Source organism: Triticum urartu, chromosome 5A (genome assembly GCF_056163025.1).
Source record: "Triticum urartu cultivar PI428250 chromosome 5A, HENAU_Tu73, whole genome shotgun sequence".
NCBI classification, from domain to species: Eukaryota; Viridiplantae; Streptophyta; class Magnoliopsida; order Poales; family Poaceae; genus Triticum; species Triticum urartu.
Genome location: NC_141877.1, coordinates 382,548,578 through 382,620,666, shown reverse-complemented (window position 1 = coordinate 382,620,666; position 72,089 = coordinate 382,548,578). Strand labels below are relative to the sequence as shown.

The 72,089-nt window shown below is 52.5% G+C and overlaps 1 protein-coding gene and 1 pseudogene across 1 annotated transcript; both read right to left on the bottom strand.

Annotated features, from left to right (window-relative positions):
* Window positions 1-46,950: 46,950 nt before the first annotated feature.
* LOC147971481 (uncharacterized) lies at window positions 46,951-47,502 on the bottom strand. Its single transcript, XM_087523989.1, has one exon. It carries the CDS (start codon window positions 47,500-47,502, stop codon window positions 46,951-46,953), a length of 552 nt encoding a protein of 183 aa, XP_087380115.1.
* Window positions 47,503-47,866: 364 nt separating this feature from the next.
* LOC147971480 (uncharacterized) lies at window positions 47,867-49,900 on the bottom strand (annotated as a pseudogene).
* Between the last annotated feature and the right edge of the window lie 22,189 nt (window positions 49,901-72,089).

Genomic DNA, 72,089 nt, shown 5'->3' with positions numbered 1-72,089 from the left:
TAACAATACGGTTTTAACAGTCTTTGAGACCTTCGCGTCAAATAATAGGCGCAAGCGAACACTCCGCAGCATTGCCGAAATCTGCCACGTAGCTGCAATAAATCCATGGAGTGAAGGAGTGACATGGCTATTACCCTCAATGCCAGTGATGAACCTAAATTCCAAACAGCCAGAGCACCAGCCGCACTAGTCCTCAGTCCAATCATGGACGGCTTTCGACTCACCAAAGTACTCATGGACGGCGGCAGCGGATTAAACCTCATCTATGAGGAAACTCTTCAAAAAATGGAAATAGACTGGAACCGCATTGAGCAAAGTAGCACAACCTTCAGAGGAATCATACCCAGTTGGGAAGCACGATGCGCTCGGAAAATCACACTAGATGTGGTATTCGGTACACCAGAGAACTATAGGTCTGAAGAAATCACATTTCAAGTGGCCCCGTTCAGCAGTGGATACCACGCCCTTTTAGGACATGAGGCATTCACGATCTTCCAAGCTGTACCCCATTATGGGTACATGAAGCTCAAAATGCCTGGGCCCAACGGAATCATCACTCTCGCTAGTGATCCGGACACGGCACTCCGCGCCAAAAACAAAACAGCCGCACTGGCCCTCGAGGCATTATTCGAAGCCCTCTCGGCAGAGGAATTAACCACGCTACGCTCCATGGTGGACAGGGACGACGTGATACTCGACAAGAGATCCAAGTCCACCTCTTTTAAACCAGCGGATGAAATAGTCAAATTCCAAGTCCACCCAACGGACCCTACAAAAACAGCCTCCATCAGGGCACAGTTAAACCCGTCGTGGATGCCGCACTATGAGAGTTCCTGTGCGAGAATTGGGACATATTCGCCTGGCATCCCTCAGACATGCCAGGAATCCCACACAGACTGGCCGAGGATAGCCTCAATATCCTAAAGGGATTCAAGCCGGTCAAGCAGGCTCTTCGGCGTTTCTCCGAACCTAAGAGACAGGCCATGGGAGAGGAACTAGCCAAGTTATTGGAGGTCGGATTCATCAGAGAAATAAAACACCCGGACTGGTTAGCAAACCTGGTGATGGTACCAAAGAAGGATAAATCCTGGCGCCTTTGTGTCAATTTCAAGGACCTCAATAAAGCTTGCCCAAAGGATCCCTTCCCCCTCCCCCGCATTGATCAAATTATTGATGCTACCGCAGGACACGAGTCATTGTGTTTCCTCGACGCATACTCCGGTTACCACCAAATCAAGATGGCGGAGTCCGACCAAGCCGCAACGGCATTCATCACACCATACGGTCACTTCTGTTTCAACACAATGCCTTTTGGGCTCAAAAACGCCGGCACAACATATCAGCGCATGATTCAGACATGTCTGGAGAAACAAATCGGCAAAACAGTAGAGGCATATGTAGATGATGTGGTCGTCAAAACTAAACACATCGACCCTCTGATAGACGACTTGAGGCTCACATTCGACAACCTCCGAACATACGACATCAAGCTCAATCTGGAAAAATGCGTTTTCAGCGTACTAGCCGGAAAGCTCCTGGGTTTCATTGTCTCCAGTAGAGGTATTGAAGCTAATCCGGCCAAAATCCGAGCTTTGTCACAGTTGGCTACCCCAACAGACCTCAAACAAATCCAGAAGTTAACTGGATGTGTGGCGGCTCTAAGCCGCTTTATCTCGCGCTTAGGAGAAAAGGCATTACCCCTTTATCGCCTCCTTCGGCGCACCGAACACTTTGAGTGGACGAACGCTGCCACAGCCGGATTGGAAGAAATAAAAGCCATACTGGCAACCAACCCAATCCTGGCCGCGCCAAACATTGGCGAACCAATGCTATTATACATCGCGGCAACTCATCAAGTTGTAAGCGCAGTGCTCGTCGTCGAACGAGAAGCGAACGAACATAAATTCCCTCTTCAAAAGACGGTATATTATGTCTCCACTGTCCTCACTCCATGCAAATCACGGTACCCACATTATCAAATGATAGCCTATGCGGTATTCATGGCATCCCGGAAACTGCGACACTACTTTCAAGAGTGTTCGATTACAGTAGCCTCGGAGGTGCCACTCAATGATATTATAAACAACCGCGACTCCACGGGCCAGATTGCCAAATGGGCCATTGAGCTCCTCCCATTTGACATAACATACAAACCCCGGCGAGCCATTAAATCGCAAGTATTGGCCGACTTTGTCACCGAATGGACGGAAGCCGAACTCCCTAAAGAGTACGGCGCATACTCCAATTGGATTATGCACTTCGACGGCCCCAAAATGCTGGCTGGACTGGGGGCTGGAGTCGTCCTGACGTCCCCAACCGGAGATACAGTTCAATATGTACTGCAGATACTGTACACAGACTCCAACAATGCAGCCGAATACGAAGCCTTGTTACATGGTCTTCAGATGGCAGTTTCCATGGGCATTCAGCGCCTGGAGGTGCGTGGGGGTTCAAACCTCGCAATATCCCAAATAAATGGAGACTTTGATGCCAAGGATCCGAAGATGGCGGCCTATCGTAACGCCGTTCTAAAGATGTCAGCTTGGTTCGAGGGGCTCGAATTTCACCATGTGGCTCGGGAAAACAATCAGGCGGCGGATATCCTCGCCCGCATCAGCGCAAAACGTGATGCGGTCCCCCCAACATCTTTTTAGAGAGGTTGTTTAAACCATCCATGGTATGGGAGGGGTACACCGGCAATATTAGTCCGGTCCCGACCACAACACTCGATACCGAACACTCTGACATAACCGGAGGCTCTGCCACCGAAATAACAGCTTCATCCCATGTAATAATGGCCATCATAGCCCCATGGGCAGAACCATTCCTGGCCTACCTAACTAGGAAGGAACTTCCGGAGGACCAAAATGAGGCACGCTGTATAGTGCGGCGATCTAAGGCCTACAGGGTCCATGAGGGAGAATTGTATAAAAAAAGCACTACCGGAGTCCTTCAAAGGTGCATCTCCGAAGAGGAAGGGCGGAACCTTTTGGCAGAAATTCATGCCGGACTCGGCGGCCACCACGCCGCAGCCCGGGCTCTTGTAAGCAAGGCCTTCCGTACAGGATTCTATTGGTCGACGGCCTGGGCAGATGCACAGGACTTGGTCCAACGCTGCGCCGGTTGCCAGCTTTTTGCAAATCAAAGCCACATGCCACCCACCACCCTCCAAACAATCCCCATTACATGGCCCTTCGCGGTCCGGGGGCTTGACATGGTTGGACCCCTTAAAGGGGGAACCCACAAGAAAAAATACTTACTGGTCATGGTGGATAAATTCACCAAATGGATAGAAGCCAAACCTGTTAAAACAGCCGAATCTGGACCGGTGATAGACTTCATATACAGGGTTGTACACCGTTATGGCGTCCCCCACAGCATCATCACTGACAACAGCACAAACTTCACGGCCGATGAGGTAAAACTTTGGTGCAGCAAAATGGGCATCAAGCTTGATTATGCTTTAGTCTATCATCCACAAACCAACGACCAAGTTGAGCGAGCAAACGGCCTTATAATGAGCGGCATTAAACCCAGATTAGTGCGGTCCTTAACGGAGTCTAACACGCACTGGGTAGAGGAGCTCGACTCCGTACTCTGGGGGCTGCGGACCACGCCGAATCATAGTACCGGATATACACCCTTCTTTATGGTGTACGGTGCAGAGGCAGTCTTCCCCTGTGACATAATTCATGACTCACCTCGAGTGCGCATGTACGAAGAAAGAGAAGCCGAGCTCGATCGGCAGGATAGTCTGGACACCCTGGAGGAGGAGCGCGACGTGGCAAAAGCCCGTTCCGCATTTTATCAGCAACAGGCTCGCAGATACCAAAGCAGAGAAGTACGGGCCAAAACTTGTAACGTTGGCGAACTAGTTCTACGCCTGCCGGATAAGAAAAAGAACTAGCTCGAGCCCAAATGGGAAGGTCCCTTCATTATCAACCAAGTTCTGACTGGTGGAGCATACCGTCTGCGGGATGCATCGACTAATCGACTCGAGCCGAACCCATGGAACGCGGCCAGGCTCTGAACATTCTATGCCTAGCGCCAGACTCTATGTTCGTCTCCTTCCTCTGTCCATTTTTTGCATTATCTGTCTTGTTTTTCTTTCTTTATTTCTTTTATTCTTTCTCAAGGCCTTCAAGGGCCAACTTGTGCCTCGCTTGCACATTATAGATGCGCTAGCCGCGGTCATCATACCTGGGGGCTTCTTTCACAGAAGCTTAATTATTTATCTGGGCCTCATGCCCCACACATGTGTTATACTTCCGCGTGTACATTTTTTCGCCATTATATGCATCGATATGACTTAAGTTTTGGCCAAGCTGGGTTGCCTGGCTCTTGTATTTCTGCCCTACGTTCCTGTTAATTCGGCTAGGGCATAAGGGGAGCACCTCTGCGATTGTTACTGTCGGGTCACCCGGATGTGTACCTCAGACTGGGTGAAGCCGAAAGCTAGCATTCTTAAGGGAATATTCGGTCGGTGAACAAAAGATGATTTTTATTTATTTTCCATATGTGCCCCCAGATGTTTTTTCCTGCGTTTCCTATCGCAGTCCAGACATGCACTTTAGGGCATGCGTACCCAGGGAAAGGAACCCTTAACGGAACTATTCTCCCTGGAAGATGTTTCTTACTACCCATGTAATATAACATAACTAGTTGGGCACTTGTCTGTTCAAGCACTAATGACCCCTACGTCTGGTCTCCACTCATAACCCGGTTCTTATATAACTGAGCGGGTATTTGGATACACTCCGGACTATCGGGTCCCGAGGTTGAAGCGAAAAGGTCCACCATGACAAATGATCTACAATCCGGCTAGAAGGCATTATACATGTCACTTTAATTACATAGTCATGCAGACTGACTAAATTCCTCTTCTATACCATCCAACAGGCGGTCTAGCCTACAATCCTGTTGGGAATACTTTGCGGCTAATTCTACTTGCCCATAAACTAAGCTAACGGGAATCTCCTTCCCGTCGGGCCCCACAGGTCCGACCTCGCCCATGTGATTTGGGTCAGCCTTGGTATACCGCGTCTTCACCATGGCCCAGGCTTCCCTGGCACCTTGACGGCAGGCCGATATCTTCCATAATCGGAAGCGCCGCCGTGCTCGCTTGAGCTTCTCTGTAAGCTCTGCAATGCCTTCTGGCAAGGAGACGGATGGCCATAGGGCCTGGGCAACACCTTGCATCACCTGCCGAACTTGTTCGTGCAGTTGTGAGAGCTCGGATAGAAGATCACCCGCAGACCCGGGCATTTCCTCCGCGGGACGACCCGTCAGCATACCTACAGACATAACGCTGTTAGTCGGCTTCTTCGCCGAACTCCTTCAAAAGGATTCGTTCAAGCACTTACTGAAAATGCCGCGTCGAAGCCGCTTATTCTCCTTCTTGGAGTCTGCAAGCTGGGCTCGAACGTCTTTTAGTTCCACGCTCAGCTTGGTATTGGCATCTTGGAGATTGTTTTTCTCCCGCCTGACCTCAGTCAGCACGCGTTCGCCAGCCTGTAGCTGTTGCACGACATGCTGGTCCTCCAGATTTTTTCCGGATTCATCTGCAACATCTATTGTTAGATCTGCAGCGACGCCGCACACTATATGGTAACCATCATTCTTTAAAATGTTACCAGTGGGGGACTTTTTCGGTTCCTTCAATGCGGCAACAGCGGCCCGCAGTTGGGTCTTGCATTCCTCCAGCTCCTGTGACAGCCGAGTATTCTTCTCTGTAAGAACCTACACAATAAAGATAATCCTTAAATCTGTTCTGCTAACTGTTTCAAGTCTCAGGGGCTACTGATACATATAATCGTTAGATTTACTTACCCATACATCCTTTACATACCGGTCCGTGTCTCTGGCTAGACCATCTTGAGCAGCACGGAGGTACGCCTGTCCAGAATTGAAGGCATCAAATGCCTCTGGTGAGAAACAAGCGTCGCGGAGTACGGCCCGGCGGCGCCTATGATTCATGGCGCTTTCCACTTCTGAATTTGTGGCGGATAATCTATCCGCAACCTCTGTAGGAGGATTATCCTGCGCCCGCCCCATGTCGGCTTCCACCTCTATGTCCGGTCCTGGCGCCCGACTGGTGGAAGCGTGATTGGCAACATCGCCGACCATATTCCAGCGAGCGTTTTTTTGTTAAAGAAACACGGGCGTCATTACATTTCGAGAAAGACGACAGCCACGGAGCGGGGTTTCCGTTATACCTTTGGGCTGGCATCTCCGTCCTGACCGCCTTCCTTTTTGGCCTACCTGGCCTCGGTGCCTCTTATTGGCGAATTACTGCGGGTTCGGCAGGGCGTCCCGAATGCCTTCCCTGTAAAACCGCCATATGTATATGGTAGGTGAAGTGTCTAAAAGGGGATCCTAGTTTTTGGAGTTGGGATTTTTGGTTTTTCTTACGTGCAATGCAGGAAGCAGTCCGGGATAGTCGGCCGTAATGGCCACCATGGCATCATCGCAGCTTAGCTGATAGAACTGCCAGTCTATCGGCTCCACGAATACGACCGGATCTTCTTCGAGTCCGGAGTCGAGGGCCCGGTCAGGGTCCTCCGGTTGTGGAGAGGGGCTACTGACCTCCTTTATGGCTTTTCGCAGTTCCTGCCGCATAATGGCAAGGTGAATACTTACGACAAAGAATACGGGAAGAATGGGAGTAAGGGGATATAACTTACCCAGCTTGGAGGATTGTACATGGAGAATCCATCCCGTGGCTTGATGCGGATGAAGTCCTCTTCCTCTCCCTTGAACAATTCAGACAGAATTTTTGCTAAAGCGGCAGCATTGTCCGGACCCTTACGCCCGCAGCGGGTGGCATCATGCACCCCGTTAAAACACCACAAGGGATGCCCACGGTATTGAAGTGGTTGCACTCCCTGCATTATGCAAATCGACATAACTTCGATTACTGTGAATCCTGATTGAGCCAGTGCTTTAATCCGGTTCATTAGGTAAAGGACTTCTCCATTGTCTTCCTCCTGGGGGCTCCATGGGTGCCAACTTCGGCGTTTCTTCAGAGGAGCATTGCTGAATTCAGGAAGACCCCGCCAAACAGGGTCCGGAAGGGGGACGTCCTCCATATAAAACCATTCCGAAGGCCAGTCTTCGGACGACTTCTTCGGGGTACCGGACAGGTATCCGGTTCCGGCGATGCGCCATATTTCGGCTCCGCCCACTTGATAAAGTGACCCCCTCTGTGTGCGAGGGACGAGGCAAAATAGCCTTTTCCACGGCTCGAAATGAGCCTCGCAGCCCAGGAACAACTCGCAGAGAGCAACATAGCCGGCGATGTGTAGAATGGAGGCAGGGGTGAAATTGTGTAGTTGGAGGCCGTAGAACTCCAGGAGCCCACGGAGGAACGTATAAATTGGAAATCCGAGTCCCCTCAATAAATAAGGAATAAGGCAGACCCGCTCCCCCATAGAGGGACAGGGAAAGCTCTCCGCTTGCTCCCCGCCATTGTAGGTGGCAAGCCCGGCTCGAACGGGCACCATGTATGCTGGAGGGAGAAATCCCTTAGTCTGCAGTTCAATTAATTGACTGTGTGGGACTGAACACCTCTCCCAATCACTGGGCTTAGGGCTACGGGGGCGGGAGGAGGAGCTGCGGAGGTCGGCCATGCTGGAATGGATCTTTCCGATGTGCTCTGTGATGGATTCTCGCTGGGGGAGGATGGTATGGATCGGATCTGAAAATCCCCTTCCTTTTAATAGACAATTTATTTATCTGGCTAGGGGCGCGAATGTAAAAACGCCCTGGCGCCCCGTATTCATTCGACGCGTGGGAGATAGCCCTTATTGGGCATAGAAGCCAAGAGGTCCAATCATTTATGGGACCGGACACTGCTTCGCAAACTGTCAAGATATGGAGAAGAACCCGCCTTGCAATGCCGAAGACAACACTTCGCGCTGGACTGATCGTCATTGAAGCCTGGTTCGGGGGCTACTGAGGGAGTCCTGGATTAGGGGTATCCGGATAGCCGGGTTATATCCCTCGGCCGGAGTGTTGGACTATGAAGGAACAAGATTGTAGACTTCGTCTCGTGTCCGAATGGGACTCTACTTGGCATGGAAGGCAAGCTAGGCAATACGGATATGTATATGTCCTCCTTTGTAACCGACCTTGTGTAACCCTAGCCCCCTCCGGTGTCTATATAAACCGGAGGGTTTTAGTCCGTAGGACAACATATAATCATACCATAGGCTAGCTTCTAGGGTTTCCCTCTCCGATCTCGTGGTAGATCAACTCTTGTAATACTCATGTCATCAAGAATAAATCAAGCAGGACGTAGGGTTTTACCTCCATCAAGAGGGCTCGAACCAAGGTAAAACATCGTGTCCCCTACCTCCTGTTACCATCTGCCTTAGACGCACAGTTCGGGGGCCCCTACCTGAGATCCGCCGGTTTTGACACCGACAAGGTGTACTCTCGTAAGTCACCCGATCCAATTACAAAGAAACCAAAGCCCACTACAGGCCGTGGAACTGTATTGGAGGGATGGCTCAATGGGCCATGCAAAATTCACAGTACAGCGGATACCATGCCAACACATAGCCTTAGAGCATGTTGGATACTCCGATAGGTGGCCTACAGCGGTGAGGATATCCTCACCAACAATACAACAGAGCACCATCATGTGGAAAGTAACAATACAGTATTGACAGTCTTCAAGACCTTCGCCTCAAATAATAGGCACAAGCGAACACTCCGCAGCCTTGCCGAAGTCTGCCACGTTGCAGCAATAAATCCATGGAACGACACAGCCATAACATTCAATGCCAGTGACGAACCTCAATTCCGAACAGCCCAAGCGCCAGTCGCTTTGGTCCTTAGTCCAATTGTGGACGGCTTCCGGCTTACTAAAGTGCTCGTGGACGGCGGCAGCGGATTAAACCTCATCTACGAGGAAACTCTTAGCAAGATGGAAATAGACAAGAGCCGCATTGAGCAAAGCGGCATGACCTTCAGAGGAATCATCCCTAGTCGGGAGGGATGATGTGTGGGAAAAATCACACTAGACGTGGTATTCAGCACGCCAAAGAATTATAGGTCCATAGAAATCACATTCCAAGTGGCCCCGTTCAGTAGCGGATACCATGCCCTTTTAGGGCGGGAGGCATTCGCGATCTTCCAAGCTATACCCCATTACGTGAAGCTCAAAATGCCCGGGCCCAATGGAATAATCACTCTGGCTAGTGATCTGGACGTAGCACTCCGCACCGAAAATAAAACCGTCGCGCTAGCCCTCGAGGCGTTATCCGAAGACCTTGCGGCCGAAGAACTAACTGCGCTGCACTCCAAAGTGGACAGGGACGACGTGATACTCGACAAAAGACCCAAGTCTACCTCTTTTAAACCAGCAGACGAAATAGTCAAATTCCAGGTCCATCCAACGGACCCTACAAAAACAGCATCCATTGGGGCACAGCTGAACCCCACAACAGACGCCTCACTACGGGAGTTCTTGCGCGAGAATTGCGACATCTTCGCCTCGCAACCTTCAGACATGCCAGGAATCCCACACAGGCTGGCCGAGCATAGCCTTGATATTCTAAAGGGGTTCAAGCCGGTCAAGCAGACTCTGCGGTGTTTCTCTGAGCCTAAGCGACAAGCCATGGGAGAAGATCTAGCCAAGTTACTCGAGGCTGGATTCATTTGAGAAATAAAACATCTAGACTGGCTAGCAAACCTGGTGATGGTACCAAAGAAGGACAAATCCTGGCGCCTATGTGTTGATTTCAAGGACCTTAACAAGGCTTGCCCCAAGGATCCCTTCCCCCTCCCCTGCATCGATCAGATTATCGATGCTACCACAGGACACGACTCATTGTGGTTCCCGATCAAGCCGCAACGGCATTCATCACTCCATACAGCCCCTTCTGTTTTAACACCATGCCTTTCGGGCTCAAAAACGCCGGTGCAACCTATCAACGCATGATTCAGACATGCCTGGAAACACAAATCGGCAAAACAGTGGAGGCATACGTAGATGATGTGGTCATTAAAACAAGACACGTCGAATCCTTAATAGACGACTTGAGGCTCACGTTCGACAATCTTCGAACATATGACATCAAGCTCAATCTGGAAAAATGCGTTTTCGGCGTGCCCGCCGGAAAGCTCTTGGGATTCATCATATCCAATAGAGGAATTGAAGCAAATCCGGCTAAAATCTGAGCTTTGTCACTGTTGGCTATCCCAACAAACCTCAAGCAAATCCAGAAGTTAACTGGATGCGTGGCTGCCTTAAGCCGCTTTATCTCCCGATTAGGAGAAAATGCACTACCTCTTTATCGCCTTCTTCGACGCACCGAACACTTCGAGTGGACGGATGCGGCCACGGCCGGATTGGAAGAAATAAAAGCCGTATTGGCCACCAACCCAATCTTGGCCACGCCAAATGTCGGCGAACCAATGTGTCGGATTTCGGGTTCCGGTAGACCCATAAGGTTCGAACTCTGGGGTGCACACGGGATCTTTCCACTACCGACTCGCGCTTCTATGGCTCGCAAGAAATCTAGGCTGGAAAGAAGAACACACGGAGGACACGAGGTTTATACTGGTTCGGGCCACCGATGTGGTGTAATACCCTACTCCAGTGTGTGGTGTGGTGGATTGCCTCAGGGGCTGATGATGAACAATACAGGGGGAAGAACGACCACGCGAGAGGTGTTCTTGAGCTGGTGTGGTATGTTCTACTTGGTCCGGGATCCCCTTCCCTCTATGGTGGCTAGTCCTACTTATAGAGGCACTGGTCCTCTTCCCAAAATGTGAGCGGGAAGGGCGCCAACAATTGGCCATTTTGAAGGGGAACATCCCGTACAAGTTATCCTAACCAAAGGTGGTCTTCGGATGCCAAAAGCACTGGTGATGACGCCGTCTTGGGCTCCACGATGACCTCCGTCCTGCTGCTCTGCTGGTCTTGGTCTTGTTGCACCGGAATGGTAACCTTTGCCCGATGCCTTGGAATGTTGAAAGAGCAACTATCCCTAGGTGGTTTTGGTAATTCCTAACAACATATAGCTCATTGAGCTAATGCTATTCCAAGATTAATATTTCAGGAAAATCTCAATGAATGGAATGGCATGGATGAGGAATGTGGACCCCTCAAAATATTAAGGATAAAAAGATTGGCTCAAGCTCAAAGCTCAAGACTCTACATTTTATATTTTTAGTGATCCAAGATCACATTGAGTCTATAGGAAAAGTCAATACTATCAAGGAGGGATGAGGTGTTGTTTAAGGAGGTTCTTGCTTCATAGTGCTTAGTGATATGCTCCAAAACCCTCAACTACCTTCCCACATCCACATATGACCTAAACCAAAAGTCAAACTCGGCCCTACCGATTCTTTCTATCCGGCGCCACCGAGTTTCAAATGTCATAGCCACTATCACAAACCCTAGGCAAATCGGTCTCACCGATAGGGATTTCGGTCACACCGAGATGGGGTTGTGATCTCTCTGTTCCCCTTTGTAACATTTCGGTCCTACCGAGATGAGTGATTGGTCCCACCGAGATTGCAATGTAAACTCTCTGTTTCTCTTTCGCAACATTTCGGTCCCACCGAAATGAGCGATCGGTGCCACCGAGTTTACCTGACCAACTCTCTGGTTAGCTTATTACCAAAATCGGTCCCACCGATTTTGTGTAATCGGTCAAACCGAGATTACGTTATGCCCTAACCCTAACCATATCGGTCCTACCGAGTTGCATCCCAGTCCCACCGAAAATCCTAACGGTCACTAGGTTTGCTAAATCGGTCCGACCGAGTTTTTCACTTCGGTCTCACCGAGATTGGTAAATTATGTGTAACGGTTAGTTTTTGTGTGGAGTCTATATATACCCCTCCACCCACTCTTCATTCAAGGAGAGAGCCATCAGAACATACCTACACTTCCAACCTATATTTTCTAAGAGAGAACCACCTACACCTGTGTTGAGACCAAGATATTCCATTCCTACCATATGAATCTTGATCTCTAGCCTTCCCCAAGTTGCTTTCCACTCAAATCATCTTTTCACCAAATCCATATCCTGTGAAAGAGAGTTGAGTGTTGGGGAGACTATCATTTGAAGCACAAGAGCAAGGAGTTCACCATCAACACACCATTTGTTACTTCTTGGAGAGTGGTGTCTCCTAGATTGTCTAGGTGTCACTTGGGAGCCTCCGATAAAGATTGTGGAGTTGAACCAAGGAGTTTGTAAGGGCAAGGAGATCGCCTACTTCGTGAAGATCTACCGCTAGTGAGGCAAGTCCTTCGTGGGCGATAGCCATGATGGGATAGACAAGGTTGCTTCTTCGTGGACCCTTCAGGGGTGGAGCCCTCCGTGGACTCGCGCAACCGTTACCCTCCGTCGGTTGAAGTCTCCATCAACGTGGGTGTACGATAGCACCACCTATCGAAAACACGACAAAAACATCTGTGTCTCTAATTGCATTTGAATTCTCCAAACCCTTCCCTTTACATTCTTGCAAGTTGCATGCTTTACTATCCGCTGCTCATAGACTCTTTGCGTACTTGCTTGAATTGTGTTAAGATTGCTTGACGTGTGCTAAGATAGCTAAAGTCTGCCAAAGACTAAAATTGGGAAAAGGATAGATTTTTATTTGGTCAAGTAGTCTAATCACCCCCCTCTAGACATACTTTCGATCCTACAAGTGGTATCAGAGCTTTGGTCTCCATTTGCTTTGATTTCCTTAGCTTTTGGTGGTCATAGCCTTGGTTTCACAACCTAGGAGAGTATGGCGTCTAGCGAGGGAAATTATCACCATAGAGGTCCTTAATTTGATGGTACATATTTTGCTAGTTGGAAGCATAAGATGAAAATGCATATTCTTGGACATAACCCCGCCGTTTGGGCTATTGTGTGTGTTGGCTTGCAAGGTGAATTCTTCGATGGGAGAGAACCGAATCTTGAAGCTACTGCAGATGAGTTGAAGATGCTACAATACAATGCTCAAGCTTGTGATATCCTCTTCAACGGATTGTGCGCCGAGGAATTCAACAAAATCAGCCGTCTTGAGAATGCAAAGGAAATTTGGGATACTTTGATTGATATGCATGAAGGTACCGACTCCGTCAATGAATCCAAGTTGGATGTGCTTCAAAGTCAACTTGACAAGTTCAAAATGAAGGATGGTGAAGGTGTTGCTGAAATGTACTCTAGGCTTGCTCTTATCACAAATGAGATTGTCGGCTTAGGAAGTGAAGAGATGACCGACAAATTCATCATCAAGAAGATCCTAAGAGCCTTGGATGGAAAATACGAAACCGTATGCACATTGATCCATATGATGCCAAATTACAAAGATCTCAAGCCAACGGATGTCATTGGAAGAATTGTTGCTCATGAGATGTCACTCAAGGATAAGGAGGAGCTCCATAACAAGTCAAGTGGTGCTTACAAAGCCTCATGCGAAGCTCCCACATCATCAAGTGAGAAACAAACCTTCAATGAAGAATTGAGCCTAATGGTGAAGAACTTCAACAAGTTCTACAAGAGTAGAAGCAAGGAAATAAGTTCCAAGTCAAGGTCCTACAATGACAAAAGATCTTCTAGTCGAGAGCAAAACTGCTACAATTGTGGAAGACCCGGACACTACTCCAATGAGTGTACGGCTCCCCACAAGAGAAGAGAAGATTCTCCCAAAAGAAGAAGTAGAAGAGAAGAATCACCATCAAGGGAGAGAAGGAGTAGGGATGATCGATATGAACGAAGACACTCTCGGAGAAGCAAGGATTCGGAAAGGAAGGACAAGTCATCAAGGAGCTACGCAAAACAAAGACATCAAGCTCATGTTGGTGAATGGGTATCCGGTTCTGACTCCGACAATTCCGAGAGAAGCTATCACTCCGACTCTGAATATACTCAAGATGAAGGTGTTGCGGACTAACACTTGTGTCAACCAATTCCTATGACATATTTGATTCACCAAATGAAGGAATTGGAAGATGCTTCATGGCCAAAGGTCCAAAGGTATCACACCCCAAGTATGTTGATTTCAATAGTGATGAAGATGACTTGTTAGGTGATGATGAGTTACTTGTTGACAACTATAGTGATGAATACTATAATGAAACGAATGACAATGATAAGGAGAAGATTGAGTCTCTAACTAAAGAACTAAACACTCTTAAGTTAGCTCATGAAACTATCTTAGGAGATCATCGAGAACTTTTAAGGACTCATGAGAAATTACATTTTTAGAAGCTCAATCTTGAGCAAGAGCACGAGTTCTTAAAGGCAATCAATGATGATCTTCACAAGAAAAGTTCTTCTTACATTGCCAAGCGTTTACTCTTATCCACTTACATGCCTCAAGTCAAGTCTAGTAACAAGAACAAGAAAGATTCTTCTTCTAGTAGTAACAATAATCGTGCTAAATCCAATGTTGTTGCTTCTAGTAGTTCTCTTGATTCCACTAATGGCTCTCTTAGCCAAGTTACACTTGAGCAAGAAAATAGCTTATTGAAGGGAATTATAGAGAAAGGTGTTTACAAGAGCCTTGCCGGGAGTAAGCAATTCGAGGAAATTGTACGCAAGCAAGGAAGGCACCGGAAGAATCAAGGTATTGGTTTTGAACGAAAGTTCAATGCCAATGGAGTTGAGTGGGAAGAAGATCAATACCCCAAGACAAAGTTTGTTCCTCAACAAGAGAAGTATGATCCTACTTCATCCAAAGGGACACAAGCTCAAGATGATCTTCCACCACAAGACCACAAGCAAAAAGTCAAGGACAAGCTTCAAGAGGAAATTGATGCATTTGAAGAAGCTCCTAAGGCCTTGGTCAAGTGGGTTCCCAAGACTACAACAAGTTCCACTTCATCAAGTACAACTATAACTCCGAGGATTCCCATCAAGATGGTGTGGATCCCGAAGAAGAAGAACTAGAGAGTTCTTGAGAGTGACTCCGCCAATATACTTCACTCTTATCATTTTGGCAAGAACAAGTACAATCAACTTCCACATCTTGCACTAGTTCAAGGAGTCACAAACCCTCTTGTTGGTAAGACAAGGGACAAGGTAATCTAAAGCTTTCATAGACATCATCTTGTGTGTGCATCACTCTATGTCTATGGATATCCTTGTTTGTTCCTTGTGGGACTAACCCGTGTAGGTATTGAAAGTGCAACTCACTCCAAAGGATAGCTTCAAATGATCTACATCAACATAGAGCATCCACATCTTCAACACCTACATGAAGTCATCATCGACAAAACCCAAGGTTAGTTCATCCCTCTTAGGGGGGGTCTCACATCTAGGGGGAGCTTTACTCTAACAATTGAGATAAAGCAACTCTAATGGTGTGAACACAACAACGCTTTATGTAAAAGTGGTAGCCCCACTTGTGCTTAAACGATGAGTTTGACCTATGATCAAATGTTCTCATTTGACTCCTAAGTCAATATACTCATATATAGATGACCTATTCATCGCCAATTGCTTGATAGATGCTAGAATTGTTTGTGCATGCTTTGCCACATATTTCATTTGCCATTTTATTGTGTGAGCATGTTGGTGGCATAATTTAATTATTCGAGGACATCCACTTGTTGTTTTCATTGATTAGTTTCCTTTTCTTTTGGCCAAGTGGATGGACAAGAATGCCTAAGAACCTTCTCTAGCTATCTATGATTTTCTCGTCTCAAACTCTATTCATGCTGCATCGCAAAATTTGATCAAGTCAGATTCGAACCACTCTGTGTGAGGAGCACTCGGAGTCCCCGATTCGTCATAGACTTAAACTTCCAAAACTTCTTTGTGCGTTTCGGTCTGACCGATTCACCCATTTCGGTCATACTGAGATCACTAAGTCGATCTAGGTTTTCTACCTCGGTGCAACCGATTCGAACCTTTCGGTCACACCGAGTTTCAGTAACTGCTTGCAGTTATGAATCTCGGTGCCACCGAGTTGTTCCACTCGGTCACACCGACAGGGTCGGGCTATATATACCCACGGGTCAAATTTTGGAAAACTTTCCGAACCTCCTCGACCCGTGCTTAGCCCGATCTGCCTCCAGGGTCTCCGGATCGTCTTCCTCATCGCCAGCCGCCTCCTGCCGCTGGTCTCCGCTGCCGTCAATGGTAATCATCCCCGCCGTTACCGCCGTAGCGAGTTCATCGCCGAACTTGGGTATGAACTCGATCACTGTGCTGTTCTTTCTCCGATTCCCCAGGACATTGCTTTGCCATGTATCTTGCCACGATTGAGATCATTCTATCCAGTCAAAACACTCCATAGTTTAGTCGTGAATTGAAAATTTAGGGTTAGGTTTCCGCCGAAACTATCTCGGACCCACCGAGGTGTGGAACTCGGTACCACCGAGTCGGCTCAGGCCATTGCACATGTGGTTCTCGGTCTGACCAAGAATTGCAAATTAGTGTGACCGAGTTCAGGACTTTGTGAAACCATAGCAGTCTCGGTGCCACCGAACTGTGACTCGGTCTGACCGAGTTCACTAGTTTAGGTTCCAACAGTTGCTTCAGTATCGCCGAGTTTACAAATCGGTTGATCCAAAATGCTTTCTGTGGAAAACTAAAACTAAGTTTTTGACTCATTCTTTTGCAAAAACCTTTGCATTTTGTGATGCTCATCCACTCTATCTCATCTATATCTATTCACAGGGTCTGCTGTCAGTGTTTGCAATATGTCTGATTAGAGTGATAGCCAGAACAGGTCAGAGGAGCAGGTTCACCTGAGTGAGGGCACTAGTCCCTCTAGCAGTTCAGATGATGGTAGCAGGAGCACCCCAAGCAACTTACCCAAAGCTGCCACCAGGGCCAGAAAGAAGAAGACCTCTGAATCTGAGGATGAAGACTATGTGGCAGTTGAGGATGAGGCCACTTCGAAGAAGAAAGTGGTTAAGAAGGAGTATAGCACTGCTGCTGCCACCAAGCTAGGCATGAAGCAAAAGGTTCTTGCAAAGAGAATTCCAATGTCTAAGGCCAGAGCATCTACTCAAGTCCCTTTGGAATCTGAACCCAAAGAGGCTGCTGCAGAAGGGAATAAGAGGAAGGAGAGGGTCAAAAAGACCACTGCTAGAGTGCTTGGAAGATCCTCTATCATGAGAGATTCTGAAGAGGAAGAAGAATAAGATGCTGCACCAGCACCCAAAGCTCAGAAGCTTATGGGTGATGCCATCAGGGCAGGGGCTGTTCCATCTAAGCCTAACACTGCTCCAAAGGCTGCAGCTCCAGCTCCAAAGCCAAAACCAAAGAGGAGCACCAGGAACATCCCTGCTGAGGAAAAGAACAAGGCCCTAGTGCCTGAAGCTGAAATGGAAGAAGAAGATGATGAGTCACATGTCTTGAGGAAGCTGAAGCCAAAAATCCCAGATCACAATGATGCTCATCCAGTTGCTGAGAACATGAAGATCAGGAAGGACTCAGGTCTGAGGCTATGGAGAGAGTCAGATCCATATGCGACCAGGAGGAGGACTGCTGTGGATTACAGGTTCCATACAAAGGAACAACAGGACTTCTATGAGACCATCTTGCTTGACAAGAAGCCCATAGTGTGTGACATGAGATGGGTCGACTGGGACTACATCAAGGAGGATGAGGATCACTATCCAGGTGTACATGACAGTTTCAAGGCTTGTGGAGTCGATGAGTTTGTGGCTCAGAAGCTCACAAAATGGAATGATGAGCCCATCATGCAGTTCTACTCCACAGCTCATTTCTACCCAGATGGAAGGATTGTCTGGATGTCTGAAGGTACGAGGTACCAGTCCACGATTGCTGAATGGGCGAAGTTGATCAATGACCCAAAAGAGAGTCAAGATGACTTGGATGTCTATGCTAACAGGAAGAAGGATCACAACACAATGGCACACATGTACAAGGAGATCCCAGATGCTGCTCTTGAGACACATAAGTTCGGATATGTACATTACCTTCTGTTAGGCTTGCCAACCATCAACTGGATCCTCAGGCACACTCTCTTGCCAAAGTCAGGTGATCACAAGATGATCAGAGGCCATGCAATTAACTTGCTTCACATCTTTGATGTCCCACAAAAGTTCAAAGTCATGAGCCTAATAGTTGAAACTATCAATAGGACAGCTGTAGATCAGAAGAGGAGTTGTGGGTATGCCCCACAGATCCAGGAGCTGATCAACTCCAAGATGGGCACTGGTACATATCTGCTGGACAAGGAGCACATGCCTATTTATCCAGACTTCAAGGACAACACTGTGGTTATAAATGAGGATGAACCATCTTCTGTGCACGCACAAGCCAAGAAGGAGAAGGCAAAAGCTGAAAAGGCTGCAAGGATGCCAACTACTAAAGAAGCATCTCAGTATCTCCTGAAGAGCAAGCAAGATCAGCTTGGCTACCTGATTGCATCCACTCTGAGGATTGAGAAGGGACTGGCCACCCTGACTCAAAACCAGGAGAGCCTGGAAAGAATCGTGGAGCAAAAATTCTATGACTTGGATGTGAATGTAACTGAGATTCAGTCTGTTGTGGAGCAACTTCAAGATGATATGCAGGAGAGGAAGGGCAAGACAACCACTGATGCATTTGCTAGAGTGCCTAGAGCTCAGAGGTCTGCTGCAGTGCCTGTTCCAGACACCAGAGTCACGTCATCTGCACCAGCTACAGCTTCTGTGCCACCAGCTCCAGCACCTACCCCATCAGCTCCATCTACTTCGACTGAAGCCTTCATTCTTGGAGTTATCCGGACACCACCACCTGAAGACCAAGCCTGAGAGACGATTTAGTGCTATGCATTTTCTAGAAACTTTTTGGTAACTTGTTGCCAAAGGAGGAGAAAAATGTATAGATCATAGGCTTCGAGAGAGAGCGTTGCTTTTTATTCTCTCTTGCTTTGGTGGTTGAACTTTATTTGCTTTGCTTGTTTGGGATACCTTTTGTCTATGTGATACTTGGATGATCATGTGTTTGATCATATGCTACCTTAATGCTTGTTGGATGATATTATCATTTTATCCCTATTTGATCATTCACTTTGCTTGGTGATGAGTGCATGTATTTAATTATTATCATTTTGAGCACTCCACCAAGATGTATGTGACATGGAAGAGTAACCCATGAGCCTAATTCTCTGTGCATTTCCAGTCCAAAGCAAATCATAAACTATGCACAAATTTAGGGGGAGCTCTTGCCTTTCACATACTTCTCAAAGTGACAATGTTTTTCACTCTTATTATCATTTGTCGAAGCTTTGATCTATATGTTGTCATCAATTACCAAAAAGGGGGAGATTGAAAGAGCAACTATCCCTAGGTGGTTTTGGTAATTCCTAACAACATATAGCTCATTGAGCTAATGCTATTCCAAGATTAATATTTCAGGAAAAGCTCATTGAATGGCATGGCATGGATGAGGAATGTGGACCCCTCCTAATATTAAGGACAAAAAGATTGGCTCAAGCTCAAAGCTCAAGACTCTACATTTTATATTTTTAGTGATCCAAGATCACATTGAGTCTATAGGAAAAGCCAATACTATCAAGGAGGGATGAGGTGTTGTTTAATGAGGTTCTTGCTTCATAGTGCTTAGTGATATGCTCCAAAACCCTCAACTACCTTCCCACATCCACATATGACCTAAACCAAAAGTCAAACTCGGCCCTACCGATTCTTTCTATCCGGAGCCACTGAGTTTCAAATGTCATAGCCACTGTCACAAACCCTAGGCAAATCAGTCTCACTGATAGGGATTTTGGTCACACCGAGATGGGGTTGTAATCTCTCGGTTTCCCTTCATAACGTTTCGGTCCTACCGAGATGAGCGATCGGTCCCACCGAGATTGCAATGTAAACTCTCTGTTTCTCTTTCGTAACATTTCGGTCCCACCGAAATGAGCGATCGGTCCCACCGAGTTTACCTGACCAACTCTCTGGTTAGCTTATTACCAAAATCGGTCCCACCGAGTTTGTGTAGTCGGTCACACCGAGATTACGTTATGCCCTAAACCTAACCATATCGGTCCTACCAAGTTGCATCTCAGTCCCACCGAAAATCCTAACGGTCACTAGGTTTTCTAAATTGGTCCGACCGAGTTTTTCACTTCGGTCTCACCGAGATTGGTAAATTATGTGTAACGGTTAGTTTTTGTGTGGAGGCTATATATACCCCTGCACCCACTCTTCATTCGAGGAGAGAGCCATCAGAACATACCTACACTTCCAACCTATATTTTCTGAGAGAACCACCTACACTTGTGTTGAGACCAAGATATTCCATTCCTACCATATGAATCTTGATCTCTAGCCTTCCCCAAGTTGCTTTCCACTCAAATCATCTTTCCACCAAATCAATATCCTGTGAGATAGAGTTGAGTGTTGGGGAGACTATCATTTGAAGCACAAGAGCAATGAGTTCATCATAAACACACCATTTGTTACTTCTTGGAGAGTGGTGTCTCCTAGATTGGCTAGGTGTCACTTGGGAGCCTCCGACAAAGATTGTGGTGTTGAACCAAGGAGTTTGTAAGGGCAAGGAGATCGCCTACTTCGTGAAGATCTACCGCTAGTGAGGCAAGTCCTTCGTGGGCGATGGCCATGATGGGATAGACAAGGTTGCTTCTTCATGGACCCTTCGTGGGTGGAGCCCTCCGTGGACTCGCGCAATCGTTACCCACCGTGGGTTGAAGTCTCCATCAACGTGGATGTACGATAGCACCATCTATCGGAACCACGACAAAAACATCTGTGTCTCCAATTGCGTTTGAATTCTCCAAACCCTTCCCTTTACATTCTTGCAAGTTGCATGCTTTACTTTCCGCTGCTCATAGACTCTTTGAATACTTGCTTGAATTGTGTTAAGATTGCTTGACGTGTGCTAAGATAGCTAAAATCTGCCAAAGACTAAAATTGGGAAAAGGATAGATTTTTATTTGGTCAAGTAGTCTAATCACCCCCTCTAGACATACTTTCGATCCTACAACTATGCTTGTTCCCTTTGCACCGAAGGGGAAACAAGGACACTGCACAGGCCGGTGCCTGCCTGGCGCCCGCCTGATATCGATCGTCATGGCTTGCGTCACGGGCTCCTCGTGAGGTGCCCCTGCCTTGATCTCTCCACCTCCTCGCGAGCCTGCCTGATGAGGCTGCTCCTGAGGAAGCTTCCTGTCGTCCGCCCCGCAGGGCTTGGTCCCTCGCGAGGGTCTTGAGTTTGAGCTGATGAAGCTGGGACGCACTGGGCCCCCACTCAAGCCACGCCGCAGGCCGCAGGCAGGTAAGTCTGGGGACCCCCGTTCCCAGAATGCCGACAGTAGCCCCCGGGCCCGAGGCGCGCCCGGGCTGGGCCTAGCAGAGAAGCAAGCGAAGGGGCGAACGCGAAGCGCCGCGGGCCGCAATAGCCTGCGGCCTTGGGCGCCGCGTGGCGACAGATTGGTCGTGGGTGTATGCTCTTCCCCACGACGCCTCGGAAACCGCACGACTTGGCAAGTCCCTGCATGCAGAGAAATGGGTCATGATTACCTCGATCGTGGTGGTCGGCGGTTGGCCTTCTCCAGCTATAAGTATGGGACTGTGCGAGCCTCGTTAGCGTATCCCTTCCTGCTACTCCTTTTCTTATTCTTGGCTACTCGTCATTCCCATGGCTCCACCGAAGAGATTCTCGGCCGCGGAGAAAGGAAAAGCTTGCTCGGCAGGGCCAGACTTCCCACCGACCAAGCGCGGCCGGGGCCGCCCTCACAAGCACCCCGCGGTCCCCGTAGTGGCTTCCCGTGGCCATGGAGGCGGTTCCTTGCGTGATGGTGAGCGCCCGGTTGCCGATGGGAGGCATGCCGTGGCCGCGGGGCCCCCCAGGCCGCGCTTTCGCTCGGCGTAGGTGCTGCCGGAGTTCGTCGTGTGGTTGGCGGACCCGTCCAGCACCTAGCTCCAGCTCCGCCGTTTCTTCGTAGGTGAACTACCGGCCGGCGCTCGGGGCGGCCTCTGGCTTCAGGCAGATGGTTGCTGCAGCAGGGCCTCCTGGGCTTCGCTGGAGGTCTCCACTTCTGGGGATGCGGTCCTGACCTGCGGCTGGCAAACGTTTGCCCGTGCGCGCGGCCTGAGCCAGCGGTGCACCCTGCACTTCAAATTCGATGGCGACGCCACCCTCTACGTGAGGGTGTTCGGGGAAGACGGTCGCCGCGTTGGGTGCTGCCCCGAAGACGATGACCGCGGCCGCCTGCCCAGCCCCGGTGCTGACCAGGATGAAGACGGCGGCGACGCTTGGGGCTCGCCAAGCTTTGGCGACTCCTTCTCAGGCAGCAACTCCTCCAGCGGTGGCCGCGACCAGCCCCCGCGCCATCGCGCCCGCCTGGGTGAAGGTAGCAGGTCAGCCCGTCGTCGTGCCCCGGTGAAGAGAGAGGAGGGATGCGCCTGAGCCCCCAGAGGGAGCTCGAGCTTTCGCCGCAAGTTGGTGCCGAGCAAGTCATGCCCATTTTGTTTTTCTTCTTTCCCTGCGCAGAAAAAGAAGGTAGTATAGGGCCCTACGGGGGCGTGTTAGAACTGTTGCTGTTAATCATTGTGCTGCTTCCGCTATTTCTGCGTTATGTTTCCGCGCCGCATGCCCATGTGCGGGGATTATTTAGCTCAGTGGGGCTTGACGCGGTCCTCGCCTCCTGAGGCTGATGCCTCGCCGTGCGCTTCATGTCCTACAAGGATTAGCAGGAGGAGTAGCCTTCGGTCTGGTTGCGAGGGCAATCGGCCCAGGTCCCACGCTCGTGTCGCGATGCCCGTGGGGCACGAACTAGGAGGGGTGCTCCCGCAGCGGACCCGGACAGGAAAGCTTCAAACGATCAGGGAAGAAAACACTCGCGAGGGCGCCCGTGAACCTCCCTCGCGAGATTTGCAAGAGAAAACGAGGCAAGTGAGTGAAAAGGACAAAGAATCACAAGCCTGGGACGGCAACAGCTCCAGTAAAACTTCAAACAGGAACGAACAAGCCAACTGCAGAAAGCAAATGAAAAAGCCGCGTCCGGCACCTATTCTAGTCTTCGACGTCTTCTCACCAGCATGGAGCTAAGTGTTGCCACTAGGCGTGGGCGGGAGCCCCCGAGGCCAGAGGGCGGCACTCCGGAGACTCCGGGGCGTGTACAGCCCCACTCATTATTACGTGAGAGTGTCACGGGCGGCGAGCTTCACAGGCAATGGCCTTCTTCACAGGCACCGGGCCTTTCCCAAAACGCGGCAGCTTCACAGGCATTGGCCTTCTTCACAGGCACCGGGCCTTTCCCAAAACATGGCAGCTTCACAGGCGTTGGCCTTCTTCACAGGCACCGGGCCTTTCCCAAAATGCGGCAGCTTCACACGCATTGGCCTTCTTCACAAGCACCAGGCCTTTCCCAAAATGCGGCAGCTTCACAGGCATTGGCCTTCTTCACAGGCACCGGGCCTTTCCATAGGCGCTAGGCCTCGCTCAGGGATAGAACCTCCGGAGGTGTTGAATGTTCCACGCGTTCTGGACGGGTACCCCCTCCGGGGTCTCCAAGCGCGCGGAGCCAGGCCTGGAAACATGAACAAAATTAAATGGGCCCTCCCACATGGGAGAGAGCTTGTGTAGCCCCTCTCTGGAGAGAACCCGTTTGAGCACGAGGTCCCCTACCTCAAGAGTTCTGGGGCGGATGTTGCGGCAGTGGTATCGCCGCAGCGCCTGTTGATACCTTGCCCCTCGTAGCGCGGCTTCTCGACGACGTTCCTCCCCCAGCACGAGATCTGTCCCCCGCATGGCGTCCTGTTGCGTCTCGTCGAATGCCATGACCCGCGCGGAGCGACGCCTGACCTCGTGAGGGAGGACAGCTTTTTCTCCGTAGATGAGGAAGAACGGGGTCTCGCCAGTCGGCTTGGCCATGGTTGTGCGGATAGACCACATCACGGACTGGAGCTCGTCGTACCAGCCCCTGCCGCAAGCCTCCAGCTTCTTCTTGAAGGTCCAGGCTTTTAGGCCCCTCAGGACCTCCGCGTTGGCTCGCTCGTCCTGGCCGTTGCTCCGGGGGTGCGCCACCGAGGCGTAACATATATGCGTTCCAAGGTTAGCATAGTACGTTTTGAAGATATTACTGGTGAATTGCGAATCGTTGTCGGTGATGATGTGGTTAGGCACCCCAAACCGGCTCACGAGACCCTTGATGAACTTGACTGCGGAGCCTGCTGGGATGGTGCGGACAGCTTCAACCTCAGCCCACTTGGTGAACTTGTCCACAACAACGTAGAGGTAGCGATAGCCCCCTGGCGCACGAGGGAACGGGCCCAGAATGTCTAGCCCCCAAACCGCGAACGGCCACGAGAGGGGTATAGTCTGTAGACCCCCCGCCGGCTGATGGATCTGCCTAGTGTGGAACTGGCAGGCCTCGCAAGCCTTCACCAGCTCAACAGCGTCGCTGAGTGCTGTGAGCCAGTAGAATCCACTTCAGAACGCCTTGCCGACGAGGGTTCGCGACGATGAGTGGTGCCCATAGTCTCCGCCGTGTATGTCCGCCAGCAGCTCCTTCCCTTGCTCTCTGGAGATGCAACGTAGGGACACGTCACTTGGTCGCTTCCGGTAGAGCTCCCCATCCTTGATGCAGTAAGCCGTGGCCTGCCGCGCTACACACTCTGCCTCCTCCTTGCTCTCAGGAAGTGTCCCTTGCATCAAGTAGTTCTTGAGCTTTGCGATCCAACACCCTTCCTGAGGCTCTAACGCTAGGAGCAGGCATTCCCCTAAAGCCAGACAGCAGGCCGGAGCTCCCGAGGTAGGCGGCTGAGGGAGCTCCTCCCTTGGTTGCACCATGCTCGATAGTGACGGTGCCGCCGAGGGTTTGAAGAGCCGCTCCTCGAAGACGCCAGGCTCCTGAGGTAGCCGCCTGGATGCCCTCTTGGCAATGTCATCAGCCTCTTGATTGGTGCCGCGAGGCACATGCTGCAACTCTAGCCCCCAGAACTGCTTCTCCATCTTGCTAACCTCAGCAAGGTAGGCTTCCATGTGCTCATCCTTTGGTTCATATATCTTGTTGGAGAAGTTGACGAGGAGCTGCGAATCGCCCTTGATGATGAGGCGCTTTACCCCTAAGGCGATTGCGGCTTTCAAGCCTGCTATCAGGCCTTCGTACTCTGCTATGTTGTTGGAGACCTTTTCCTCGTGCTGGAAACAGAGTTTCACGGCGTAGTAGAGTTTGTCCTGAGTGGGGGATACGAGCACTGCGCCAGCTCCCGCGCCGTGTCGGGAGAATGCCCCATCGAAGTACATAACCCAGCCGTCTGGTGCCTCACTTCCCGGGGAAAGTGATCGGTCCTCGCCTGCCTCGAGACCCGGTGCTTCTGCCCATTCTGCCACGAAATCCGCAAGTGCGGCTCCCTTGATGTCTCTGGTCGTACTGAATTCTAGCTGAAATGCCTGTAGTTCGATGTTCCATTCAGCGACTCTTCCAGCTGAGTTGGGGCTCCTGAGTACCCTTTCCAAGGGGTATGCTGAGACGACTTTGATGGGATGGCCTTGGAAATAGTGCCGTGGCTTGCGTGAGGCCACTAATAGCGTGAGGAGGAGTTTTTGAGGCATGGGGTACCGCGCCCTTGCGTCCCGTAGCACCATGCTGACGAAGTACACGGGATGCTCGATGAGGTTGAGGGTGCGGGCGCAGCTTGCATCCTCCAGAGGTCGAGGCGTCTCCTGAGATGGTGGAGCCCCCAGTGCTTGGTCGCTTGAAGAGGCCTCTCCTGCCCCGTGTGCGTTCTCCTGCTGTGGCTGTTCCACTCCGGCTGCGGTCGTGGTCCTCGCGAGGCCCTCTTGGCTTTGCTTTGCATCAGCCCGGATGGTGGCTACGGCCTTGGTTCGACGCTCCTCCCTGACCGCCACCAGGGATGCACTAGCGGAGTAGGGGGTGGCCGCAAGGTAGAGCACTAGGGGCTCCCGCGGACGCGGAGCTACCATCACTGGTGGGCTGGTAAGGTACCTCTTGAGATCTTGGAATGCCTTGTCGGCCTCTTCAGTCCATTCGAAGGGGCCCTTCTTATTCATCAACTTGAAGAAGGGCAGTGCTCATTCCCCCAGCTTGGAGATGAAGCGCCCTAGCACGGTTACATGCCCGGTGAGCTTCTACATCTCTCTGAGGGTCCTTGGCGGGCTCATGTCTTTGACTGCTTTGACCTTCTCTGGGTTGGCCTCGATGCCCCTGTGGGACACGAGAAAACCCAGGAGCTTGCCCGAGGGGACCCCAAATACGCACTTCTCCGAGTTGAGCCGTAGGTCCACTTCGTTGAGGCTCGCAAAGGTTTCTTCCAGGTCTTGTATCAGGGTTTTTGCCTCCCAGGACTTCACCACAATGTCGTCGACATAAGCTTCAGCGTTCCTCCCGAGCTGTCGGCCTAAGGCGATGTGCATCAGCCGCTGAAATGTTGCGCCTGCGTTGTGCAACCCAAATGGCATGCACGTGTAGCAGTACACTCTACATGGGGTCAGGAAAGCCGTTTTTTCCACGTCTTCTACCGCCATCTTGATCTGGTGATAGCCTGAGAAGGCATCTAGGAAGCACAATAGGTCACACTCTATAGTAGAGTCGACTATCTGGTCAATGCGGGGGAGCGGAAATGGATCCTGTGGGCAGGCTTTGTTGAGGTTGGTGAAGTCGACACACATGCGTTCCTTTCCTCCCTTTTTCGGCACAACGACTGGATTAGCAAGCCAATCTGGGTAACGGACCTCACGGATAACTCCTGCCGCTTCTAGCTTCCGGGTCTCCTGAATGATGAAAGCTTGTTTCTCAGTGGACTGTCGCCTCGCCTTCTGCTTCACGGGGCGCACGTTGGGGCACACGTTAAGGTGATGCTCAATCACACCCCTCGGGACCCCTGCTAACTGATCAAGTTCCCATGCGAACACGTTCTTGTTCGCACGCAGGAACCTCACCAGGGCCTTCTCCTGCTCGGGCTCGAGGTTGGCTCCTATGGTGAAGGTAGCGTCAGTGGACCCGTCCTCGTCGACCGGTACCTACTTGGTTTCTGCCTTGTCTTGGGTGAACAGCTGCTTCTTTTTAGCCGGTGCAGCCCCCTTGGGCTCAAGGGCGTCGATGCTGGTGGGCTGCGCCACCGCGGCCGCCCTGAAGGCAAGCTTGAGCACCTGCAGCTCATCCCTTGTGTCTCCTGACACGGTAAGGACGCCGCTGCTTCCGGGCATCTTCATGAGGTTGTACGTCGGGTGAGTTGCTGCCATGAACCGGGCCAAGGCCGGATAGCGGAGGATGGCGTTGTAGGGGAGGCCGATCGGGGCGATGTCAAAGTCGATCAGCTCTGTGTGAAAGTTGCCATGGGTGCCGAAGGTCACCGGGAGGCGGATTTGTCCCAAGGCGGCGGTGGAACCGACTCCGACACCCGAGAAAGGCCTGCTAGGCAGAAGCCAGTCTAGCGACACGTGGAGGAGGCTGAAGGCCTCCACCGAGAGCATGTTGAGGCCGGCACCGCCGTCAATGAGGGTCCTAGTGACGGCCACCTGGCAGATGGTGGAGGTGCACAGCATCGGGAGCGCGCCCGAACCGATGGGGTTGATGGGGTGATCATCCGAGTCGAAGGTTAGATTGGCCTCGGGCGCCACCCAGCCCGGGGGGGCTTCTTGACGCTTGGAAGCAGTGCTGATCCAGCGGGTGAACGACTTGACGTGGCGGCTCGAGGGTGGTGCCTGTGAGCCACCCAGGAGAGCTGCGATGACGGGCGGCACTGGTGCGGCATAACGGGCGAGGAAGAGGTCGCACAGCTCCTCCCAGGAGGTCCCAGAAGCCATCGGCAGGTGGAGGAGCCATGCGCGCGGGTCACCGGCGAGGGCCATGGGGAACCAGTTGGCCATCACTCGGTCGTCGCCCTCGGCTTTGAGGACGGCCTCCTCATACGCCAGCAGGAAAACCAGCGGATCCGTCACGCCGTTGTAGCGCGGCGGCATCTCAGGCTTGAATTTGTGCAGCCACTGCACCTGTCGCAAAGGTGGGGGCCAAGGCTCGGAGCCCCCCGGCCCCAGTGCCGACATCGGTTGCCGGACCGGGCGGCATGTTGTCCGCCATGGGGGCGAAACGCGATGTTGGTGGAGAGCGGGTCGTCGAGAGGGAGAACTCCGGCGCACCCCTACCTAGCGCGCCAAATGTTGGATTTCGGGTTCTGGCAGACCCTTAAGGTTCGAACTCTGGGGTGCGCACGGTGATCTTTCCACTACCGACTCGCGCTTCTATGGCTCGCAAGAAATCTAGGCTGGAAAGAAGAACACACAGAGGACACGAGATTTATACTGGTTCGGGCCACCGATGTGGTGTAATACCCTACTCCAGTGTGTGGTGTGGTGGATTGCCTCAGGGGCTGATGATGAACAATACAGGGGGAAGAACGGCCTCGCGAGAGGTGTTCTTGAGCTGGTGTGGTATGTTCTACTTGGTCCGGGATCCCCTTCCCTCTATGGTGGCTAGTCCTACTTATAGAGGCCTTGGTCCTCTTCCCAAAATGTGAGCGGGAAGGGCGCCAACAATTGGCCATTTTGAAGGGGAACATCCAGTACAAGTTATCCTGACCAAAGGTGGTCTTCGGCTACCAAAAGCACTGGTGATGACGCCGTCTTGGGCTCCACAATGACCTCCGTCCTGCCGCTCTACTGGTCTTGGTCTCGTTGCACCGGAATGGTAGCCTTTGCCCGATGCCTTGGACTGTGCTTGTTCCCTTTGCATCGAAGGGGAAACAAGGACACTACACAGGCCGGTGCCCGCCTGGTGCCCGCCTGATCTCGATCGTCATGGCTAGCGTCACGGGCTCCTCGCGAGGTGCCCCTGCCTTGATCTCTCCGCCTCCTCGCGAGCCTGCCTGATGAGGCTGCTCCTGAGGAAGCTTCCTGTCGTCTGCCCCGCAGGGCTTGGTCCCTCACGAGGGACTTGAGTTTGAGCCGATGAAGCTGGCCGCACTGGGCCCCCACTCGAGCCACGCCGCAGGCTGCAGGCACGCAAGTCTAGGGACCCCCGTTCCCAGAACGCCGAGACAATGCTGTTATATATAGCGGCAACACACCAAGTTCTAAGCGCAGTGCTCGTCGTCGAATGACAGACGGACAGACATAAGTTCCTGCTTCAAAAGCCGGTATACTACGTATCCACCGTCCTCACTCCATGCAAATCACGGTACCCACATTATCAAAAGATAGCATACGCGGTCTTCATGGCATCCCGGAAACTACGACACTACTTCCAAGAGTGTTCAATTATGGTGGCCTCCGAAGTACCACTCAACGACATAATAAATAACCGCGATGCCACGGGCTGGATTGCCAAATGGGCTATCGAACTCCTCCCATTCGACATATAAACCACAGCGAGCCATTAAGTCGCAAGTACTGGCTGATTTCGTCGCCGAATGGACGGAAGCCGAACTCCCTAAAGAGTACGGCGCGTACTCCAATTGGATCATGCACTTTGACGGCTCTAAGATGCTGGCTGGTCTGGGGGCAGGCGTCATCCTGACATCCCCCACCGTAGATACAGTCCAATATGTACTCCAAATATTATACACAGACTCCAACAATGCAGCAGAATATGAGGCCCTGTTGCATGGTCTCCCGATGGCAGTCTCCATGGGCATCCAATGCCTACAGGTGCGTGGGGATTCGAACCTCGCAATATCTCAAATAAATGGAGACTTTGACGCCAAGGACCCAAAAATGGCGGCTTACCGCAATGCCGTCCTCAAAATGCTAGCTCGGTTCGAGGGGCTTGAATTCCACCATGTGGCCCGGGAAAACAATCAAGCGGTGGATATCCTCGCCCGCATCGGTGCTAAGCGCGACCCTGTCCCACCTAACATCTTCTTGGAAAGGCTGTTTAAGCCATCCGTGGTATGGGAAGGAGAGACCGGCAACAACAGTCCAGACCTGACCACAACGCCAGATACCGAACACTCCGACGTAATCGGAGGCTCTGCCACTGAAATAACGCCTTCGGCCCACATGATTATGGCTATCATTGCCCCATGGACAGAACCCTTCTTGGCTTACCTAACTAGGCAAGAACTCCCTGATGACCCAAATGAGGCACATTGCATTGTGCGGCGGTCTAAAGCCTACAAGGTCCACGAGGGAGAGCTTTATAAGAAAAGTGTTACTGGAGTACTTCAAAGGTGCATCTCTGAAGAGGAAGGACGACAGCTTTTGGCAGAAATTCATGCTGGACTTGGCGGCCACCACGCCGCAGCTCGGGCCCTTGTAATCAAGGCCTTCCGTACAGGTTTTTACTGGCCGACGGACCGAGCAGACGCACATGACCTCGTTCAACGTTGCGTCGGTTGCCAGCTTTTTGCAAACCAAAGCCATATGGCACCTACCGCTCTCCAAACAATCCCCATCACTTGGCCCTTTGCGGTCTGGGGGCTTGACATGGTCGGACCCCTTAAAGGGGGAAGCCACAAGAAAAAAATACCTATTGGTCATGGTGGATAAATTCACCAAATGGATAGAAGCCAAACCAGTTAAAACGGCCGAGTCTGGACCAGTGATAGACTTCATATCCGGGGTTGTACACTGTTACGGCGTCCCCCACAACATCATCACCGACAACGGCTCGAACTTTACAGCCGAAGATGTAAAAACTTGGTGTAGCAAAATGGACATTAAGCTCGATTATGCCTCTGTCTATCACCCACAAACTAACGGTCAGGTCGAGCGAGCAAATGGTCTTATCATGAGCGGCATTAAACCCAGATTAGTGCGATCCTTGAAGGAATCAGATACGCACTGGGTGGAGGAGCTTGACTCCGTACTATGGGGGTTGCGGACCACGCCGAATCGTACTACCGGATACACACCGTTCTTTATGGTGTACAGCGCAGAGGCGGTACTGCCGTGCGACATTATTCATGACTCACCTCGAGTGCGCATGTATGAAGAGAAAGAAGCCGATCTTGATCAGCAGGACAGTTTGGACGCCCTGGAGGAGGAGCGTGATGTGGCAAAAGCCCGCTGCGCATTCTATCGGCAACAGGCTCGGTGATATCAAAGCAGAGAAGTACGGGCCAAAACTTATAACATTGGCGAACTCGTTCTACGCCTACCGGAGAAGAAAAAGGACAAGCTCAAGCCCAAATGGGAAGGTCCCTTCGTTATTGACAAATTTCTGACTGGTGGAGCATACCGTCTGCGGGATGCATCGGACAACCGACTCGAGCCAAACCCATGGAACACAGCCAGACTCCGAAGGTTCTACGCCTAGTGCCGGACCCTGTGTTCGTCTCCTTACCTCCGTAAATTTTTATATATCTGTATTCTTTCTTTTCCTTCTTTCTTTCTTCCCTTTTTCTTCACGGCCTTAAAAGGTTAAAATGTGTCTTGACTACACAATCTTGACACGCTAGGCGTGGTCATTTACCTGGGGGCTTCTTATACAGAAGCTTAATACAACTATGTTCCGGGCTCTATGCCGCCGCACATGTGTTACTTTTCCACATGTACCTTTTCTTCGCCATTATATGCATCGATATGACTTAAGTTTTGGCCAAGATGGGTTGCCTGGCTCTTTTATTTATGCCCTACATTCCCGTTAATTCGGCTAGGGCATAAGGGGAGCACCTCTGCGATTGTTACTATCGGGTCAGCCGGATGTGCACCACAGACTGGGTGAAGCCGAAAGCTAGCGTTCTTAAGGGAATATTCGGTCGATGAACAAAAGATGACTTTAAATTATTGCAATACATGCCCCCAAATGTTAATATCCCACGTCTCTTCTCGCAGTTCGGACATGCACATTAATGCATCCGTACCCAGGGAAAGGAACCCTTAACGGAACTATTCTCCCTGGAAGATGTTTCTTACTATCCATGTAATATAACATAGCTAGTTGGGTACTTGTCTGTTCAAGCACTAATGACCCCTACGCCTGGTTTCCACGCGTACCCCGGTTTTTACATAACTGAGCGCGTATTCGGATACACTCTGGACTGTCGGGTCCGGAGGTCAAAGCGAAAAGGTCCGCCATGACAAATGATTTACAATCCGGCTAGGGACAAAATATGTCACTTGAAGTACACAGTCACTTAGAATGACTAAATTCTCCTTCTATACCATCCAACAGGCTGTCTATCCTACAATCCTGTTGAGAATACTTTGCGGCTAATTTCACCTAGTCATACACCAAACTGACGGAGATCTCTTTCCCATCAGACCCCACAGGTCCGACCTCGGCCATGTGGTTCGGTCAGTCTTGGTATATTGCGTCTTCACCATGGCCCAGGCTTCCCTCGCACCTTGTCGGCAGGCTGATATCTTCCATAATCGGAAGCGCTGCCGCGCTCCCTTGAGCATCTCTACAAGCTCCCCCATGCCTCTTGGTAGGGAGGCGGACGGCCACAAGGCTTGGGCAATGCCCTGCATCACCTGCCGAACTTGTTCGTGCAGTTGTGAGAGCTCTGGCAGAAGATCACCCGTAGACCCGGGCATCTCCTCTGCGGGACGACCCGTCAGCATACCTACAGGAATAACTCTATTAGACGGTTTCTTCGCCGAACTCTATAAAAGTTCGTTCAAGCACTTACTAAAAATTCTGCGTCGAAGCCTCTTATTCTCCTTTATGGAGTCAGCCAGCTGGGCCCGAACGTCTTTCAGTTTAACGCCTAGAGGGGTATTGGCATCTTGGAGATCATTTTTCTCCTGCCTAACCTGCGTCAGCACACACTCGCCAGCCTCTAGCTGTCGTTGAGCATGTTGCTCATCCCCTCGCACGACCTCTGGATTCACTCCGGGGTCATCTGCAGAATCTATTGTTAGATTTTCATACATGTCGAATACTAACCAATACACATCCTTGTTTTCGATAGAAGCAAGTATTACCAGATGGGGCCTTCACGGGCTCCTTCATTCTGGCAACTGCGGCCCGCAACTGGGCTTTGCACTCCTCTAGCTCTTGAGACAACTGGGTATTCTTCTCAGTAAGAGCCTACACAAATAATGATCCTTAAATCAGGTGTGTCAACTATTTCAAGTCTCATGGGCTACTGGTATATATAATTATCAGATTTTCTTAGCCATATATCCTTTATGTACTGGTCCGTGGCTCTGGCAAGACCATTTTTAGCAGCTCGGATGTACGTGTCTCCTGAGTTGAAGGCATCAAATGCCTCTTCGGAGAAACCAGGGTCACGGAGTACGGCCCGGCGGCGCCTGTGATTCATGGCACTCTCCACTTCGGAATCTGTAGCGGACAGCCTATCCGCATCCTCTGTAGGAGGAACATCCAGTGTTGTCCCCACGTTAGCGTCTGCCCCTAAGTCTGGCTCTGGAGTCCGGCTGGTGGAGGCATGGCCGGCAGGCTCTCCGGGCACGGTCCGGCGAGCATTTTTTCTGCCAGGAACCATGGACGTTATTATATTTAAAAGACGACAAACCACGGAGCAGGGTTTTTTCATACCTCTACGACAGCGTCTCAGTCCTGGCCGCCTTCCTTTTAAGCCTATCCGGTTTCGGTGCCCATTGCTGGTGAGTCACTGCGGGTTCGGCATGGCGTCCCGAGGGCCTTCCCTGTAGGGCACCATATGTGTGTGATAGGTGAAGTGCAAAAAAGGGATCCTTCTCGGAAGTTGGGACTCCGGTTTTACTTACGTGCGATGCAGGGAGCAGGCCCAGATAATCGGCTATGATAGCCACCAAGGCACCGTCGCAGCTCAACTGATAGAACGTCCTGTCGATGAGTTCCACGAATATGTCCAGATCTTCTTCGAGTCTGGGGTCGAGGGCCCGGTCAGGGTCCTCTGGCTGTGGAGACGGGCTATGGACCTCCCTCACGGCTTTTCGCAGTTCCTGCTATGAAATAGCGAGGTAAATACTTATAATGAAGAACGCGGGAAGATCTGGAGTAAAAGGTAGCAGCTCACCTAGTTTGGGGGGTTGTACATGGAGAATCCATCCCGTGTCTTAATGCGGATGAACTCCTCTTCCTCTCCTTTGTATAAATCGGACAGTACTTTCGCTAGAGCGGCGGCGGAGTCTGGACCTTTACGGCCGCAGCGGGTGGCATCGTCTTCTCCATTGAAGTGCCACATGGGTTGCCCCGATACTGAAGTGGCTGCACCCCCCGCATTATACATATTGACACAACCTCGATTATTGTCAGTCCTGATTTGGCCAGCATTTCTATCATGCCCATCAGGTAAAGGACCTCTCTGTTATCTTCCTCCTGGGGGCTCCGAGGACACCAGCTGCGGCGTTTCTTCAAAGGGGCATTATTGAACTCAGGAAGGCCCATCCGAATAGGGTCCAGAAGGGGGACGTCCTCCATATAAAACCACTCCGAAGGCCAGTCTTCGGATGTCTTCTTCGGGGTACCGGACAGGTATCCAGTCCCGGCGATGCGCCATATTTCAGCTCCGCCTACTTGATATATTGACTCCTTCTGTGTGCGGAGTACGAGGAAGAATCGCCTTTTCCATAGCTCGAAATGAGCTTCGCAGCCTAGAAACAACTCGCAAAATGTGACGTAGCCAGCGATGTGCAATATGGAGGCGGGAGTAAAGTTATGCAGCTGGAGGCCGTAGAACTCCAGGAGCCCGCGGAGGAACGGATGGATTGGAAATCCGAGTCCCCTCAATAGGTAAGGGACAAGGCATGCTCGTTCCCCCATGGACGGGTTGGGGAAGCTCTCCACTTGCTCCCTGCATTTATAAGTGGCTAGTCCGGCTCGGACGGGGACCATATACGTAGGAGGGAGAAACCCCTGGGTCTGTAACTCTACTAATTGGTTGTGAGGGACGGAACACTTCTCCCAATTGCCTGGCTTAGCGCCACGGGAGCGAGAGGAGGAGCTGTGATGGCCGGCCATGATAGGATGAGCTTTTCCGGGCGCGCTCCGATGGATACTCGCCGGGAGGATGGTGTGATCTGATCTGAGGATCCCTGGCTCTTTAAATAGGTGATTTGCTCATAGGGTTAGGGTGGCAAATGTAAAAATGCCCCGACTTCTCACATTCGCTCGACACGTGGAAGATAGCCATTATTAAAGCGCAGAAGCCGAGGAGTGCCACATTTATGGGAAGCCGGACACTATTCGTACTCAGGATTTGGAGGAGAACCCGCCTTGCAATGCCGAAGACAATCTGCGCGCCGGACTCATCGTCATTGAAGCCTGGTTCGGGGGCTACTGAGGGAGTCCTGGATTAGGGGGTCCTCGGACAGCCGGACTATATGCTTGGGCCGGACTGTTGGATTATGAAGATACAAGATTGAAGACTTTGTCCCGTGTCCGGGTATGTAGATCTCCTCCCTTGTAACCGACTCTGTGTAACCCTAGCCCCCTCCGATGTCTATATAAATCGGAGGATTTAGTCCATAGGACAACAACAATCGTAACCATAGGCTAGCTTCTAGGGTTTAGTCTCTACGATCTCGTGGTAGATCAACTTTTGTAATACTCATATCATCAAGATCAATCAAGCAGGACGTAGGGTATTACCTCCATCGAGAGGGCCCGAACCTGGGTAAACATCGTGTCCCCTGCCTTTTGTTACCATCCACCTTAGACGCACAGTTCGGGACCCCCTACCCGAGATCCGCCGGTTTTGACCCCGACAGCGCCCCCAACAAGCCCCAAGGCCTTTTTTAGCGCTGGCGCATGCCCCTAGGAGCCCATTTTTCGCCGGTTAGGCCTGAAACTGGCGCCGATGGACCCAGGCCGAACCTGGCGCGCTGGGGGCGCCCGGGGGCGCCGGAGCAATCGTTTTGGCGCGAAAGAATGGCGGGCCCACCGAGTCAGCGACCCCCGCGCCTCGTCGTCCTCGTCACCTCGTTTTCCCGTGGGGAATCAATGCCAAGGCTGCCGCCGGTCAGCCTTCCATTTATTCCTCACAGGTGGCGTAGTGCGGCGACGCGCCCCCTCCTGCCATGCATACACACTCTGCCTGTCGGAGGAGGAGCAGGCCCTCCCAGAGTACGATGCCGAAAACCATGAGTCGTGGGCGGCCTACTTCGAACGCCGGCAGGCGGAGCGGCTCGCCTCCATCAGCAACGCGCCGGTGGTAAGGGGGCGCAAGAACAGCGACCGCCGCCGCCTGTGGTGGGGCGCCCCCGACCACACACTCCACGCCATCCTCGAGTACCTCGAGGGCGGCAACGATCCATCGCTCGAATACTCGGCGGCCCTGGCACCCCGCCGGAGTGGCGGCCCGTGGCTGCCGAGGCGAATGTTGGGCGGGTCCTCCTCCTCCTCCCACTCCTCCGGGTCGCCGGCGCCCATCAGCATCAAGGCAGAGCCCGTGGAAACACCGCTCGGTCAGCGCACCCATGGCGCCACCCTCACCATCAACGAGGGTGCAGTGCCTCCTCAGCTCCTACGTCCCGCCTCATCAAGCCCAAGACGGATCCGGGGCTCGCCCCCGTGAAGAGCGAGCACGCTGACATGACCGCACTCGACGAAGAGGCCGCCCTAAAGTGGGCGCGGGAGGATAGGGCGCAGCTGGAAATGGAGCGCCAGCGCCGTGCCCTAGAGCAGATCGCTGCATGGCGCCGTGACCGCAATGAGGGAGACGTCGTTGTCCTCGAGGACAGCGACGACGAGGCGCCGCCACCGGCCAAACCAGTCCGCCAGGGCGACCCCGGGCAGGGGTCCAGCAGGGATGGCCATATGAAGGAGGAGGACGACGACGGCGACTACGCCGCCTTCAACAAGTTCTTTTTAGTAGATTTTATGTTTTCTATATGTAAAAAAACAGTGGAACGCCTAAATATCGCCGAATCTATGTCGTGTTTGCCGAATTTTGGCCGAATGTCTTTTTAAAAATATTTACAAAAAGAGCGTCTGGAGGCGACCTGGGGCGGCGGCTGAGAACCCAATCACCCACACGCCGAAAATATCGCCGGTTCGCCCTCAAGCGGCATTTTTTCTAGCTCTTGGGGGGGGGGGGGCTGGAGATGCTCTTAGTCACCTAAAATTAAAAATCACATAAATTCAATATTATACTCCCTCCATTTTTTGTTTGCTAACACAGTATAGACACAGACGCTCATAATTACACACATACACTCACCCCATGAATGCACGTATGCGCACTCTACCCCTATAAGCATCTCTGAAACTGAGCCGACACATTATTTTGAGATTGGCGAAGTCACCAGAGACATATTCGTAGTCGACGGAAATGTCTCCTCCCACTGAACGCACATTGCAGAAAGCATTGTTAAGGAAACCGTTAACTGATAGCTGCTCGGTTGATTGGCGAGTAGGGGATCAATAGGCTGCTTTATCAGTTTATTGGCTACTCGATGACCCTACAAGTAGGGATTAATCGGCAAGTTAATTCATTAATCAGACGAATTCGTGAACTGGGCGAACGACCTGAAATAAATCCAGAAATTCTATTATAGTATGGATGAATAAACAAACGAAATAAATATAACTTAGGGAGTGTTTGTTTTCAAGGACTTTTTTGTGTAGGGACTAGAAAAAGTTCCTCTTAGAGACTTTTTTATCAAACAAGAGAGACTTTTTAGGGACTAAACTAGGCATTTGGAACTAAATGAAGAAGACTCTCAAGAAGAGTCTTTTTGGGATTTTTTGGTCCTTTTCCAACAATACCCCTCCATGCACCCATTGGCCCACCACCCCATGGTGTTGTTTGATTGTTATTTTTCTATATATTAGGGGCAACATGGTCATTTAATAACCTCTAGGAAGGGATTAGGGATTTTTTAGTCTCTGGAAACAAACAGGGATGGACTTTTTAGGGACAAGGATCTTTTTAGTTGGGACTAGAAAAAGTATTAGGACTAGAGAACCAAACACCACCTTAGATCTAGACATCTAATTTTAGAATTGAACAACTAATAATTAATTAAAATAATATTGCAGCCGAAGGAGCTGTGCCAGGACATATGCAATTACCTATCGCACAAACAGACAATCACGTGTTTTCGCTGCTTCCAATTTTCACCACACATGAATACATCAGACATTCACGGCAATTTAGTTACACTTTGCACGTTTGCACGCAATGTGTAACTCACGTTAAACACAACAACCAGTTTCCTTCACACATTGCTCATATTTCCCACCGTAACTGGAAGAAAAAATTAGAGAGGTGCCTGATCAGGCTTGCAAAACCTCTACGCAACTGAATCAGGTTTTTCTTGTTCTACTTTTTTGACGGTATACAACAAGAGTTGTGTTTTCTGGTGACATTACATTTCTTAAAGATTTTGGGGATCTTAGATAGAATTAGGTTAGCCAACATACAACGACCAAAATTCAAAAATCATACATCAACCAAGGCCTGCAGGTGACAGGACTAGAGCACACGCGCACAGTAGGCCAGTAGCAGTGCAACATGTTTATTACATCATCAAGGCTCGATCATTACTAACTATTCCTAACCATTTTCTCAAAAAAATTGAAAATAACGATATAATAAGGCAAACTAGTTCTCAAAAAGAAAAGAAAGATCAGGCAACCAGAGTTGTTTTAAATCCATTCATGCCATCTAAGTAAGCAATGCCAAAATACATAGGTGTTTTGTTCAGTTGCATCTATGATGTGAACTAAGTGTAGATCAGATGCTTATATCACTTGTGGTGGAACCAACACCCCAGGATTTAAATCGTAGAGTTGACACTAGTTCTTGTATTTTCTAGAATAGCATCTATGATGCGAATGGGAACCCGCATGGCCCAACGATATTTTTTATATACTTTTTCAGTTGTACTTCTAAATACTGTTGCTCAGATGGTTAGGTCCATTATGATGCAACCACTCATCATAGTTCAAGTCTTAAACTTCACACTGCTGCTTGTTGGACACATTTTAGGCTTTTCGATGATTTTTGTTCGGTGGGGAGGCGATGTTTCTATCACCTACGAAGATATCTATGATGACTTTGTCAATCTTAAGATATTGTGTTGGCTCAGTATCTCGAAGGTGCTCATAGATATAAGATATGCGTGCGTTCATAAGATGAGTGTATGTGCATGTATGTGAGCATCTGTGTTGTATTCTGCTATTTTTCAATTTTTGGCATGGTAATATGTGTCTCATTTATATATCATAAGAATCATAGTACAAGTCACGTATAAACCGACCTGACAAAGTTGAAAAGACAACCGAGTGCTAGCCTTTGCACAAAGAAACACCAACCAAGAAGTAAAGATACAAACAAAACCGAAGAATCCTACCGAAGAATCCTGTGAGCTTAACACCAACGTCCGCCACCTGCCTCAGGCACCACCATAGTAGCCACCAAAAGAAAAAAATGTCAGGTCACCTCCATACTCAACCTCGATGCGGCTCCATCGCTAATATGCAGCTTTACGAACCTTTAAGGTGGCTCACAAGAGGCGAAACCATTATCGTTAAACGAATCAGACCGGGGCAACATTCCGGACACGCTATTGAACTCTAGATCTGACACCCCCACATGAATAAGACGTTAGAGGAGAAAACCATATCTACCATTCACAAATCACAAACCCAGCACACGATCCACCATCTTTCAGATGCCGTCGATGCAGACCATAATTTGCACCGGCTCATGGACTACCTCCTAAACTCCGAGCCGACGCTGGAGTCAACGCCATCGCAATGGCGGAGCCCGAGGAAACATGTCCACCACGAAGATCCTACCGTTACACCATCCTTATTTAAACAGACTGATTTCCAAATACATCCCTAATCATAGGACCGCTCGCCTTGTCGGAGTAGGATCTAAAAAACTCTATTCAATACCGCCATCGCCACCATCGAAATAAAAATGATGAACAACATAAAAAGCTAAACTACAAGAGCCTAAAAGGATCCACACACCTTGGTTCGACAACCCCGCTCACCACCGGAGGCCGGCGGCGGAGGTAAGTCCCTGGCGGCGAAAGGCAAGATCTCCTTTTCTTTCTTCTGGCATCTATGATAATTCATGCTTGCATGAATTCCAGAACCGTACGTACGAAGACAGGCCGGTACAAGTCGAATAACATCGTTAGTAGAGAGTTTCGAACCGCAACTTCTTCACACGAGAAGCCACTTTTATTTGTCTGTTCTCTGCTCTACGCGAGCACATGTCATTCATGCATGTCACCCCCAGTCTGTGTATATCCCTTGTCCTTTTTCTTTACCTTCTTTTATTCGGCTTCTCCAAGACGATGAAATCTTCTTTTATTGAACGTCAATATGTGAGGGACGTCACCTGAGAGAGGACTTCCAGCCAACGTTCGTTCGTGAGGGAGAGGTCCTCCGGCGAACGTTTTCTCCCGTTCGCCAGTGGGGAGGGACATGGCCCAATTGGTCCAAATCCCATTAAAATTATACTCTCTTCGTTTTTAAATATTTGTCTTTTTAGAAATTTCAATAAATGACTGCATACGAAGTAAAATGAGTGAATCTACACTCTAAAATATGTTTATATGCATCTGTATGTGGTAGTTCATTTGAACTCTCTAAAATAACAAATATTTAGGAACGGAGGAAGTATTTTATAAGGACATGCCATGAACAAAAAAAAATCAGAAAAAGTGGTAGTAAGAAAAAAAATGCCATCCTCTCAAACTGAAAATATCACCCTCTTAAAAATAATAAAATATCACCTCTCAAAATAAAAAGATGTCATCCTCGCTTTTAAAAAATGCCTTCATCACTATAATAAAAAATGTCATCCTATTATAAAAATGGATGCTCATATAAATAAAACGGTTATCCTCTAATAAACAGAACTGCCATCCTTCAGTAATTAAATACCATCCTCTTTTAAAAATGTCATGTTATTAATAATAAAAATGTCATACTCTTACAACAAAAACTGCCATGTTAATTTTTTTTAGTAAAATTTCCATGTACCTTACTGAAAAAACAACCTCTTAACAAAAAATAAAAAACTGCCATGTTAATTTTTTTAGTAAAATTGCTATGTACCTAATTGAAAAAACAACCTCTTAACAAAAAATAAAAACTGTCATGTTAATTTGAAAAAAGGGGGCAACTGGGATTCAATCCCAGCCCCCCCTGATGTAGACTCGGGAACATAACCAATTGGTTTGGTGATGGGGTTTTGAAAAAGACATGGTTCGCTAGCTTTTGTGCCACAACGAACATTTTCGAAAGTCTGACGTGTCTTCGCTCTTGCCAAGATTCGTGCAACGAAATCTGACGGCAGAAAGAGGCTTCACCTCTTCAACTTTGTGGCGGACGCCTTGGGCGCCATGCTAGACAAAACTCGATCTGCTGGCCACATCAGAGGAGTGGTCGGTAATTTGATCCCAGGAGGTGTGTCACACCTGCAGTATGTGGATGACACTCTTCTCCTTTTTGAGCCGGACGAACATAGTATCGCAACGGTTAAGGCCATTCTACTGTGTTTTGAACTCATGTCTGGACTAAAAATTAACTTCCACAAATGTGAAGTGATGTCCATAGGGATGGACGCGGCCGAAAGTGAGCGGGTGGCCAACTTGCTTAATTGCAAACTTGGGAAGTTCCCACTTACCTATCTCGGCCTCCCGATCGCAGAGAAGAAATGCTCGATTGATGATTGAGAACCTCTCAACACTAAGGTGGCGGACCGGGTTTGTCCGTGGAGAGGTCGATTTATGTCTTCAGGGGCAAGACTAATCCTTACTAACTCCAGCCTCTCGTCCCTACCCATGTTTGCCATGAGTATGTTCTTGATGGCTGATGGGGTCCACACAAAAATGGACACCCTGCGGGCACGTTTCTTTTGGGAAGGAGCGGGCCCTAAACGGAAATACCACATGGTTAAGTGGCAAGCCGTCTGTAGACCTAAAGCTCAGGGGGGGCCTTGGGATCATCAACTCTAAGCTGATGAACATTGCGCTTATGTGCAGGTGGGTCTGGAAGCTGTCCCAGGGAGGGACCAGCCTCTGGGTTGACCTCCTTCGGGCCAAGTATTTCCCGCATGGGAATTTCTTTGAGGCAACACCTCACGGGTCCCCTTTCTGGACCTCTATCCAATCCCTCAAACCATACTTCGCCAGGGGTGCGAGGTTCACTGTTAATAACGGCCGCTCCACGCGTTTTTGGCATGACGTTTGGATAGGCCAGCATCCTCTTTGGTCGGAGTTTACCCATCTCTATTCCATCGCGGTTGAGCCCAACCAACTGGTTGCTTCGGCTCTTAGTGCCACTCCGCCCCCTATCTACTTCAGAAGGGAGCTTTTGGGGCCGGAGCTGGAAGACTGGGAGCGCTTGCGGGCTCTGATAGCGAATGTGCGGCTGTCGGGCTCCGGAGACGTGGTCTCTTGGAGACTTTCGGGCTCTGGCAAGTTCACTGTCAAGTCCCTGTATAGAGAGTTGTGCCGCGGCCATGCCCCGATGGCAGCCACGGGGCTTTGGAAGGCGCGAATCCTGCTTAAGATTAAGGTCTTCCTATGGCAACTATGCCAAGATCGCCTTCCTACCTCTATCAATATAGCCAAGCGCAATGGGCCTGCTTTCGGGCCTTGCACTTTGTGTGCTGACGCGAAAGATGCTGACCACGTGTTCTTCTGGTGTCCTTTGGCGTGCTTTGCTTGGAGCACGGTCCGTGAGGCTGCTGGGGTGGATTGGAATCCATGCTCACGCTCTGAGCTTGTGTCGTACCTATCGTCGATCCAGGGCCCTCTGCGCCGGATCATGTGGACGTGTGCTTCGGCCATGTTATGGGCCTTATGGCACATCCGCAACAAGTTTACTATTGAGGGAGTATTTCCCTCTCACCCCGCTGATGTAATCTTCAAATGCATCTTATTCTTGCAGCAGTGGGCACTACTGGGAAGGCAACAGGAGTCTGATCTTCATCGCCAAGCTATCGCACATCTTCGCTCCGTCTACTCGGCGTCTCGAGCCCCGTCATATCCGTTTGCTGCCTCATAGGGATGGGCAGTCCTTTTGGTCTTGGGTTCCCCCGAGCCTGCGCACTCGTTAGTCTGGCTGGCTATGCCGTGTAATGCACTTTATTTCGCCGTCGTTGCCTTTTGTGGCATGCCTTAGAACTTAGGTGACTAGCTTCGATTCCGTTTGTTTTAGTTTGATTTATTTGTGCATGCTGCCTGTGTGGAAGGCTTTATTAATTTAAAGTCGGACGTCCCTAACGTCTATATTCTAAAAAAATAAAAAAAAGAAAGAGGGTTCACTGGAACCTGGCTCCTGGCTCCTGGCTGATGTACGCTAGCTAGTATTTCCATCTTTTAGTAACTTCTTTTGAGTTTTGACAGCCATGATGAAGAAACGTTGATCATCTGCATATTCCAACTTCTTTGCCTCCGCATAATAGTGCGCTTAATTCCGGTAATTCATATCTGAACTTGGGCTGATCTGAATATGTTGAATAGTAAATTAAGGAAGAGTAACAAATTCAAGAAATTATGCTATTTTGGCATGAAAGATGGAAGTCTGCAAGGAACATGTAAATTTTTGGGGTGTTTGGACATTCGGGAACCTAAACAAATCAGATCCAAATAGTGTTTTTTTCTCAAAGTTTTTCCACAACCAATTTTCTTTCATCACGACCTTCTCGAATGTCCAAACACCCTGAAGTTTTCATGCATATCACGTATTTCAGTGTCTTGGGTGTCAAAAATAAAATAAAATTTTAAACATTTTTTGATATTTTATTTGATTTCTCTATTCATATTGATGTGCGGATGCACCCAGGCTCGGAATCGCTGCACTCATTTGATTTGGTGGTGCGAACGATGGATGGTGGTGCGAACGACCTATCGATCTGGATCGATCACGATCGATTGAGTTGCTTTCCCGAAGTTTGGAGTGAACTGATGCTAAGAAAATAAATATTCTTTGGATTATTCGGCAAAATATATGTTTTTTCCTGCAGGTCTATTCGACAGGTCATACCTCAGCAAATGACCACGCGTGTGAGAGAAACTCTGATAGCTCTCTTAAAGAAATGTCGTAAAAATCAGTTTACGGGATGTGTGTATATCCAGGGGAATTTTCTAATGACAAGTTTTCAATTGCCGTAAACATCTTTCCCAAAAACAATATTTCATTATTTTCATTATACTAGCGTAACTAATGACTTAGGGCCTGCAAGTCAGCAACACATTTGACGAAAAACACATTTGACGATAGCCGATGAGGTGTGGCGGCAGTCTGGCGTGGTGGTGGCGCGAGGGTGTCCGAGAGTGAAAGTTTAGGTCGTTGCAGCCCGCCAAAATTGTATGGAAAAGTCATCGTCCCGTAAACATGAGGGGAGGTGGGGTCAATTATATGATATCCCATAAAAGATTTTTTTTTTCAGAGTACGCAAATTGCGTACCTTAACTTTATAGAAGAGGGAAAACAATGTACAAGAGATTGTGATGCATAGCCAATGGTCACAGGCCGACCACGGCCACGTTAGAACTCCAACTCCACACACTATGTTAACTCCTCACAAGATGGTGTCAACTCCACGTCCTCACGTTCTCCCCCAAGTGCGAAGTTCGTCAAGAATCCTGTTTGAAAGGTCAGCCACCGAGATGGGCGTGGCCACCGAGCGAAAAACCCGTTAATTCCTTTTCTTCCAAAGATGCCAGCACACTAGCATTACCAAGCTATCAAAAGCTTTGCGTGTCTCCTTGTCGAGCCGTTTTCGGGTACCGCCCCACCATGACTCCAGAGTATCACTCACCACCGGTGCTAGGACCGCGGCAGCCCTCGTGCTGGATAGAATGTTGTGCCATACTTGGCGCGAGTAGACGCACTGGATTAGCAGATGATCTACGTTATCCTCCTCCTGGCCACAAAGATAACACGGGGAGGGGTTATCTTGTAGCCCATGCCGCAGCCTCCTGTCGGATGTCCATATTCTATGTTGCATAGCGAGCCACATGAAGATCTTGCAGGTGAGAGGTGCCCAACACTTCCAAATCCAATGCGCATAGGTCACACTGATCGCACCCTTGAAGAGCATTTGGTACGCGGAGGCCGAACTGTACACATGCTTGGAGTTCCAGGGCCAAACAGCCTCATCCCGCTCGGTGGGAATAAGTTGCGTCGTAATAGCAATCTCCCAAAGGCTGATCAACTGAACGAGTTCATCCATGGATAGCTCACTGGAGATGTCTGAGGCCCAACGGTGGTTGAGCAATCCATCATGCATTGTCCGCTTGTTCACAGTTTGCGTACGAACCTTGCCCCAGATGCTCGGAGCAATCTCCCTGGCTGTGGCACCTCTCATCCATCTGTCTTTCCAAAACAACACCTTGTGGCCGTCCCCAAGTGTCCAATGAATCAGGCTGTCAAAACCCGACTGCACTTGCGGATTCGTGGTCATCGAGAGACCATGCCACGGTCTGCCTGGGTCCGTACATCTAAGCCATTCCCAAAGCAATCTTAAAGCCAAGCCTTGGAGGTTTAGGTCGAGAAGGCCAAGGCCACCTAGCTCCTTAGGCCTGCACACTCTTTGCCAGGCAACAAGACATTTCCCTCCATGAATTTCCTCTGATCCGTCCCAAAAGAATGCTCTGCAACGCTTGTTCACTTGCTCGATAGCCCACTTGGGTACATCCGAAACGATAAGATGGCGAGTGGGGCGTGCCATCACCACATCATGAACAAGCACCAGCCTTCCAGCTCTAGTGATTAAACCTTTCTGCCATCCAGGCATGAACTTAAGCACTTTGTCCACTATCGGTTGCCATTCGGAGCGCGTCAGCTGCCAGATGGAGAGTTGCAGCCCCAAGTACTTGCAGGGAAAAGATTCTAAGCTCCACGGCATTGCATCCTGAACCAATTCCTTATCGCCAACCTCATCTCTGATCATGATGGCCATTGATTTTGTGTAATTGATGTGCAATCCAGAGGCGGTCCCGAAGATGTGCAGGGCCTCTTTAACAAACCTAAGATCCGAGACCGTGGGTCTGACGAAAAGCACGACATCATCCGCATATATAGAGAGCCGTTGCATGGATGTACAGCCCGGCATTCTACTCAGCACACCACACTCCTGGGCTTTGGTGATGAGGGATGTGAGGACATCCATGGCGATAACAAACAGAAGTGGCGAGACCGGGTCTCCTTGCCGTAGCCCTTGAGCGTGTGTGAATTTCTATCCCGCGTGACCATTAACCACCACTCGGGAAGAGGCCGTGGAGAGTAAATTCGCTGTCCAAGATAGGCAAGTATCCGAGAATCCTTTGGTGCGGAGGACCTCAAAGAGGAATGGCCAAGACAGAGTGTCAAACGCACGCGAGATGTCCAGTTTTAGCATGACTCCCTTTGCTTTTCTACGATGGAGTGGGCGAGCCACCTGTCCGACGAGCATGAAATTGTCATGAAGGTTCCCCCCTTGATGAACGCCGATTTATTTGCTTGGACGAGCTCATTCATACGCGGCCGTAGTCTGTTAGCGAGAAGCTTGGAGCCTATCTTGGGTAGGCTATGGACCAGGCTAATGGGTCGAAAGTCTCCCACACGGCACGCACCGGCCTTTTTGGGGATGAGCGTGATAAGCGCCTGATTTAGCCTTCCAAACCCGGGACCATCACCGAGAAACAGATGGTGGAGGGCTGCCAACAAGTCACCTTTGATGATACTCCAAGCTTTTTGAAAGAAGAGACCAATGAACCCGTCCGGCCCTGGTGGGCGATCTGCAAGCATCTCCTTAACCGTGGCCCACACCTCATCCTTCGTAAACATCACATCCCGGTCCATCAAATTTATGCGCGGGATCTCGAGGAAGTCCAGGTCGATTGTGTTTTCCCGCACTCTCGCCGTGCCCAGTAAGTCTTTGTATGCTTGGTCCGTGATCGTATTGCCTTCATGCAGAATAGCCGGGATAAAGTTTTCCGTCTTCCTTCCATTAGCCACTAGATGAAACAGTTTGGAATTGGCATCGCCCTCCTAGAGCCATCTTATGCGCGACCTTTTCCTAGCGATCATGCGCTCAAGCAAGGCCAGGCCTAACGCCACAAGCTTAAGGGATCTGCGCAACCACCTCTCCCCGTCCGAGAGCAAGCGCCGCTCCTGCGCCACGTCAAGCTGGAATATGATCCAGTTAGCCATCGCAATTTGCAACTTGACATTGCCAATCCTCTTCTATCCCCAGGCAGTTAGATACCGAGCTGCGTTCCTGAGGAGCGCGTCGAGCCGTTTGAAGGGGTCATGAATGTTGGGATCACAGGTCCAAGCCTCCATAACCGCATCTTCAAAGCCATCAAGTCTAGTCCAAAACACCTCAAATCGAAAGCGCCGCTGCGGGTGTATGTGCTCGTTCAAGCCAAGGTGTAGCAGGCAGTGATCCGAGGTCGATGTTGACATGGCTTGGAGCAAGCAATCCGGGTAAGCAAGCTCCCTGTCCACCGAGACAAGTGCCTTATCAATTTTTGTGAGCGTGGGGACCTCTCTTTCATTGCTCCAAGTAAATGCCCATCCATGCATGTACAACTCCTTGAGCCCATTGCCATCGACAAACTGACGGAATCTATGCATTGTCCTCCTGTCCAGAAGCGAGTTATTCTTGTCTGAGGCTTGGAGAATCATATTAAAGTCACCAATGATCATCCAGGGGCCCGGGCACAGCTCCCTCCTGGCTGCTAGCTCCTCAAGGAACAACAACTTTTCCTGGTCCTCCTGCGGTCCATAGACCATAGTAAGCCGCCATGGCGTACCATCGAGTGGAGATATGTACCCAGTGATGCAGTGTGTGTCTCTAACACAGTTCATAATGTTGCTCAGCGCTGCATTCCAAGCTAAAAGGATCCCACCCCTCGTATCCGTAGATGGTAAGTAGTAATACCCATCATAAGACGGGCCAAGACATTGCATAACGGTAAAAGTGTCAATACAAGCAAGTTTAGTCTCCTGGATACAAAAAATAGCTGGGTGCACCGAGTCCGCAAATTCACGCAGCGCCTTCTTCTTGGTCGGGCTGTTTAGGCCACACACGTTCCAACACATCAACTCCAACTTGATCGTCGACATGATGTCGAAGTATAACTCCAACGCTTGCCATTTAGGCAAGCAGGGTCACCCTCGGTGTGTCCTCCTGGCCAAGGTCAAAAGGTATGGCCTTACCGAAGATGGATGCGATCGCACGTAGCTGCGGCTCTTGGATGGGTGAATCAAACATTTGCCGCAACTGTCCCAGGGCCTCATCAGTAACAGCCAAGCCCTCCGGAGATATGCCAAGGGCTTTGAGGAGAACCGTCTCAGCCGCAGTCGCTTTAGTCTTCCTTGGCACATTTACATATGCGGACCGTGTATTGTGGCGGGGCGCGTACTCTGGCCCTGCATTCTTCCCACGTACCGCTTCGATTTCCTTAAGCAGCGGCGAAGCCAGTTCTTAAGCAGTCCCGCGCAGAAGGCCTTAATATTTGCAACTACTTTGCTCTTTAGGCGGAAGCAAAACATCGTTTGGGGCGAGGGGTACGTGCATGCGCACGTCAACATCCATGCAAGCTGCACGGTCCACCAGGCGCGGCCCCACCGTGCAGTTTGTCGTCTCGCGGCCCACCTCTCCCAGCCTCCTGTCGCAATCATTAGCTGGGCCCGCAATCCCCACCTCCGCAGGCGTGATGGTGGGGGGCAGCAATTCTTCCATCGGGTCCCAGCCTAGTGCTGTCTCCTGATCCAGAGATCTCGCCAATCCTTGCGCCTCACGAGCTGGCCCACACCCACTCTGGGGCTCTGCTTGACCGGTCTCCGTGGTGGTTAGATCGCCCAAATTCTGTCCCACTGGGCCCGCGGCAGCTGTGGTAGCTGCAACCTCAGCCTCCACCGTCTCCGCATTGGCTGGCTCGCTCTCCAAAGGTGTGGACCAAACTGAATCCTTGACGATCCCAACACCCTGTCCCAACGCTGCCCCAATGGACATCTCCTGCCTACCAAAAGCAACCACCATGGGATCCATCGAACCTACCACAACATCTTCTGTCGCCACATCCTGCACACCAATGGGAGGAGGGGGCGGCTGGTCTGGCCTATGGGAAGGCGACCGTGGGCCTTCTGCCACCACCAAATCCTGACCCAAAGTGGCGACCACCGGATTCTCTGCGGCCAAGCGCCCCGGTTCCACAGGCTCCTCCTGACGGCCTAGCACAGGCCCCACCGCCGCCACCGGGCTCACCAGCGCCGAAGCAGAAGGCCGGACTGCCGGCGATGCAGGAATCCCCAACTTCGACGACACAGCCACCCGGGCACCCGCCATGATTGGCGAGATGCGCCAATCCGAGGGCCCCACGTGCCCCAACAATGCATGTCGATACGAGCCACCGGCAACACCTCCCGCCGGCGCATTGGCTCTGACATCCCTAACTCCACGCGTCCAAGGTAGCATGCGCCATTCTCCACTGCCCGAGAAACTATCCGAGTCTTCTGGTAGAACGCTTTGGCCGCTCCCATCTGAGCTTGGCGGCCGCAACCAACCTTCCGGACCGGCGTGCTCTCTGACCTGGCCAATATGGATGAGCGTCTTGTACTCGAGCAACTGACGAGAAGTTGGTCGGCGAGCCGCCGGGTTGAACTCCACCTCTGGCTCCGGCACCCACAGCCTTCTCGCCACCGGCACCTCATCGGGGTCAATGCACCAAGCCCGTAGCTTGAACAGGGAGAGGTCCTCGCGGCTGGCTGTCTCCGGTGCCAAGCTCTCCACCAGGCAGCCCAAACCCAAGAGCTCCGCCGCCGTGTCCCTCGTCCATACATGGGAAGGCACTCCCTCAATCATCAGATCCACCTGAGAGCGCATCACTTTTGACACTGCTTGTGCTTGCCACAGCCAAGGCCTAAAGAACAACTTGAAGAAGCTGTGCTCAATGAAGTCCGTCGAAAGGGCCTGATTCTTGAGCTCCGGCATCGCAAAGACCGCAAGAAAATCCTTCGGGAAGAACTTATGCACGAAAAACTTGTGCCTAGGGACATCCAGCTGGGCCGCCATAGCCTCAGCCGCCTCCACAGACGAGACCGCGGGCCTGGGACCGCCAATGTACGCGACCACAGCGGTTTTGAGTCTTTGCTCCATGTTGTCCATCTCATGGGTCCGTGAGATGATGCAGACATCCATGGCCGCTGGAGCCGCGGCCGCCGCAGGCACCGCCAGCCAGGCTCCCTGCTACCTCTTGAGCACTACGTAGGATTTCCTCGAAGAGGAGAGGATGATGCAGCAAAGTAGCGTAAGTATTTCCCTTAGTTTTTGAGAACCAAGGTATCAATCCAGTAGGAGGCTACGCGCGAGTCCCTTGTACCTACACAAAAACAATAGCTCAACGCAACCAACGCGCTTAGGGGTTGTCAATCCCTTCACGGTCACTTACGAAAGTGAGATCTGATAGAGATGATAAATAATATTTTTGGTATTTTTGGTATAGAGATGCAAAGTAAAAAGTAAAAGCAAAGTAAAAGCAAAGCAATAATAAAGTGATGGAGATTGATATGATGAGAAAGAGACCCGGGGGCCATAGGTTTCACTAGTGGCTTCTCTCAAGATCATAAGTATTCTATGGTGGGTGAACAAATTACTGTTGAGCAATTGACAGAATTGAGCATAGTTATGAGAATATCTAGGTATGATCATGTATATAGGCATCACGTCCGAGACAAGTAGACCGACTCCTGCTTGCATCTACTACTATTACTCCACTCATCGACCGCTATCCAGCATGCATCTAGAGTATTAAGTTAAAAACAGAGTAACGCCTTAAGCAAGATGACATGATGTAGAGGGATAGTTTCATGCAATATGATAAAACCCCATCTTGTTATCCTCGATGGCAACGATACAATACGTGCCTTGCTGCCCCTTCTGTCACTGGGAAAGGACACCGCAAGATCGAACCCAAAGCTAAGCACTTCTCCCATGGCAAGAAAAACCAATCTAGTAGGACAAACCAAACTGATAATTCGAAGAGACTTGCAAAGATAACCAATCATACATAAAAGAATTCAGAGAAGATTCAAATATTATTCATAGATAGACTGGATCATAAACCCACAATTCATCGGTCTCAACAAACACACCGTAAAAAGAAGATTACATCGAATAGATCTCCACAAGAGAGGGGGAGAATATTGTATTGAGATCCAAAAAGAGAGAAGAAGCCATCTAGCTACTAACTATGGACCCGTAGGTCTGAAGTAAACTACTCACACTTCATCGGAGGGGCTTGGATGATGATGTAGAAGCCCTTCGTGACCGATGCCCCCTCCGGTGGAGCTCCAGAATAGGCCCCAAGATGTGATCTCGTGGATACAGAAAGTTGCGGCGGTGGAATTAGGTTTTTGGCTCCGTCCCCGATCGTTTGTGGGTACGTAGGTATATATAGGAGGAAGAAGTACGTCGGTGGAGCTTCGAGGGGCCCACGAGGCAGGGGGCGTGCCCTAGGAGGGGGCGCCCTCCATGCTCGTGACCGCCTCGTGGCTTTCTTGACGGAGGGTCCAAGTCTCCTGGATCTTATCTGATGAGACAATGACGTTTCCGAAGGTTTCATTCCGTTTGGACTCCGTTTGGTATTCTGTTTCTCCGAAACACTGAAACAGGCAAAAAACAGCAATTCTGGGCTGGGCCTCCGGTTAATAGGTTAGTCCCAAAACTAATATAAAAGTGGAAAATAAAGCCCAATATAGTCCAAAACAGTAGATAATATAGCATGGAGCAATCAAAAATTATAGATACGTTGGAGACGTATCACTCCCGCAGGTACAGTGTCAGCCGGGACTGACGAGGGCCTCCCCTGAGGAGAAACCTGCCGAGTCGCCTGCGCACGAGCCCTGCTGGCGGCTGCTGCAGACCAGTCCGCGCCACCTTGGCCATGGCCTCACGCCGGAGCTCCTCTTCCGGCCGCGGGCTCCGAGGACGCTAGCACCCCGACGAGATGTGCCCCTCCAGCCCGCAACGGAAGCAGAGAGGCTGAAAGGTGCAATCTTCCCTGCGATGTCCATCCCGGAAACACTTGAAACAGAGGACGAAAAGATCCCGCGGGACCTCGCGCCTCTCCTGCGACGAAGCCGGCGACCGCTACCTGGGACGCTCCGCCACCGCGAGCTGCCTCTGCCTGAGCTCCCACTTCCAGCGACGCCAGAGCGCCTTGCGCGAGGGGCCTGACCTTCTCCACGAGGCCGTTGCTGCCGCGCCTGCAGCCGGATCCGCGGCCACCAAGCTGTCCTGGGCAGGCGCGCCCGCAGATCCCGGCGACCCTGAGAGGCCAAGGCCAGATACCACGGGCTGCAAGCGGGAGGAGATCGAGTCCGGGCTGCCAGGGCTGGGACGGATCGAGGCCATGGACGGAGGATGGGTGCCAGGGACCGGAGTGGTCGCCGGCGTGAAGGGGTGGACGCCGGGGCCGGAGTGGCCGCCGACGAAGAAGGAGAGCGGGGAGAGCGCGGAGAGAGAGATGCTGCTTGTTTTGGGAGAGGAAGAGGTCGACTCTTATGACAATGAATGCTCAAGTCATATCCCATAAAAGATAACGTGTTATGCGGGAGCTGTTGAAGGAGTATTTTTGCCTCAACGTCTCGTAAACTGTATTTCCTAAGGATAAGAGAGCTATTGAAGTTGCTCTAAGGCACATCGAAGTTGGATTCGACATAAAGTGTAAACACATTATTTTCGATAAAGGGTGAATTTAATTAGCTCAAAATGAAACATCAAGTTGATAAAAACACATTGGCCACATGGACTAGCCTCTGCATAGTTAGATGCACGCAACCAACACCAAAACGCGCACACGGAAAACATCCGCCGACAAAGAGCAAAGTCATAAAACATCAAAGTTACACCTATGCAAAGAAAAAGAAACCTAAGGCATGACAACAATCAACGAGGTATAACAATGACCATATCCACACTAACCATCTCTTAACACCACAACGTCATCCCCGGATTCTACCACTAGGGGACACAATCGAGGCTTTCACACTGAAGAACAAGTTTGAACATATCCGAGCAATGCCTTCTATAATGTAACGTAGCAACAATATAGCCATTGAAGGTATAGCCACTAGTAAAGAAATGCTTACACACAATCTAAATTAGTGGCACGCCATTTTCAACCATGTCACCACTACTTTTTTTAAATAACGGTGGTGTGGGAATATTTTTGACGCCCAACAAAAGCTATAAAAGGGGGACAATCTCAATCTTGATACCTTGGACCTCGAAAACATGTGGAAGCTTCACTTTGCTCCAATTAGTGAAAGCACCAGGGTAATTGAAATCCCAATCGACTAGGTTAATTTCCTTATTATGGCTTTGTTCTCTTGTGAAATTTTTGGTTGTGTAAAAGGGTTCAGTTCCTCTCAAATGTGGAGCATAATTTTACAAGGTTTTGGAAGGAAAATGACGATTCCATTTGCTATACTTGAATCTTGCATACCAGCACATACTCCCTCTTGCCAATATATCAAACCATCTCATCTAAGGATAATTAAACAGAACTGCGCTTTGCACTCCTCAAAGTAAATCTTCTTCCTTTGTTGAACATGGCCAAGAAGTGGTGCAGATGAAAAGGAAAAGAAAGGAAAAGTCTTGACTGATTGAACCCTAGTAAGAAGAAGTACTAGATTACATGCTTTGAATAAGGGTTTCAAAATAAAAGAGTGATGAAGTAGGAAATGTATGGCATGTCATGCTAACCCCCTAATCTTAATGGGAACATTGTAAAGAATCTTAAGGCTACCTTTTGCAAGGTACCCCCAAAGGACTCCAGTGAAGAAATTCTCAAAACTAAGGCAAAAAAGAAGAATAATAGGGGGAAATGCCAATATTCAGATAAATGAAGGAATTGGGTTATCATAAAGTTAAAGATTCTGACAAAACTAAATATATTGTCATTTGGAAACTTGTAATAATTTGGTTGTTAAGTGGTGCACTTTTTTAAAACCTCTTGTACTTGGAAGAATCATGTATAATACCTTTGTCTGATTTTCGAATTAATGGATTGTATTACCATGTGATGGATTTCTTTGTATGCAGTGGCACTTATGATGGACAGTCTCTTGGGAACTAGCAGTGTGGTCTCTTACTTTATATCACATTTCTAATGGAGAGACAATTGAAAATACTTAATTGGAACACTAGGGGTTTGAATGACAAAGCAAAGTGGCTGGATTTTTCCAAAAAAATCAAGGGATTTTGTTGTGATATCATTTGTTTACAAGAAACTGAAAGAGAAAACATTGATTCTACCCCGCTTAAAAGTTTCTGCCCAAGGAGAACAAATAAATTTGAATTTCATCCCCTCCATTGGTGCTTATGGAGGGCCCTTGGGGGCCTGGAATGAAATCTGTTTTTAGGTGGTCATTTTTTTGAAAATAATTATGCCATCTTCATACAATTCACATCATGTTTGGAAGCTCTTAGATTCTAATAAATGTTACAAAGTTTGTCAATCTAATGAAAGAGCTTAATTTATTGATTGGTTTCAAAACTTTCAAATGCCTAATGACTGTCGGCTTTCTGGGAACGGGATACCAAAACATGCCTGCCTGCGGCCCACGGCCTGGCTCTGTCGACGGTCCAGTACGGCCTAGCTTCAACATCGACAACTCAAGACCCTCGTGAGGGGCCAAGCCTCGCAAGGCGGACGACACCAAGACCTCCCTGGGAGGCGGCTTCCCCATGCTAGCTCCCGAGGAGCAGAGATATCAATGCAAGGTGCACCTCGCGAGGTTCGGATGACGTGAGCCATGATGACCAAGGCCAGGCGGGCGCCAGCGGGCGCAGTGTACCAGTTTCCTCTTTGGTGCTAAGGAGGAAAGCGCAGGCGCGGAGTCCCGAGGAATCAGCTAAAGGTTTGCATTCCGGTGCAACAAGACCAAGACCGCCAGGACGGGAAGACGGAGGTCATCGTGGAGCCCACCGCTGCGTCACAGCCAGGAGCTTTTGCAGGAGAAGACTACATTTGTCAGGATAGCATGTACTAGTTCTCTCCCTTCAAATTTGGCCGTTGTGGGATCCCTTTCCGCCTTACATTTGGGAAGAGGACCAAGGCCACTATAAATAGGACTTAGCCACCACCATACAGGGGACGAAGGATTGAGTTCATCCTCTCACCCACCAGCTCATCAAGCACAAGAACACCTCTCCTCCTGAGGTTGTTCTCCATTGTACTAGTTCATCGTCAGCCCTCGAGGCCAATCCACCACAAAGCAGGAGTAGGGTTTTACACCGCAAGGTGGCCCGAACCTAAGTAAACTTCCGTGTCTCTTGTCCATTAGGTTCGTCGAGCTAGGCCGTGGGATCGGTGGGCAGGCAGACTAGGGAGGATGAATTCTTCGCACGTACCCCAGAGTTCGAACCTATCAAGGGTCTGCGGAACCCTGAATCCGACATTTGGCACGCCAGGTAGGGGTGCATCGGTGATCCACCACTCCATCTGCCACGCTCCGCTGCTCAGCTCTCATGGCGGATGCTTCTCCATCGAATGGACCGACGCATGCCCTTGGAGGAGCCGAGGGCCTCCGAGCCTCCACCCCCTCCCTCCGACGGGTGCAGTGGCCGCCCAAGTTCAGGCCGGACTTGCCGCCCCGATACGACGGTGCGGCAGACCCGACAACCTTTCTTCAGGCGTACGAGGAAGACGTTTGGGAGGCCAGTGGCGATGACAAGGTCATGGCCAACTGGTTTCCCATGGCCCTCGCAGGAGCACTGCGTGCCTGGCTGCTCAGCCTACCGGGATATTCTACGGCCTCCTGGGAGGAACTGCACAGCCTCTTCGTGTCACGCTTCACGGCACCAGCACCCCACGCCGTTGCAGTTCAACTCGATGGATCGAAGGCGCCGCCCTCGGACCACCATGTCAAGTAGTTCTTCTGCCAGGTGGGCATCACCCACGTGCATTAGGGAGCTCCTCCGGGATGGGCGGCACCCAAGGCTGACCTCACCTTCGACTCAAGAGATCACCCCATGACCACCGCGGGCGCCGGCGCGCTCCTGATGCTCTGCACCCCCACCATCTACCACGTGGCCATCACCAAGACCCTCATCGATGGTGGGGCTGGCCTCAACGTGCTCTGTGTGGAAGCTTTGGGCTTGCTTCACGTGCCACACGGCCGGTCCGCCCCACCAAGCCCTTCTCCGGAGTCGTCGATGGCTCCACCTACCTCCTGTGGTAGATCCGCCTCAATGTCACCTTCGGCACCCGCGACAACTACTGCACCGAGCTCATTGACTTCGACGTTCCCCGCATCGGTCTCCCGTACAACGCCATCCTCGTGTACCCGGCCTTGGCCAAGTTCATGGCAACAACTCATCCTACCTACAACCTTATGAAGATGCCGGGGAGCAGCTGCGTCCTCACCGTGGCCAGGGACACCAAGGAGGCGTTGGAGGCCCTCAAGCTCGCCTTCAAGGCCACAACATCAGCGCGCCTGGCCGAGGAAGGGGCCCAGAGGCCCTAGGAGCTGCGCCAGCAAAGAAGAAGCAGTTGTTCTCTCAAGATCCGGCCGAAATGAAGCAGGTGTCGGTCGATGAAGATGGAGCATCAGGTGCCACCTTCACCATAGGCGCCAATATTCCTCCAGATCAGGAAAGGGCGTTGGTCGACTTCTTGTGCGCGAACAAGGAGGTGTTCGCCTGGGAACCCAAGGATCTGGTCGGGATCCCGAGGGGAATAATCGAGCACCACCTGAGGGTGTGCCCCAACGTGCGCCCGGTGAAGCAGAAGGCGCAGCGGCAGTCCACGGAGAAGCAGTCTTTCATCATCCAGGAAACACGTAAACTATAAGAAGTTGGTGTCATTCGGGAGGTGTGGTACCCGGAATGGCTGGCGAACTCGGTCGTCGTCCCCAAGAAAGGCGGGAAGGAATGCATGTGCGTCGACTTCACCAACCTGAATAAGGCTTGCCCTCAAGACCCCTTTCCGCTCTCGCGCATCGATCAGATCGTCGACTCCACCGTCGAGTGTGACCTGTTGTGCTTCCCGGACGCCTTCTCGAGCTATCATTAAATCAAGATGGCGATACAAGATGTTGAGAATACGGCCTTCCTGACCCCATGCGGGGTGTACTGCTACACCTACATGCCATTTGGCTTGCGCAACAGCGGGGCAACCTTCCAACGGCTGATGCACATCACCCTGGGCCAGCAGCTCGGGAGAAACGTTGAGGCATGTCGACGACATAGTAGTGAAGTCTCGGGAGGCAAGGACCATTGTCAGGGATCTAGAGGAAACATTTGCCAGTCTGCACGGGGTGGATCTGTGGCTTAACCCAGAGAAATGCGTGTTTGGCGTCCCCTCTGGCAAGCTGCTAGGTTTTCTGGTGTCACACAGGGGAATCGAGGCAAACCCAGAGAAGGTCAAGGCCATAGAAGAGATGAGCCCACCATAGACTCTCAAGGAAATGCAAAAACTAGCGGGTTGCGTAACCTCGCTGGGCCGCTTCATCTCCAAGCTAGGGGAGCGCGCCCTCCCGTTCTTCAAGCTGCCGAAAAGGAAGGCCCCTTTTGAGTGGTCTCCACAGGCTGACACAACATTTCAAGACCTCAAGAGATATCTCACGAGCCCACCGGTGATGGTGGCGCTGCACCTTCTTGAGCACCTGGTTCTTTACCTGGCCGCCATGCCACACTCTGCCAGCGCAGCGCTGGTGGCGGTCTGGGAGGAGCACCAAGCCAAGAGCCTGCTGGGCAACGCCCCATGACAGGACACGACAACGCAGCTTCAGGACGGCGCTCCTAAGGCCTCGGCGACACCGGCAGATGATCATGTCCCTCATGGTGGTGCTCCTAAGGCCATGGCTACCCCCACAAGTGGCCAAGCTCTTGAGGTCCCCCAACCTTAGGAGGTGGAGGACCCCACCAACGCTCTTGCCCTCGTCGAGCACCCGGTGTACTTTGTCAGCACGGTGCTGCATGACGCGCGGGCATGCTACCCCATGCCGCAAAAGCTCTTGTTCGCGCTCCTCGTCGCCCCCCGCAAGCTGTGCCACTAATTTCAAGGCCACCCCATCAAGGTCGTCTCAGCTTATCCCCTGGAAAGGGTGTTCCAGAGCCCCAACGCCGCAGGGAGAGTCGCCGAATGGAACATCGAATTACAGGCATTCCAATTGGAGTTCAGCACCACCAGGGTCATCAAGGGGGCGACACTCGCCGATTTCATGGCGGAATGGACCGACGCTCTAGGGCGCGAAGCAAGTGAGGGCCGATCCCTCTCGCCAGGAAGCGAGGCACCAGACGGCTGGGTCATGTACTTCGACGGCGCCTTCGCGCGTCAGGGAGCGGGGGCTGGAGTCGTGCTCATCTCGCCCACTCAGGACAAGCTCTACTACGCCGTGCAACTCTGCTTCCAACACGGCGAAAAGGTCTTCAACAACATCGCGGAGTACAAAGGCTTGATCGCCGGTCTCAAGGCTGCGACAGCCTTGGGAGTGAAGCGCCTCACCATCAAGGGCGGCTCTCGGCTCCTTGTCAGCTTCTCCAACAAAGTATACGAGCCAAAGGACGAGCACATGGCGGCATACCTTGCGGAGGTACGCAAAACTGAAAAACTATTCTTGGGTCTGGAACTGCAGCATGTGCTGCGTGGCACAAACAAGGAAGCATATGACATCGCCAAGAGGGTGCCCTGGAGCCTGCCTCAAGAGCCCGACATCTTTGAGGAGCGGCTCTTGAAGCCGTCTGCTGCCCCGCCCGCAGCAGCACCAGCACCACCTCGCGAGGACCTCCCTCAGGCCCCTCCGTCAGGCACCCCGGCTTGTGGCCCAACCTCAGGAGCCCGCCTCCTTATTGCGCTGGAACCTCAGGAGGGGTGCGGGATCAAAGAGTTCAAGGCGTACCTGCTTCAGGGGACCCTGCCGGAGAAGGAGGAGGACGCAGAGCTTGTGGCTTGACAGGCCACTGCCTACTGCATCCGGGACAGTGAGCTCTATAGGAAATGACCGAATGATGTTTCTCTACGATGCATCTCCAGGAAGCTGGGACATGAGCTGTTGGCCGACATACACGGCGGGGACTGCGGGCATCACTCGTCATCACGCACCCTCATGGGCAAGGCATTCCGCAATGGGTTCTATTGGCCCACAGTGCTCAATGATGCCACCGAGCTGGTGAGATCTTGTGAAGCATGCCAATTCCACGCCAAGCAGAGCCACCAGCCCGCTCAAGGCCTCGAGACCATTCCTCTCACATGGCCGTTTGTGGTCTGGGGGCTGGACATCGTGGGACCATTTCCATGAGCGCCCGGGGGCTACCGCTACCTCTACGTCGCCATCAACAAGTTCACCAAGTGGGCGGAGGTGGAAGCCGTACGCACCATCCCGGCCGGCTCGGCAGCCAAGTTCATCAAGGGCCTCTTGAGCCGCTTCAGGGTCCCTAATCGTATCATCACTGACAACGGCTCACAGTTCACTAGCAACCTCTTCAAAACGTATTGTGCTAACCTTGGAACACAGATATGCTACGCCTCAGTGGCACACCCCATGAGCAACGGCCAAGCTGAGCGTGCCAACGCAAAGGTCCTGAGAGGCCTCAAGACAAGAACCTACATGAATAAGCTTGAGGTCTGCAGCAGGGGCTGGTTCGACGAGCTCCAGTCCGTGTTGTGGTCCATCCGCACCACCGCCACCAAGCCGACGGGCGAGACTCCATTCTTCCTCGTCTACGGAGCCGAAGCAGTTCTCCCTCATGAGGTCAAGCATCGCTCCGCGCGGGTCTTGGCGTTTGACGAGGCATGCCAGTACGCCATGCGGGGTATAGGCCTCGTGCTGGGGGAGGAATGCCGCCTTCAAGCTTCGCTCCGGGCGGCAAGGTACCAACAGGCATTGTGGTGGTACCACTGCCGCAGCGTCTGCTCCAAGACACTTGAGGTGGGTGATCTCGTACTGAGGAGGGTGCTCTCCAAGGAGGGGCTGCATAAGCTCTCACCCATGTGGGAGGGCCCGTTTAGGATTGCCCGCGTCTCCAGGCTTGGCACCACATGCTTGGAGATGCAGGATGGGATCCCCATCCAGAACGCCTGGAACATCCAGCACCTCCGGAAGTTCTACCCCTGAAGTAAGGCCCAGTGCCTGTGAAGGTCTTTGCTCATGACACTCTCACGTAATAATGAGTGGAGCTGTACACGCCCCGGAGTCTCCTCGTGCGCATCCTAGAGTTCGAACCTCAAGGGTTTGCCGGAATCCAACATTTGGCGCGCCAGGTAGAGGTGCACTGAAGCCTTTCTTCCGTCGATCCACACTCCATTGATCCACCGCATCCATGGCTGATGCTCGCCAAGCCCGTGCTGAGCGTCGGGCCGCTCTTGCCGCCCGCATCACTCAGACGGCACCCGTTGGTGGACCTCCCCGCCGTTCTCCATCACCCGCTGCCAATGCCGCCACCAGCCCAGCAGCAAACGAGCAGCAAGCTTCATCGCTGCACCCCTTCGTGCGGCGGGATGGACGTACTGCCACCCCGTCGCTGACTCCGGCTGGCTCATCGTCCCATGCTCGTCGGGCAGCCACGGACGCGCAGGCCGTGCTGCTCATGGCACGCGAGCTCCTGCGTTACCGCCTGGTCGATGACCTCTACGATGACTGGCTGGACCACATCACCGAGCTCGTTAGCGTTGCCGGAGGCTTTCCCGCACTGTCTCTCTCGCTGCCTCGCCCACCTCCAGTTGCGGGCGACGTAGCTCATGGAGCGCCTCCGCTGCCTCCGCATCAAGACGGCACCTTCGCACCAAGACGCGCGGTCCCGCAGCATGACCCGCCACGCCGGGCGCCCATGCACGAAGTGGGAAGCTGCCAAGAAGTCCCGAGGCCACAAGAAAACGCTCCTGCGCTCCCAGCACCATTGCGTCAAGACTGCGCGCTGCCTGCGGCGGTGGTGCGTGGATGTCAGGATCAGGCTCCGCCTCCGCGATGGGCTCCGGTGACCACAGCAGGCTGCCGTGCCTTTACTCCTGAGCTGCGCAATGTCATCTGGCCAGGCAAGTTCAAGCCAGACCTGCCTCCGCGCTACGACGGCACCTCCGACCCCACAGAGTTCTTGCAGCTCTACGAGCTGAGCATCGAGGCAGCCAACGGAGACGAGAAGGTCATGGCAAACCTGTTTCCCATAGCCCTCAAGGATGGCGCGTGCTCATGGCTCCTGAACTTGACCGTAGGATCGATCTCCTCCCGGGGCGAGATGCGCGAGCGTTGTGTCGCCAACTTCCAGGGCACTCGCGACCGTCCGCCGGCTGCAGGCGACCTGCGGCACATCAAGCAGCAGCCAGGGGAAACCCTGCATAAGTATATCCAGCGCTTCAACAGCGTTCGCCTCAAGATTCTCCGATGGCGTCCGCGATATCAAGATGAAGGAGGAGCTCGCCATCCACGAGGAGCTATGCACGACCATGGAGATGTTCAATATGGCGACCAAGTGCGCAAGGGCAAAGGAAGGGCGCCTTTCCCTCCTCGAGCTCCATCTGCTGACCATGAGGACAAGAAGGCAAAGATCAAGGACGTGAAGCGCAAGGGGACTGTCGTGCTCGCGGTGGAGCCAGAGATGAAGTGCGGCCACGACCACCCTGAATCATCCAAGGCCAACCGCCCATTCTGCGCCATCCACAATGTTCATAGCCATAACACCAGTGACTGCCAGGAGCTCAAGGCCATCCGAGATGGGTGCTTCGGTCAGTGCCCCGAACGCAATGACCAAGGCTACGGCCGAGGAGGAGGACGAAGTGGAGGACGTTGGGACGACCACGGCCCCTGCTAGGAGTGGCGTGACCAGCCTCGTGAGGACCGCTGGCAGGACCAGCCTCGCGAGGGCGCATGGAGAGACCAGCCTCGTGAGGACCGCCCCCAGGAAGGAACGACGACCACCATCAAGGCGATGGGGCTGGGGGCTTCCAGGAGCCACACGCCATCGCTTGTATCTTGGGTGGTGCTCAAGCCCCAGCCTCTCAGCATATCTTCAAGCAGTTTGCTCGCGAGGTGAACGCGGCCCTTCCCAGGCTCGAGGCCATGCACCCGCTTAGGTGGTCCAAGTGCGCCATCACCTTCAGCTCGTCAGACTAGCTCAAGTGCGTGATGACCGCCGGCGCCCTCCCGATGCTTTGATCACCCGTCATCAGCAATGTTCAAGTCACCAAGACCCTCATCGACGGCGGCGCAGGGCTCAATGTCCTATCCGTCGAGACATTCGACAGCCTTCAAGTGCCATACGATCAGCTACAGCCTACCAAGCCTTTCTTAGGAGTGACCGACGGCTCCACCACCCCGATAGGGCAGGTCTGCCTCCCTCTCACCTTCAAACAGCGTAACAAATACCGCACCGAGCTCATCGACTTCGATGTCTCCCACATCCATCTACTGTACAATGCCATCCTTGGGTATCCAGCCTTGGCCAAGTTTATGACAGTGACCCACCACGGCTACAAAGTCCTCAAGATGCCAGGGAGCGGCGGCATCATCACGGTCCCCTATGAAGAAAGAGATGCGGTGTGCTCCCTCGATCGCGCTTACCAAGCTGCAGCGGCCGAAGACCCCGACAACGAAGGCACCCTGTACTCTCCTGAGGCCAACCCCAAGAAGAAGAAGTAGCCACTCCGTCAAGGGCCTCGGGAAGGCGGTGTTTCCAGTAGTGCCACCTCAGGATCTGCGCCCGCAGCTGGGGCGCCTTCTTCCCTCGTGTAGGAAGGCACGCTCAACGCCCTCCTCAGGCTGGGCTTGGGGCTCTCTTCTGGAGGGCCTCAGACCTAGCCAACGTAATGAGGGAGGCGCCCGGGCACCATGTGGAGGTGTGCTTCGCTGCATGTTTCCCTAAAGAGGGCACGAGGCATGGAGCGCCTAGTGCTCATGAGTTCATCACCAAGGCGATCCAAGAGCTTCAAGAGGGAAGGACCATATGTGGCGACTGTGGCCCACCACCCAACGCAGCTCCCCATCCTGGCGAGGATGGTGGGCTACGCGTTTGTGTCGACATTCCAGGGCTCAACAGGGCTGCATCTCAGGGATGTTTCTGGCCTTCGTGCGTTGGACAGTGCGAGGGTCCCCTTCACAGCTACATTCGCATGCCTCTCGGCTTGCCGAACGCGACTGTCACCTTCCAGCACCACCTGCGGAGCATTCTGGTGGCTTAGGAGGCCACGCATCACGCTGTCCTGGCGAAGATCACGACAGTCCTTCAGGAGCCACCTGGGCCTGCGGAGCCTCCTGAGGCTCAGGACCCTGGCGGCTCGTGAGGAGCAACTTCTCCAGCGCGCATCTTCAGCTACCCCAACACCACTCTAGCTACGATATCAGGTGACTCTTTCTAGTTCATTTAGTTAGGGGAGCCCTTCGGGCAGCATTATCCCCAAGTCGCATGGGCTTCTCCCTGCGGCGTGTATCCTTTTGCATCTTTAGCTTACTCTGTTGGGAGCTCCTCTCGGGCTGTGTCGTGGTTTTGTCACGGCAGATGTCCTAGAGAAAGGACTTAGTCGTGGAGCCATCGCAACGGGTTAGCTTGAAGGGGTTAAAGCGGACACAGGGACGCAAGAGAGTTTATACTAGTTCGGCCCCTTCGATGAAGGTAAAAGCCTACGTCTAGTTGTGATGGAAATGATGGGGTTTCGATGACTAGGGAGCAAACAAGCTTCGCCTAAGTCTCGAGTTGTTATCTGTTGTCCTTAAACCGCCGCCGGGTCGTCCCCTTATATACATGGGTGACGCCCGTCGGTTTACAGAGTCCCATCGCCGGCTCATATATGTGTTCGGTTTGGTCTCTACTTATTCCTAACTTACAATACAAGTTTACATACCGACGCCGGTTTACGGCTACAGGCCTTAAACCGATCATGGGCTTTAAGCCCTTATCTACCTTCATGGGCTTTAACATACTTAACTACTGATGAAGTTAACCCGGCCCAGATAGGCCGGTTTACGCCCAACACTAATATCCCCAACAGGCTGCATCATCCCCAGGCCGCTCGGGTCCATCCCAGTGGCATATATCGTTCTTGCATCTATCTGAACCAGCTTGCCCTCTTGCATGAATTGCCTTATGATTATCACCTTCCTGTCCGGTACTTCGATGCCATGAGTGTTGCACGCCCTTGCAAGCCTCCCCACGACCGCCTCATGATTAAGTACTGGCACGGCGCCTGTGCTCGGGTCCGTCCCTGCAGCGTCGCCAAACCCAAGAGGCCGAGCTCTGGCTCGCGGGCCCGCTCCCGTGTACGTCACCTCCCATGGCCCTTGGTGCCTTGTTCTCGCATGAGCTAATCACGGACAGACAAGCCAGGGCACATGACCCGGTGCCTCGCCACCGCGGGAGCCACGTGCCGGTCGTCTTTGCTCAGGATTTTTCACATGAGAAGACTAGGCACGACGTCTGTGCTCGGATCCGTCCCAGTCCTGTTCAGGTCACCTCCTGGGGTAGTTGCTATTTAGCCTTCTCATGTGATCGCCTCAGGAGATTCGTCCGGCGCAGGTTGCCTAACCATCTCGCAGGGCCATCGTAGCCATCAAGAATCAAGACCAGGAACAACCCTCCTTGAGGTAGGCCTCATGAGTCCCGCGCTGGCTCACGAGTGCCCAGACATACCTCGTCTAGCCCTGCCATGGAAGCCACGTGTCAGGGCGGGGCTGTACACGCCCCGGGGGCACCACTCAGAGGGAGCCCTCACCCATGCACCAGTGGGAGCACCATGCTCCGTGCTGGCAATCGACACGATCGAGGAGCGGCTATGCCCGTGCAAGTGCGGAAGCGCTATGCTCCGTGCTGGTGATAAACAACTGAGGGCAGCCCCGTGGCCGCATCAACCTTAGGGAGCCACCCGACTCAGTGTCTAGCATCACCGCAACGCTTTCCCCTCGGGAGAGACGCGCGAGGAGGCTAGGCATGGGGGCTACGCTCAGGTCACGCCTAGCGTACGCCGCCCTGCCAGGTCCCTCGGACCTAGTCGTCGCGCGCCCCTCCCGAGCGGGACCTCAGCGAGGACAGGTATAAAGGTCTGTTTGCGCGTCAAGGGGGACTCCTGAGCATCCCGACTCAGGAGCCTAACTGGCCACGTAGCCCCTCACCACTTGGTCCCGTCCTGGTGATCCGTACGGTCCAACGGCGGGTGAGGTATGCGCGGGTCAGGCTCTGCCGACATAGAACACTAAGGCCTACTTTCGCATCTCCTCCTCATAGGCTGTTTGCGTGTCAAGGGGGACTCCTGAGCATTGCGACTCAGGCGCCTAACTGGCCACGTAGCCCCCCACCCCTTGGTCCCGTCCTGGTGATCCGGACGGTCCAACGGTGGCTGAGGTATGCGCGCGGTCGGGCCCTGTCGACGTAGAACATCAAGCAAATGGGAAGGAGGCCGTGGAATCTTAATGAGATATTACTAACAATGTTGTTCCTTAAACACCAAACAAGAGTTTTAACGCCTCCACGAGGCACGTCGCATGTCGCAGGAAAGTTCGTAGGAAAGTAAAAGCAGGAAGGAGCACCATCGTTCACCAACAAGCCTCCTCTTCAGCCTTGGGCGCCGTCGTCCGGAAGCACCCGCTCGTCGCCAGCATTGCTATTGTCGGGTTTCGGGTTCCGGCAGACCCTTGAGGTTCGAACACTGGGGTGCGCGCGGAGATCTCTCCCCTACAGATCTACGTCCGATCTTCTCGTGCGAACTAAGATGAAAATGATGAACAACACAAGAGACATGATGTTTATACTGGTTCGGGCCACCGTTGTGGTGTAATACCCTACTCCAGTGTGTGGTGCGAGAGGTGTTCTTGAGCTGGTGCGATGAACTGCTAGGGTGAGTTCAGTCGCCTCTCTCTCTCTCTCTCTGCTGGGGTTCTACCAGATCTCTCCCGGGGTGTCCTCCTTTCTTTCTACTCTGTGGTGGCTAACTCTATTTATGGAGGCCCTGGGCCTCTCCCCAAATAATGAGCGGGAAGGGAGCCAACAATTGGCCATTTTGAAGGGGAACACGTAGACAAGTTATCCTGACCAAAGGTGGTCTTCGGCTGCCAAAGGCACTGGCGATGACGCCGTCTTGGGCTCCACGGTGACCTCCGTCCTGTCGTCCGGCTGGTCTTGGTATCGTTGCAGCGGAATGGTAACCTTTGCCTGATGCCTTGGCCTGTGCTTGCCCCCTTTGCACCAAAGGGGAAACAAGGACACTGCACAGGCCGGCGCTCTCCTGGCGCCCGCCTGGTCTCGATCGTCATGGCTTGCGTCACGGGTTCCTCGTGAGGTACCCTTGCCTTGATCTCTCTGCCTCCTCGCGAGCCTGCCTGATGAGGCTGCCTCTGAGGAAGCTTCCTGTCATGAGCCCTGCGAGGCTTGGCCCCTTGCGAGGGTCTTGAGCTTGAGCTGATGAAGACGGGCCGCGCTGGGCCCCTGCCTGAGCCACGCCGTAGGCCGCAGGCAGGCAAGTCTGGGGACCCCCGTTCCCAGAACGCCGACAGTAGCCCCCGGGACCAAGGCGCGCCCGGGCTTGGCCTAGCAGAGAAGCGAAGGGGCAAGCGCGAAGCGCCGCTGGCCCTAACAGCCTGCGGCCTTGGGAACCGCGTGGCGGTTGATTAGGCGTGGGCGTCTGCACTTCCCACGACGCCTTGCTGCGCGCCCGGCTAAGCGGACCCATAGTTGCACACAGTTGTTCCTCCTTTGGCTGCCCGCTCGCCTCCTACCTTTCCTCTTCTCCAAGCTCCAACCTTCGCCGCCAATCTGGCTCGAGCTCTTCCCCTTCCCCAACCCCATGGCGCCGACAAAGAAGGGAAGGGGGAAGAAGCCCGCGCCTTCGCCCTGCGCACCTCCAGCGGCGGCTCCCGCCGTCGATCGGTCAATCATAATCAACCCGGAAGCCTTGGACAAGGTCCACTCCACCCTCGCTTCCATCTTCAACGAGTGCAGCCGGACCACAGTTTGGCATGCATCCCGCGCCTTTCTTGCTAGGACCGTCACGGAGGTCCGATTCTTCGCCGATGCCCTACGGGCGGGTCTGGTTCCCCCCTTTTCTTCTTTCTTCAATGTTGTGCTCTCACATTATCAGATCCACATGATGCACCTCGGGCCGGAGTTCATTACCCTCCTGGCCGTCTTTGCTTTCGTGTGCGAGGCGATGATAGGCATCCCTCCTTCTGTTGCTCTGCTGCAATACTTCTTCTCTTTGCGTCTGAGCGATCCCACTCAGTGCTCGGGGTGTGTAAGCTTCTTTGCCGTGCCCGAGATAGCTGCTTCAGGTATTGACTTCGGCCATCCGCCTTCTCAGGCCAGGTTCAGAGAGCGGTGGTTGTACATGGACGTCGGGGTGCCTAGCCCTTGCTCTCGCACCCGACCTTGCCTGATGTTCCCAACCCAGGCTGGGTTCATGAACCGCTCGCGAGCCCCCGGCTCGCTTTCGTCTGGCGCCACTTCGAAAGTTTGAGGGCGCATAATGTGACAGCGCCCAAGGTGGTGAGGGAGTTCCTTCTGTGTCACGTTGCTCCTCTCCAGCGCCACTCTCGCCGGATGTGGGACTTTGCGGGGCGCGGAGACCGCATGCGGCTTCAGGTGGAGGATTTGGCGCCCGAAGTGCTGCGGACGGTGCTTCGGGTCTTGACTGGTGATCCTTCCCTAGGCAGCCTATGGAGCGGTGGCGTCCTTCTGTGCCTTTGTTCCGGCAGGGCCGATTTCATGAAGCAGATGCCCAGCTTTGACGAGTGGGGGCTGCGCCCGGCTAGCCTCATGGGGCCATGCGAGAACCCAGTTGCCGTGGTTGCTCCCCCCGCCGCCCACAGCGGTCTCTCCCCAGGCGACAGAGCGGGAAGAGAGCCGGCGGGGGCTGAGGTGGCTGATGACGAGGTGGTGGCGCCGCGTGAAGCCTCGAAGGCGGCATCTCCCGAGGCCCGCCCTGGGGCGGCGGTTGATGCAGGGTTTTGGCCTTCGGCTCCTGAGGCCGGGGCTCCTGAGCCCTCAGCCGTTCTTCGCGAGGCGATGCCCGACGGTGCCCCCAAAGCTGACTCCTCCGGTGCCGACAATCCTGAGGCTTCTCCTGCGCCCCAGGCCGACCCCCGCCCTAGGCTCTTGGGTCGGTTTCGTGTAGACTTCGAGGCCCTTCGCAAGAGGAAGGAGGCCTCAGGCGGCAACGACCGCCTTTGCCACTTGTTGAAGAGCAGGAAGTACTTTGCCATGGACGAGTAAGCCTTATTCTTTCCCTGCTCACTTGATCTGTTATCCTTGTGGCTGATCGTGGCCCTTCAGGTCCCGCCTTGCTGAGTCCGTCGAGTCGACCCAGGAGCCAGCCCCTGCAGCTTCGCCCCCTTTGCTGGCTCCGGGTCTGCCGAGCTCAGGTGGCGCCCTCGCCGCTGGACCAGTTGGTGGAGTGATCTGCTCCATAGGGCACTTTGAGCTTGCTTGCCCGATGCCCTTTCTTCGCGAGTCTTCTTGGGGCGCGTCAGGCTTTCCCCGTGCCCCTTCTCTGGTCATAGAAGGCGAATGATTGAGGTGTGTCCTTGGCTCCTCCTCCGTGGGTGGATCGACACCGGGCCGGACTCTCAGGGCGGTCCATCCGGCGGCGGCTGGGGCGGCAGCCCCCTGCCCCACGCCTGGAGGGGGCTTACCGCCCCGGGGCCCTCTGGATGCTCCAGCGGAAGAAGGTGATGTGGAAGAGGTGCTCAGGCGTGCTCAGGAGCGTCGTGCCCTTCGTGAAGAGTTCCTCCAGGGGGCGGCGGATGCGGTGAGCCGAATCGGGGCAGAGCTTGCTGACGAGGATGCGCGCCTCGAGGCCGAAGGTTTGCGCCTTGTTGAGGAGAAGTGCAAACTAAAGGTCGCCGTAGCCCTCGCGCATCATCAACGTGATCTTGACAACGTGAAGGCTGAGGCGTCGCTGGAAGCTTCGCGGGAGGCCTGCTCCTTGGCCGTTGAGGAGGCAAGGAGAATTGCGCCAAGCAGCCCTTGAGTTGATGGGGGCGGCCTCTGTCGACCGGGTGGAGCTTCTAAAGCACGAGGAGGTGCTAACGCTGGAGGCCGCCGAGCGCAACCTTGACCTTGAGCGGTTGGAGACGAGGGAGTGCCTGGTGGCCCAGGCGGAGGATGACGTTGCCACGCGCGAAGCCCAAGACCAGGAAGAAGTCGATCGCCGCGTGGCAGAAGCTCGTTCGGCCCTCGAGCGCGAACACGGGACGAGGTTGGGGCTGATCAAGGCCAAGGCCGAAGGCAGGAGCACAGCCCTGAGGGCCAAACTGACCGAAGCAACGCGGCGTGCTGACTCCTCCGCAGCCGCCCTCGGTGCGGCGTAGGCGAAGCTGTCCTCTTCCCAGGCCGAGCAGCTTCTTCTTCAACAGAGGGTCGATGACGCCGAGGCCGTCACGCGGCGATATGAGGACGAGCTCCGTCGGCGGCGGGTTCTGGAGCATGTGCATGCCCCCATGCTTCAAACGCTCCGAGAGAGGGCAAACACAGCTTTGGGCTATGTCTGCGAGGCTGCTGCTAGGGAGCCACACGAGGTCAACTACGCCGGCAACCTCCAATTTTTCACTGATGTGGTGACGCTTCTGGAGAACAGGTCCGAGAGGTCCCGCCGGCTTGTCGAAGAGAGGAGCCGAGCCTTGCTCGGGCGTTCCTTCTCCTGTGTCTTCAGTTATCTGCAGGACAGGGACCCCCACTTCGACTTCGACGCTGCCATCGCACCCGTGCCCATTGCCGTCCAGGGTGACCTGGCGCGGTGGGTGGAGGACAACGTGGACGCCCTTGTCAGGGCCTTCGCGTCTAATGACGACGGCGTGGTCGTGGGCACCAATGAAGGCGACGTTGTGGATGATCCTGGCGATGATGGGGGTGCTGGCGGCGGTGGTGACAATGTCGACGACGCCAGTGACGCTTCCGAGGGTGCCCCAAAAGACGTGGCGAGTGATATGTCCGACTGACCGCATGTCTCCGCAGTTTATCCTGCATGAAGAAGACTCGGGCTTGGCCCTAAAGAATATAAGAGCATTTTGGGAGGCGAGGCCCCTCATGTAAAGATTTGTAATCCATACTCTGGTGAGCACAACGTTATGCGTGAGTTTAGTCGCTAGCCCGGTGATGGTTCGGTTGATTCGTTTACCTTCCGGCCCTGGCGTGCCCTAAGAGGGCCCGCGGGGGGATGCTACGCCTCCGGCGTCCCTCGATTAACCTGCTGATCCTATGACGAGGTCCTCCGGAGAGGGTGCAGAGACAGTGGTCCTGGCTGTAGGCGTGCCTGGCCTGACCCGGCTCATGAGGGGCTCGTGAGGGGGGGCAGCTGACACTAGCTTGGGGCGTAAATCCGAAACCAGAACGCGAGAGATTTCTCGAACGAGACTAAACACCCCCTCCCCGAATGCACGCAAGCTTTGAACTCAAATCCAACTTAAATCCAAACCAAAGAAACTTGCTGACAAGGAAGAAGCAAAAAAGCAAAAAGGCAGAAGAAAAACAAAAAAGCAGCATTCGACACCTAGTCTAGTCTTCGACGTCTTCTCACCAGCACGGAGCTAAGTGCTGCCACTGGGCGTGGGCGGGAGCCCCAGGGCCTGAGGCCGGCGCTCCTGAGACTCCGGGGCGTGTACAGCCCCACTCATTATTACGTGAGAGTGTCACGGGGCGGTGAGCTTCACAGGCACTGGGCCTTCTTCATAGGTACTGGCCTTGCTTCATATTGCCAGACGAGGGCCCTGCCTTGTGCCTCACTCTGCCGCCATTGATGGCGACTGGAAACCAAGGACGACGCCAATGGGGTAGAGCGGTCGCCAGCGGTTCCACCGACGACCACGGGTCCTCCGCCGGGGGCAGGCCATGGGGCACCTCCCCGGCAGAGGGCCTACCTCCGGAGAACATCTTGACCCGACCGCCGCAAGGGTGAGCCCGGATCTCAGCCCCTTTCCTGCAGCCCCCTGCACCCTCCTCCCGAGGGATAAGAGGCTGCAGCGTTGGGGCAGCCATCCGCTGCGGCGACCTGTACCTCCTGCGACCCATGGTTAGCGTAAGCTTGCTCCTGAGGGATGAGTGGTGCCCGATAGTTGCTGCTGTCGGTGTGATTGTCGAAGCTCTCTTCGGATTCCTGAAAGAGCTCGGCTTCCGGCGCCTCCTTGTCCCAGCCGGGCCCGAGGAACGAGCCGTGACCTTCCAGCTCGCGCCCTTGATCCACCATGCGGGGTACATAGGCCTCCGGGGCGACCACCTCGTGGACCTCGCTGTAGCGCCCCGCATGCCATGCAGTCTGGCTTGGGGCGTCGCCTTGTATGTGATGACGCGGTGGTCCGCCGAGGCCAAAGGCCGTGGCGTGCATCCCTTCGTTGGCTTGGGGAAGGGCCGGCGCGATCTGCCGCCCGGTGCTGGCGGAGGTGTTGGCACTAGACCGGCCCTGGGGCCCACCTAAAATCACGTGGGCGTGCATAATGCCGTCGTGCGACCTGTTCTGGATCTGGGGCGGCAGTTGGATGCAGAAAGGGGGCGCTCCCGAGGTGGCGGCGTCCAGGAGCTCGGCCACTCGCTTCAACAACACGTCGCGGCCGCCTTCCAGCAAGCGGCACCGTAGTAGCTCTTGGGCCACCGTGAGCGTGGCCCTGGAGTTCGCCTGCTCCCGTCGGGTGTATGGCTGTGACGCCCCCGATTTGACCGTACACTAATCATGCACGCAAAGGTGTACGATCAAGATCAAGGACTCACGGGAAGATATCACAACACAACTCTACAAATAAAATAAGTCATACACGCATCATATTACAAGCCAGGGGCCTCGAAGGCTCGAATACAAGAGCTCGATCATAGACGAGTCAGCGGAAGCAAGAATATCTGAGTACAGACATAAGATAAACAAGTTTGCCTTAAGAAGGCTAGCACAAACTGGGATACAGATCGAAGGAGGCGCAGGCCTCCTGCCTGGGATCCTCCTAACTACTCCTGGTCGTCGTCAGCGGGCAGCACGTAGTAGTAGGCACCTCCGGTGTAGTAGGAGTCATCGTCGAAGGTGGCGTCTGGCTCCTGGGCTCCAACATCTGGTTGCGACAACCAGGTAGAAGGGATAGGGGGAAAGAGGGAGAAAGCAACCGTGAGTACTCATCCAAAGTACTCGCAAGCAAGGAGCTATACTACATATGTATGCATTGGTATCAACTGGAATAAGGCTATTATATGTGGACTGAACTGCAGAAAGCCGGGATAAGGGGGGATAGCTAGTCCTTTCGAAGACTACGCTTCTGGCAGCCTCCGTCTTGCAGCATGTAGAAGAGAGTAGACTGAAGTCCTCCAAGTAGCATCGCATAGCATAATCCTAACCGATGATCCTCCCCTCGTCGCCCTGTGAGAGAGCGATCACCGGTTGTATCTGGCACTTGGAAGGGTGTGTTTTATTTAGTATCCGGTT

Bases quoted from the DNA above. Each gene is read 5' to 3' on its own strand.
- LOC147971481 (XM_087523989.1), bottom strand. From the start codon at position 47,502: ATGGTCTATGGACCGCAGGAGGACCAGGAAAAGTTGTTGTTCCTTGAG.